Source organism: Mangifera indica, chromosome 1 (assembly GCF_011075055.1).
Source record: "Mangifera indica cultivar Alphonso chromosome 1, CATAS_Mindica_2.1, whole genome shotgun sequence".
Taxonomy (NCBI): domain Eukaryota; kingdom Viridiplantae; phylum Streptophyta; class Magnoliopsida; order Sapindales; family Anacardiaceae; genus Mangifera; species Mangifera indica.
Window position 1 is genome coordinate 14,990,648 of NC_058137.1, and position 72,089 is coordinate 15,062,736.

General features: G+C 32.6%; 1 protein-coding gene across 2 annotated transcripts; it reads right to left on the bottom strand.

The window, feature by feature from the left end:
• Positions 1–13,611: 13,611 nt before the first annotated feature.
• Positions 13,612–27,861, bottom strand: LOC123224790 (aldehyde dehydrogenase family 3 member H1-like). Of its 2 annotated transcripts, none has more exons than XM_044648511.1 (13): positions 27,698–27,853; positions 26,930–27,414; positions 18,041–18,165; positions 17,428–17,669; positions 17,012–17,080; positions 16,828–16,924; positions 15,838–16,044; positions 15,369–15,484; positions 15,189–15,293; positions 14,941–15,113; positions 14,750–14,840; positions 14,289–14,438; positions 13,612–13,961 (listed from the first exon to the last, which is right to left on the bottom strand). In XM_044648511.1, the coding sequence occupies exons 2-13, from the start codon at positions 26,968–26,970 to the stop codon at positions 13,722–13,724; spliced, it is 1,656 nt and encodes a 551-aa protein (XP_044504446.1). In that variant the 5' UTR covers positions 26,971–27,414; positions 27,698–27,853; the 3' UTR covers positions 13,612–13,721. The 2 variants fall into 2 exon arrangements, 1 of the variants encoding a protein (XP_044504446.1); XR_006504062.1 differs by having other exon boundaries at positions 13,867–13,961; positions 14,623–14,840; positions 27,698–27,861.
• Between the last annotated feature and the right edge of the window lie 44,228 nt (positions 27,862–72,089).

The following is a 72,089-nucleotide window of genomic DNA, read 5'->3' on the forward strand; positions in this document are numbered from 1 at the left end:
TTATATGCATAAATTAACTTATAATTTTAAATAACAATTACGTGAACGTTCTCCGTATTTTTTTAATCGATAAGGTGTATGAATTAATACAATCATACTAAGGGTATAAACAATATAACTCATAATTGGAGACCAGTGGACGAGATGTCTCGGTCTTGAGGATGTTCAAACTGATTGGTAAGACGTCTCGATTTAAATTAATGAGAAATTATATTTTACTAGATATATGGTTATGATGTCTGCAACATCTGGAACAGATGTTCGAAATTGAAGAACAAGAGGTAAGAGGTATATGAAATTTATTACTCCGACACAATGGTGTAAAAGATACCTAAGACGGGTGTCCAGTTGAGTGCGTCAGGGACCCGTGTGATGGTAAGACTTTGTCAAAGATGCCCATAAGGAACATTGAAATTATTATAAAAGTCTACTGAGTTTAAACTCATATATATTTATTTTGGTGTTGCAGGTAGGAAAAACAACGGGGCAAGCGGGGAGGCAAGCAGGTCAACACATTGATGTTGTGCCTTCGACTAAAATTATTTTATTTCTATTTAGTTCATTATTATGATAATAATTCACTTTATGAAATTTATGCATTCCAGGATTGTTATTTTATCTACAAATACTGAAGTTATCTTGGGACATTTTAGCACACTTGATTTCTAATAAATATTTTGTGCGGAAACTTTATGAGGAACAAATTGTATTATATTATAATTATTACTATTATTATTATTATTATTATAATTAAAATAATAATAATAATAATAATAAAATACCTATATATATATATATATATATAAATAATTTTATTATTGACAATTACTGCTAGGGATCTGTCTTTGAAAAGAGGTGTTACAATCCGTGCACGACGTATTCGCAGCCGTGCATGGAGGTGCCAAGTAGAACACCAAAGCAATTACGGTTGGAACAAGATTGTTCCAGCTGTGAGCTTAGTGCATAGTATAGTCTACGCAGGTTAATTCTAATCATGTACCAACTATGCATTTTTCTAGAATTTTGTTAAATTCCAGAAGCAAGACTGGACACATCGCCGACATGCCTAGCAAAGTTGAAAATTATAGTTTAATTGTGTTTTGTTGAATTTGAGCTGAATTGAAATTTTTTATGCTTTGGGGTTGAATTAATTTTGTAAAACTTCAAAGACTAGAATGTAATTTTATAGTTGGTTAAATAGTAATTAATTTAATTTTTAATTGTATGTATATATATGGATGTATGTATGCATAGTGCCTAGTACACAACTAAAGAACTTATGTGAACATTTTTTTTAATTTTTTTAATTGTTTTTGGGTTGTGATTTTGAAATAGGGCCTGAACATCTTACATTAATCTCCTTTTTTCTTTGGTTTAGGTTATTATTTTATTTTCTAAGAATTATTTAAGTAGGAAACAAAGCCTTTTAATTATTACAGACTGAAGGTGAAAGAACAAAAGCAAAGATTCGAAAAGCCCAGTTAAAATGCAATTGAGGTAGTGAAATAGAAAAATAGCTCACATGACCAAAGTGTTAAATCTTTGTATTCAATCTAGATCAATTGGCCTAGTATATAGTTTCAGTTATAGTTTTCAAATTCAGATGTTTCCACCTAGTTTAGTACGGTCACACCAGATACAACATATAGCTTAGGTAATCCTTAGAGTATAGAAACAGTACATAAAACCCGTTATCATCCATAAAGGAGTTTGGTATTTTGGAAATTTTAGTAAAGTTATTAGTTTAGTCTCCTATTTATTGAGTGTTTCACCACTCACTTCCTTACTTTTATATCTGTAGGTACAGATGATTATGATGGCCATGAGACAAATGATAATCCTCGGTTGTAGAATATCAAGGGCAATTCAGTCATTTCAATTTTTATTTTGTTAAGTTTTTCATAACTGTTTCAAACTACATATACAATGTTTTCATATTCATGTTCGCATGGTTAGACGCCTTTTGACACTTTTAGTTATTTTTAAGTCAAAGGTATTTTAGTAATTTTGTAAGTTTTAATAAATGAAGTTTTATTTAACTATTTAAAGAATTTATTATTTGTTTTAACTTAAATGCATGCTCCAAATAGGTAATTTAGTGATGTTTTCCTTTGGAGGGCAATATTTCTGAAGGGGTTATTACATGCTCCTCATAAGTCTTAGAGTGTATAGGAATGTCATTAATGAAGACCACTATGACCTTATCTAGGCAATTATGAAATACCTTGTTTATTTAAATCCGTAAACATTGCAGTGGCATTTTTCAGTTCAAAAGACATAACCACAAACTTAAAGTGATCATACCTAGTCCAAAACATTGTCTTGGGTATATCTTATTTAGCTACTCTTACTTGATAGTAACCTGATCTTAGATCTATCTTTGAGAACACCACAACTCCTCTTAGCTGATCAAACAAGTCATCTATTCTTGGTAGTAGGTACCTATTCCTCATTATTACTTTGTTCAACTCTTGATAGTCTACGCATATTCTTATAGACCCATTTTTCATTTTAAAGGCTCTTTAAAGAAAGTGACTCAATCTATTTAACTTATTCTCTAGTAAATTTTATAGTTGCTTATTTAATTGTTATAGTTTAATTAGGGTCAATCTATAGGGTGCCTTTGAAAATGCTAAACTCAATCTCTTGTTTAGGAGTTGATCCTAGTAACTTTTCAAGAACACATCTAAAAACTCATAAATAATTAGCGTTATATCAATGCTCAGGCATGACTCTATTTTACTCACAACCTGAGCTAGAAAACCTGTGCACCTCTTACTCAACATTTTTCTCACCTTTATGACACTGATTATTATGCTTCTGATGTACCCCTTACTAAACTCAAATTGATCTTTATCCTTAAAGTTGAATCAGACTTTCTTGCGCCAATAGTCAATCTCACTTAATTTCCACCTAGGAAATCCATCCCTAAAATCATGTCAAAATTAGGCATTTCGAATATTATCAGTTCTACAAGTAGTTGTTTGTCTTTAATCTCAATAGTCTATCTGAATAACATCTTATCACTAGTTACATACCTACTATCTAATAACTCTTTCTTGATCCTTTATCCCACTCTTACTGGTTGTATCCCTAATCTCTCAACTAGACTCTTGGCTACTAAGTAATGAGTAGCACCACAATCCATTAAAATATATAAATGGATACCAAGGTAAGAAATTTGACTACCTCTGCTGATGAGTTGGCCTCGACAAGTCCTTGGGTAATAGTGAAGATTTTGGCAGTGGCTTCCTTTACTGACTGCTCAACTTTAATTGGATCCTTAGGGCAAAATCTAGCTATATGTCTTAGCTAACAACACTTGAAACATACAACCTACCTAGTCAAACACTCTTCCTTGTAATGCTTGCTACATTTTTGGCAAGCTAGAATTTCTAATCTTTTCTACTTTTTGTTACTCTTCTAACCCTTTTTTTATTCTTTGATTTGAATGATCACTTCCCTTTTCTTTTTGAAGGAGAACCTCTCTAAATCTAAACACTATTGTTATCTGGTTATCGCATTAGTGTTAGTATTAGGACTGATATGGTCTAAGTTTGGCTATACATACTCTTAACAAACACCTTAACTCTCAAGGCTCTACTCAGGGCCTCACTGTAAGTTTGAGGTGATTGTGGACCTATTATAATATCTCGATCTATAGTTGGAATAAACTTGTACATAAATTTTTCCATTTGCTCAGTCTCAATATTGGCTATCTCAAGGGCATACTTGATTAGATGGTTGAATGTTAAAGTACTTTTCACTAATTTTGTGCAATAAGCAAATGTAAGGAACTCTTTAGCCCTAATGCATGTCATATCTATACCCTTGTATTTAACCTCAAACCTATTCTTAAACTCTGACCAAGATATCTCTGAAATCTTAGTTGTCTCTTGGTCCAAGCTTCATCAAGTTCTAGCACTATATTTAAAGAAGTAGGCAACATATCTGACTTTTTCCTAATTCGTCATTTTGAACAAGGTCATGACACTCTACTAACTTTAGCCATTCCTCAGCTACAATCAAGTTTATTATACTATTAAATTTCTAAGGTTAAAACATACTAGGTGGATTGAAAATTGAGTGTAGCTAAGTCTTGGCAGGTGCTCTTTTTGGTATGAATATCTCCTTTATTAAGCCTTATGTCTGTATCAATGTGCTTGAACTGATTCACTAGCTCGAACTAAAGCACCTCCCTACTCTCTTAACACCTTGTTTATCAAGTTCCTAACATTGTTGACACTCAAACCTACCTTGGGAACTTGACAAATAAATTCCATAAATACTTTAAATAAAACTTAGAAGGTATCATTTGATTGTCTTTAGTGTTAGCTCTTGTTTGCCTCATTTTCCTAAAGATCCTACAACTATGAGTCTCCACATAAACTTAGAAGGTATCATTAAATTTTTACTTACAACAATCAGTTGCAAGTGCAATTAGTATGGCATGAAGGGTTTATATTCCTTCTTTATTTGACTACATATATCCTTAGGACATCTTTTAGGTATCAAAGTTACGTTTTGATACCAACTTGTAACGCTTCGAAGAAAAATGTGACAATATTGACTACTTGAGTATGCTTATATCTAAAAACACTTAAAACTTGACAAATGCATTCTATAAATAATTTAAATAAAACATCATTTATTCATTATTGAAAATTACAAAAATACCTTTTTTGAAAAATAAGTGTCAGAAGTACATAAAAGGTGTCTTTAATCATGAAAGGTTAAAAGAGTATTTCCTACCCAAAATATCTTCTTATCTCAATTTCCACTCCTTAACTTTGAAAATTTCATGTATCCACCCATAAGTGGTTAAAATTAATGAAACCCTATCCCCTTAAAATTTTATTTCTTTTTCCCCTTTAAACCCTAAAAACTAACAATTTCCCTCATAGATCAAATTTTAAAAAATGACATTTCTCCCATAGGGTTTAGTTTTTAAACTCTGACGTTATCTCTGACATTTATCAGGCAACATCTTCTTTCTATTCCTTTGATGATTGCTCCCTTATCATTTCTCATTTCAATCAGCAGTCCTAAACCTAATGGGAGATGATGTTTTGTTAGGGAAGATGAAATATCGTCTCCTTGACAAAGATGAAAGATTCCATTTTCCTTGAAGAAGATAAGATTTCTCGTCTGTGTCAGATCTTGTCTTCATTGGGGAAGATGAATAACTTTGTCTTCTTGGAAAAACTAGGAGTTCTTTCTAGTGTCAATTGATGCCATCCAAGCTTCCAAATTAGAGAAGCTTAGCTACTGTAGGGAGAAGAGTCATCGAGAGATACTTGTTGCCAGTGATGACATTGAATTTGACATTGGAGATTTGGACACTAAACCCTAGTGGGGAAATATCATATTTTAAAACTTGGGTTAGAGAAAAACTTTTAGTTTTTAAGGTTTAGAGAGGGAAAGGGAGATTAAATTTTCTAATATTACAGATGAAATGACGATTTTACCTTTAAAACCTTTAATTTTAAGAGGATACTTTGGGTGGGAATAAGTCCTTTGGCCATCATGAAATATAAAATTGAATGTCATAACATGTATAGCCAAATACGTAAAAATCAACAAAAGTGTAAATAACTTATGAAAAGGCAAAATGATAGAAATGTTTTCCACGACTTTATGTCTATTGACCACCGCTAGTCCCACAATCATCATAATTATCTATACCAACACACATGAAAATAGAAGAATGAGTGATATAACACTTAATAAATATAAGACTTTGTTGTTAACTTTTACATAATCCACAAAATGCCTTTATCCTGACTCATACTATCTTTGTCATTTTAAGCCAGCATTAAACTTTTATAAGATGATAGTGGTCTCATATGTCATCTATGTACTCATAATTAACTCTAGACCGTATATCTTAACACTCGAATTAAACTACGTCTCGTTCGGTCACTAAAGAATGAGCAATGCTATGTGTACCCATTTTTGGTACATAATTCAGGTACACAATTCATGTACACAATGATGTGTCATCATGTAATTAGGTGATTTTAAAATATGTGTCATCATATAATAAAGGAATATCCAATCACATGATAACATCTCATCTATGTACATAAATTGTGTATCAAAAATAAGTACACAGAGTTTTATTGCTAAAGAATTACTTTATGGATTCTTATATGGTATGACCATAACATTGTTAAATGAAAGCATCATCATCTAGAAGTTATATCTAAGGTTGTATACTAGGCTTATCAAACTGAATCAAATACAAGGATTTAACACCTTAGTTGTGTAAGTTATCTTTCAATTCTATTAGACTAAAACTATATCTCAACTAGGTTTCACTATGAGAAAGTAACCTACCATAGGTATGATGTCTTACTGCAAACGTGTTTTACTGCAGGTTATGTAAGGAATGTGTACTCATGGAACCCTCTCGTAATGATCCTATGATGTCTAACATGCTTACATCTCAAGCCTTAACTTAACTCGGCTCATTCTCGCTTTCACCTAAACATCTTACGTTTTACTAAAATTTCATCTCTTAAACAACGTAAGTGATATTTGGAGAAATATATCATTCACATTCATCCAATAACATAAAATTAAAACATATCAGTATACAACCATAACTAATGTCAAACCTCTCGAGATAAGAGAGGTCTAACTGGTCAATCTAAGAGAATATTTTGTCTTTAAGTCTTCGTCTGTGCTTGTCTTTTTTGCCTCCATTATTCAATAATTACATGACTTTATTTCCTACTTAAATTATTCTAAGAAAATAAAATAAAAACTTAAACTAAGGAAGAAGGGGAATTAAGGTAGGGTGCGCAAACCTTTTTTGAGAATTACAACCTAGATTAAATAAAAATAATAATAACATTCACATTGGTTTATTGACTATGTACTAGGCACCATACATAAATACATCCATACATACACATCCAATTAAAATTATTACTTAGTCAAGTGTTAAATTATGTTTTTTTCATTAAAACTTTACAAAATAATTGTTCAAACCCAAGACTAAAGGAAATTTTACAAATAATTACTTAATAAATTTAATACATGTATTCGTTGTTCTTGAATTCAATAAATCATGTGGTAACATGATTGCAAATTAGTTTTACCAATTTTAGAGTTTGATTATTTATCAATTTCATGTAATAACATATAAATATAACCAAAACTTGCAAGTATATTTTCATGAATATATACTTAATTAGTGGTTTTAGTACCACTATAAGGTTTTACGACATCGTTAATCAATAGCACAGTAGAATTAAAAATTTTAAAAAAATATCAAAGATCCTAAAACTCATCTAGGATACCTGTTTTAATATATCAATTCATGAACATGTTAAACACACATAGAGTATTTAGAAATTATCCCGCATTGTTGGCTCCTTCAAGACTTTACCTAACTATGCAAAGATTGCTATACAAGCCTCTTACGATAGTGTCTTAGTATCCATGCGAAGCATGACTAAGAGGTGATCTTGAAAGAAAACTATTGAGGCTTCTATTGAGTGGATCTTGGAAATTATATCATGACAATGGAAGCTTACGCTAACAAGATTCTAGGCGTAAAGATGTGTGTTTAGAATTGTTGTGTTAAACAAATTTCACTCAAACTAAACACCTTTATTTATAAAGTGTGCATGAATCCTAAGTCAGTTAGGACTCTAACTACTTAAGTGATAAGGTATCCAAAAATTCTTATTGAATTAAGACTCTTAATCTATTGAAAGTTTTAATGTATAGGAATCCTAATTAAATTATGATTTCAACTCCACCTAAACTTTCTATAAAACAAAGACTGTGAAGAATTCTTGCTTAACTAAAATACTTTACGTACTAGTTAACTCAACTAGTTGACTTGCATTTATCATTTGGCCTTGCTCAGTTGGACTTCTAAGTAGGTCTAGTCAAAACCATGTAGTGCATTTGAATACGTGATACTGTGCACACCAAATGATTTCAGTCAAAACACACGTTTCTTTTTTTTCATGACCTCAATATGGTCATCAAACCATCCTTGTCTCTTGGTTTGTATCAACCCCATAATACGTGTGACCTATAAGCTCTCTCTCAAATTGATAGTGCTTGAATTCAGACTAAATTCAAACATTGACCAAGATTAACCTCTGACAAAGTGTCATGGCCACCTGAACAACAAAGTGTTAGTGAACATCCCTATAGGTTTTTACAACATTAAAGTTATGTGTAATTTAATCTTTCCGTCAATCGATATCTCTTAAGGGTAAGATATAAAAGTTTGTCCATCTTAGTAGTTTCTCAACATAAGCTGATACACATTAATGACTTATATGGATTAATCTATAACCTCATCCCACTGTACCTACAAATTTAAGCAGTTATGAGTATCTTTCAGCATTCGTACCCATTGTGCCTACAGATTCAAGCAGTCATGAATATCTTTTAGCATTCGTATATGAGATATCTTTATTTATGCTTAGGAATGATGAATCTTTTATTGATCAACCATAACTCTTATATATCTCATGATATAGTCATTCAATACCTTTATGATACCGCTATTACAACAATACGTTGAATAGTGTCAAACCATATCCATCTTTTCACAAGATGATTTGACAACCTCAAGTCAAAAGACCTATAGTGTTCAGAAAATTTGTTTCATGGGCACTAGAGTAACCATCCATATAGATATCCTCCAGTGGGGTCAGTCCAATAAACACTTCTATAACATGAACCTATGTGTTGCACTAATCCATCAGCAAATAACTTCGACACGTGAGAACTCTCCCCATCTTTCGATAGGGTCACCCAACACTAAGATAATCTTGTCACCATTACATGTGACTTTAGCGATTGTAATATCATAATTATGGCATTTATAGAATACCATCTAATTTGTGCATACGATTCTTACAATTAGTCGTTTGATCCCTTTATCATAATTTTATCATTCTAAGGACATTTTAATCACACAATCATATAATAGACAAGCATATGAACTGAATAACTATAAATCATTTTATTAATTAATGAGATTAATTACAATTACAAATGTCAAATTAATTGGCTCTAATGTGTCTACCCTAATAGATGGTTGATTAATAAAAAATTCATCACTTTTCAGCACAGGGGGCTAATATTTCACATGAGAATATTAAATGACATTTATGATAGCTTGAATCTATGGCCACAATAGGATAAGGTTACAGCCTAATCCATGTTAGTCATTGATGTATATCAGTTCATAGTAAAGAATCACTAAGATAGACACATTTTTATATCTCAGTTTCAAGAGATATTGGTTAACAAAAGGATTAAATAGCATGTAACTATGATGTTATAAAGCTTAAGAGATGTTTGCTGTTACTTTAGCATCCGAGTAGCCATGGTGTTTTGTTATAGGTCAATTTTGGTCTGTGTTTATATTTACCTCGAATCTAAAAATTGTCAATTCGATAAAGAGCTTATAAGTCATACGCATATAGAAGTTGAATCAAACTCAAAATAGTGGATTGTTTATTGATAATCCTGGTGTTTAGGAAAGAGAGAAAGACAAATAATGGACTAGGTTTGCCTAATAGATTGAGAGGAATCGATTTGACTATGTACCGACAAAAGTGCGCTACTATGTACTTTAATATACCACTCATGCACTTAGTGGTCATGTTGTCGCCCATGCAAATGCATGACACGACTGGCACCATGAAAAGAAAAAAATATATAAAGGCATGCACGATTGGACAAAAGAATGTCCACCTATGTAATGCTTGAAACATATCGATTGTGCATGTTTACATGCCAGCCATGCATGTATTGTTAAAGGATGTCCTGCATGTTTAAAATTCTAATAAAGCTCAGATACCTATACATATATATAAGACATAATTATTTGCGCATTAAGAGAGATCGTAAAATAAGTGAAACCCTAGTCGTCATTCACTTATTCTTTCTTTTCTCTAGCTCGAATAGTGAATCAATTCAAGAGCTTTAGTAGCCTTTTTTTCTAGATTTCTTGTCATGTTTATGCTCCGCATAGATATCAAGGCGTCGCCTCATGAGGATTGGATAACATTCTTTCTCTTATCACATAAAGGTTAAAGAAGCCATCAATGCATGTATAAACTTAAAACACCCTATGAATGTTTTTGCATATTCGTGAATGTATGTTTAAAATGGGCATCCTGATCAAAGTTTTCAAGTTTTTATAATTTTAAAATTTTTAAATTCTGTTGTGCTACTGGTTATTGACACCTTCAAAACCGTACAACAAGGACATAGAATGACCAGAAAGATTTTCTATAAAGTTTTTTTTTTTTTTTACTCTTGAAAAACTAAAGATTTAAAGGGATTGAGATTCGCAAGAAAGGAGCAAAACTTGGACCGCCTAAATACGATTAATTGGTAGACTCATAAATGCTTACTTAGAGAAAGGTTATGCATACTGAAGTAACCTGTCTAATATCTCACTAGCGTTATAACTGGATCATGTAAAAAAAGAGAAAAGCCTTGAAAGCAAAAGAGGTTCCTTGGGATACAATCATGTCCAAGTGCCTGGATTCTAAGATAGAATAAGATTGCCTATGTATTTGAATAAAGAAATCCTTATCTGACTTTTTCAGTATCTATAAACCACAAGTCACATTACAACCAAAGAAAATGACCTGATTGATTCCTCAAGATACGGGCCTACATTAGTGGAGATTGGAAGCACAGTCTTGCCTATAGGTTTTGGATCACAACATCACATAAAGGTCATGATAAAGGGCTAAGTGTACATGGGCTTGATCTAAAGTGCAACAAACTTGAATATGAAGGTTGTGTAAGAGAAGTACTCAGAAAGATTAAGCTAGTAAAGCTAATAACCAAGCTATAATCACATACTGGAGACTTTGACCCTTTCAAGAAAAATGGTTCAAAATAAGTTTTACTAGTCATTTGAATTACTTGCATATTAAGGCAGTGTTAGCTGTGTAGTGCATATTATCCTTATTTACAAAAGTTTTAATTATGCTTGGAGATAAGCAAAGGTTTAAGTTTGGGGGAATATGTTGCGTTTAGAAATTAAGTCCATCTTTTGTTTCTAGAAACATCATTTTAGGTATAAAATATACTAGGATTTTAATAAATATTATAAACATTTGTAAGAATTTTACTATTTGTTTTATTTCTTAATTTTGCAAGAGAAAAACGAAAAGAAATAGAAGAGAGAGCCTTGAATTGAGGAAAAAAGATTAAAAGTCTACCGACCGCATTAAGAAAGACAGGTAGGTAGAAGTAGGAAACATGAAACAGATCAAGTTGTTAACATTAGGATGAATCAGGAAGCAACGAATTTCACTTGCCAATATCAAGACAAAATCTAGCAATCCTATTTCCACATTGAGAGGAGACTCTATATAAATCCGCTAAAGAATTAAGATGGAGAGCTTTTTTGTGTTAGACATTAAGAAAAGTTCAACGATAGGCTAGATATTCTTAAGTTCAATATGAGCACAAAAATGAAATATAAGAGCCACCATCATCCTAAAGAGAGTTAATGTCTAACTCCAAATGATAGAAATAGTACAGGTTAAAACCAAAGGCATTTTGGAGATTATGTAAAAGTTAGTAATAGAGTCTCTTACTTACTGAGTGTCTCATAACTCATTTCTCTACTTTCGTGTGTGTAGGTATAGGTGTTCATGATGGTTGTGGGACAAACAAGGGTTAACGAACATAGAGGGTTGAGTGCATTTACGCATTTTCATAATTTTATTAGATTATGTATCAGTATTTTTATATAATGTACTTGTCTACATATAGTATGACAATCTATGGTCTTGTGTTTTATAACTTTAACAACCTTTGTCATGTTTTCACTAACTCTTATAACTAAAAAGGTATTTTCGTAATTTTTATGGTTTAATAAATAATGTTTTATTCAAAAAAAATTTATGAGATTTATTTAAGAGTTTTTTAGATAATTACTTGCTCAAATGACCTCATTAGTGACATCTTCCTCTAAATGATAGTACTTCTACAAGGGACTGTTACACTTGAAATGGATATGCTACTGATATACAATCTTTACTTTTTTGTCTTGAGTTATAATTTTTAATTATAATTGCTATTGTGTTTCCATCATTAGCATGAGTGGCTAATCTCCTTTATTCTAGAAACTAAGAGCGATCCGAGAATTCTTGCATTTCTATAGTACATTTATCCATATTTATAATATCTTGATGTTTGATTTAATGAATGGTTTCTAAATTACTTGAGACAAGATTAGGGTCCATCTTTGCACATGTTAGTAGGCTTACATAGACTATCGAAAGGTACATAAGAAGTTAGTTCATGTATTCATTAAACTTGAAACTTTGATACTAGAGATAGGTCAAATCCTTATGGAGTCATTGGAGTCACGAAATGTAAAGGAAAAAAATTATCCGAGTAGCCACAAAAATAGGAGCTTGTTTGATATTTGCATGTTTATTCAACCTCGTAAAAGAAACTAAGGTAACTTATGATATCCAACAATCAACACATCATGATTGCTCTAACAGTTCCATACAATTTATAGTTTTACATAAGATTGTTAATGAAATTTTATTTCCTATAAGCTCTTAGTATGCAAAGTTCGATATTAGTGATACATTTGTGTTATTTACCCATATTAGTTAATTGTATTAGCAATGGCTTACTTATTAGTGTTAGGAATTATTATCTTCTCATTACAGTCTTTAACTACTCGATCTTCTTAGCTAATATAAACCCCAAAATGAATTAGTAATCAGTTTCTCAATCTCTATGATATCGATATCTGTTATACTACATGTTGAATCATACATTGGTAAGCAAGATGCAACACTAACCACTCTCTACATATTCAATTTTTTATAGTAGTAGCCTTAAATCAATAGTAGTGGCAAATGTGGTTGGTGTAACATGAGCAAATGGTGTAATGGGTTCCTCAGTTGGCTTTAAAAGGCCAACTTCATCAACTTCAATAGCTAGGGTATAGGTGCAATGTGCTCTCTCCTTACAAATATCTATGTTCTTCAACATTTCCTGAGTCAAAAGTTCTTTTCCAAGAAGCTTTCTCAAATAGAGTAGATTTTTCATTGAAACCATTGACAGCCACTATGGTAGCTATTACAATCCCTCTACAAAGAATGGTGTCTTTCTTATTTTTGTCATCAAGAGCAACATAGCTTAGCCTATTGCTAAGAAAAGCACCGACATTAAATCAGATGTCGTTTATCAAGCAATGAACAATGAAGGTCATTCTTTGTGACAATCACATCATTTTTGACATGCGATGGGTTGGAGCAAAAAGTTTAATAGCTTTATCTATTGGACATTTGCTAAGAAGGGCATTTACCATATTCCCCTAGAATTGCATAAAATCAATTTCGAACTGGTCTTTGGGCAACTAGCCCTCATTTGAAAAACCAAAAATCTCATTAAATTGGGCCTCGGTTAAACTAAAATCTTTGCTGCCTAGGCGAAAGCACATTTCGCCATAGGTAGCACTACTTAGAATATCTATGAGAACAAATGAGTTTAGGCACTCTAGGGTGAGTTCCTTACATGTGTGGTGCCATATTGTATAAAACTTTGTCCAAGTGGATAGAAGATAATAGGAAATCAATATCATAAACTACATATCACATATAAATTGCTTAGTGAATCCAACACTTTGTGTAACAATACATTAGCAACAGCTATAAATTGTTTATTGAATCCAAGCTATACAAAGAAAATCAATCTTTAGACCATCCAAACAAAGCAAGAAGTATGCTCAATATGTTACCACTGATAAGGGCCTTGAGTAATCTTTGCTTTTCAAGCGTGTATGGTGGATACCTTGTGTTGGTATCTCCTGCAAAGCTTCTGTATAGCACTCCCTTCTTGTGACTAAATGCATCAAAAGAAAACTTACCATGGTAAGATCCCATTCCGCTCTCTCCAACGCCACCAAAGGGTAAGGATGAAACTACTGTCTGCAGAATTGAAGAATTTGTAATGCAGCATGAATTTTTCAATTACTTAGAATCATCATTAATTTATCCATGCAAAAAAATTATCTATGCACATTGACACAAATGATAAGGAAAACCTTCAAATCATATCTGCATTTCATTATTTAAGTTGAGCAGAAAGCCTAACAATTACAGCAAAGGGAGTTTTCAATGCATGGGTATGAAGTTTCAGATAGCGAATGAGGTTAATGAATGGGGAGTGCATCTACTTATGTGGCAGTATGGTAACAAACTTATATGCAGAGTTTTTGGCATGTGTAACTAAAGTTTCAGGTATAGAAAAATCACATGAATGAGAGCATCATTGATGACATTTGCTCCGGCTGATATGTTCTGTACAAAGTCTTTCTGCAGCTGCTCATCATCTGTGAAGAGATACGCAGCAAGAGGCTTTGGTTTTGAGTTAATCACATTGAAGCTGTCCTCTATATTTTCAACCTATAACACATAAGAAGGAAAAGAAATTACTACCTATGCCTCACAAATAAGCAGCTTTTCACTTGAAATTTGTATAGAGGATCCAAGAAATATCAATAAACTTTGTAGCAATCGAATGACAGCATGCTAAGTTCGGAGATATTGAATGTGCACAATTAACAAGTGCACAAAGGACACTACTCACTGTGACAATAAGTAGTAATGGCCGAAAGATCAATAAACTTTGCAGCAATCGAATGACAGCATGCTACGTTCAGAGACATTGGATGTGCACAATTAACAAGTTCAAGTGCCCAGAGGATACTACTCACTGTGACAATAGGTAGTAATGGCCCAAAGATTTCTTCCTTCATTATCGTAGAGTCTTCTGGAACATCCAACAATATGGTTGGACCAATCCTTCTGAAAAATCCAAACAATAGATGCGGTTGATATTTTCCAGGGCAGTTGAAATGAGTTAAAATCTAAAACAAACAAATCGGAGCCAGACTATCAAACTCACAATTGTTCTTCATTCTTCTGGCCTCCATAAACAATTCTATCAGAAACGTTATCCTCATCCAAGAGACTTGCCAGACGTAGAAAGTGGAATAAGTTCACAATGCGAGAGTAATCTTTTGATTCCATTGGATACTTCCCAAAAAATTCCTCCAGTTCATTTCTTAGACTATCTACCTATTGAAAAAGCATGAATTAAGCATATATTTTTTAAGCAAACATGACTTTCTCGTTTGCTTGAGACAATCTTACCAGCCTTGGAGCAAATTCTTTTGTCGTTATGACATAATCAACAGCAATGCAAGCTTGCCCGCTATTGGCCATCCACTTGCCTGCTATAATCCTCCTTGCAGTCACCTTAACAGAATTATAACTCTCAGATCCATGTTGTTAAATTAAGAGAAACATTTTTTGAGTATGAAAGATTATTACCTGTAAATTAATCTTTGAATCAACAACAGCGGGACACTTTCCTCCCAGTTCCAGGACTACAGGTGTAAGGTGCTTTGCAGCAGAAGCCATAACAATGTGTCCTACTCTTACACTGCCTGAAAAAAATTCAAGTTTCAAACACAAGAGCAGAAACCATAACAATGTGTCCAACTTTATACTATGAGGTCGGCTGCCAGAATATAATAAACTAGAGAAACTAAACATGATAGGAGGCTTTTCAATTGAAACATTAGCAATGCCAATTCAAAAACAGAAAGCACCTTTGCTAAAAGTTTATTTTTCAAGGGAAGCTAAAATTTTATTGAAACTCCTTCATATGTTTCACTAAGGTAGAGGCATTATTATGTTGAAGTTTAGATGTATCGCATCAATCTCTTAATTGTTGAAGAAGTAAATATTGTTAAATCCATTATAGGTAATATAGAAAGAGAAAATTAAAGGGAGAAACCTGTGAAGAAAATTTTATCCCACTTCTGCTCTAACAATGCAGATGTTTCAGCAACAGCCCCCTCAACAACCCTCACAGAGGACTTATCTACATATTCCTCTAATAATGTTTTTAGCAGTGACGATGAGGCTGGTGCAAGTTCTGATGGTTTCAGGACAACAGCATTGCCAGCTGCAATAGCTCCAATGACTGGATCAAGAGACAGCACTGGCAGACAAATGTACAATGTGTTATTTGTAGAAAGAAAAACATAGCACACGAGTATAATTTGATTTAGGGAAAACAAGGACAGTAGATATGGTACAGAAAAAACCTCGATGATTTTAAGTGAATATGTGTCATGCATCTCATATTTTCACATTAGAAAAAGAAATTCTGTATATGGAGACACTTCCGGGCATTGGGATCATGCCCCCAGGATTGTATGTGACTCCAATGTTGATCATAGAGATATATAGAATTATCTAGTTGCAGCAGTTTTCGGGAAACCTGTCAGTGTGGTTTTCTTTTACTGGAAGCAAATTCATTCTTGATGATCAGTACTAGCTTTAAAATTCAATTTTGAAAAACTGTAAATACAAAAGTACTACATAAGGTATATTTATAAGGCTCTGAATGCACTATCTGTGAGTCAAAGTAAGAATTTGGAAAACTAAAACTATTGACACAATACAATATAAAAAGAAAAAAATAATGTCCTAATAAATCTGGAATGAAAGGAAAGGAAGATGATTAGCCCCCGCGTTAATCAACCATGGCAAAGAAATGTTATGGCCAGGAGGCCATGGCTAATTATGCTTCCATGCTCAGAAGAACATAAATTGTGTTTAATGTAAATTTACTAATTTGAACTTGCATACTATAAGTGTTTGCAAGTTATTTTCAATGCATCATTATATAAACAATGTGAAAGTTGATTATAATTGTATGCAAGTTATGCTCAATGCAACTTAACAAGATTAATGTGAAAGCCAAGAATAAGTTGCATACAGAAGGGGTAATTCCACGTTGAGATGACCAGCACAACTCCTAGAGGTTCCGATACAATTTCTGCTGAAGAAGGATATGTTGTCATTGAAGTTTTTGCCTGAAAAATTAATGTTGCATTAGTTAAATAACAAACTTAATTCTTATCATTGCTTATAACAAAACTTGTGTGTGTAAAAGTGATTACCTTCTCCGGCTTCATCCAAGATTTCAACTCTTTAAGAGCTAACTTACACGAGCTTTTTGTCATTGAAATCTGCAAAACAGAGTGCACATACTAAATATCACAGAAAGGATTGATCAAAGCAGAGTACAAACTCTTTAAGTATGTATATAAATAGATGCTTCAACAAGTAGTACTTGGATTACATGGATATCCAGTTTCTAAAGCTATAATACAAATATATTTTAGTAGGATAGATAATTATTTCTGTTGTTCTTACTTGACAATTTGTATCGTTTTCAGGTTCATTTAGAGACGACTTATAAATTTTGACCTTTAAGGCTGCACAGTTTCATTAGGTCCATGACAATAATCCCAACCTGTTACATAAAAGTTGTATAACAATTCATATGGAAAGAATGAAAGATGATAAAATTAACCTCAGACACAAAGGATTCAAATTGGGGCTTGGAGAGGTCTTCCGCAAGAGCTTGAATGATCTCCGCTTCATTTTCTTCAATCATCTTGGCAACACTTTGTAACTGCGACATTCTCCACTCATAACTCTTTGTCTTTCCTGAATTAAAGCTCTTTCGAAACTCCTTCGCCAACAACCCAGCTTTCTCTACATCAAATCTGCTCATTTGTTCTATGGCCATTTCGGATAGTGTAGCTGAACAAACTTTAAATATACAACACATAAATGCATGTTCATAACAAATTAAAAATTTTGGAACAAAATAAAAATATAAGCAACTATACACACACACACACTTAATGCAGATGTTCACAACGTAAAAATGATTACTAGAGACAGCAAAGGTTCACCAACCTAACAAAATGCAGATATCATAGCTTTGAAATTGTCTAACAGCCACACTTTTAAGTTAAGAATGTTTATTGATTTTGGGCTATGATTAATTATGGAATAAGATTTGGATCTTTCTCCCATTTTAACTAGTATTTTAACAGAAATCATGTCCAGTAATAGGCAGCCACTAACCGTTAACTGAGGATAAAAAGTGGAAGCTGCGATATAATTAAACACATTACCAGTATGAGTATGAAGAGGAAACTGGGGGGCAGAATTGTTGAAGCGAAAAGTTGAATTGATAGTTTGTTTTGTAGTGTAACAATATATAAACGATTTGTTGAAGATGCTAGCCCCACCTACACCACTGCAACTTCAAACAATGAGAAACGGTATTCGTATACTGTATGAGAAACACATTAATGTCTTAACTAGTGAAAAATCTTTGCATTGCTATTATGGTATAAACCAAGGACGACTCCCCATCCTTAACGCAAAATAACAATTTTTTAACATATTCAACATATTATATAGCTTTTAACACTACATTCTTTAAAAATAAATTAACAAAAAAACCATAATATTCTACTTTTCAATCTTAAATAAATAACTTGTACATTAATAGAATTCATGTGATTAAAGAGTGGAATATAGGGGTAAAAGTGTTACTAGGCCATATTCTCTATTCGCAGCCTCCTAAAAATTGTTTCTTTTTTAGTTCTAATCTTGTTGCTATCATCATAATTCCACCTATCATACATGATATCACATGAATTTACACCAATTCAATGATACAACTATCTAGAGATTTTATGTGTGAATGTGATGAAATTTGGATAGTGTGTGCATGTGAAGAACACAAACCAATTAAATGATATTGCAAAAAACAGTTTTTTAAATGGTTCAGTCGTCTACCCAATACTTACGTCCGCTACAATGATATTACTCTTTTCTTTATAATTCATTCATTAGAAACAATTACAAATAGTGTTTTTCCTAAGAGAGTATTAAAGGAATTCTAGAGAGAATTCAAAGAATATTGGTTTTCGTTTTTTAGGGAATGATCATAAAGCATTGTCAAAAAAATTGAATGAGTTTGGACCCTCTCAATCGAGTTTGAGATTGAGAGGGTCCAAATCTATAATCCAAGCAAAGAACTAGAAGGTTGAGATAATAACTACAATTGTGCCTAACAAGTTTATAATGAGCAAAGATAGCGACATAAATGCCTCCTAACAAGGGCCAACCATACTCCCAAGTCCCTAAGAAAGGTTGCCACGTGTTTTGTCCCTTCCATAAAACTACAACATATAGCCAAGTAGGGATAGCAACAGCGAGTGACAGGTCTAAATACCCTATTCCCCGTCCCGGTCTCGATCCAGGTTGCAAGGATAACAAATATTCTTCATCCCCTTCTAGCAAAAAAAATCCCTTCCCTATGCCTTTTAAACACAATATAAATATATTTAACAACAAAATTAATTAAAACTAAACCAATACACTATTTCAAATACCATAAATATCATATACAAACCACCTTCATATGTATAATAAATATATATTAATATTTTAAGTAAAGATATTAATATAAAAAGGAAAGGACGGGGATGGGAAGGGGATGGGATGAGGCAAAAACAAAGCAGGGCAAGGTAGGGCAAGGAGAGGACACATATATCCTCATCCCCATTTGCGGGGATATTTTCTATCTCTATCCCTTTCCCCTTCCTCATTTCTATAAGAAAATCCCTTCCTCATTGAGGTTAAAGACCCTAAATTCAAATCAAAATTGTCATTTCTATAGCCAAGTGTTATGAAATAGGTGATGTTGAGCTATAGGATGCCAAGAGATATAGTCTTGAGGCTCTCCCTCATGGCTAAACAATGTTTTCAATGGCTATTATACAATGCAGGTGATGGAGACCAAGGAAGCAAGCAAAGGACTCGTCAAAGTAGTGACAATGATCCTTTGTGTATAGGGGGACCAATGACTAGAGCCAAAGCAAAAAAGATGAAAGAAGCTCTAAATTGGCTTATTTAAGAGATTTGGGTTAAAAGTCATACACAACAAGGATTGGGCATCTAGGATGCATTGGAAGCATCATCAAAACTTGGAAATATCTATCAAGTCATTCAAGTGCAAGAACATCAAAGTTGATGAAAATTTGGGCTAAATTACTCAGAGTCCACATGTTATTTGGGCTAGACTTCAAATATTTAACCTTAATTACTTTGGGCTATGTGTTTTATGTTATTTGGCCTTAATTGTGTTAGTTAGGCCTTAGTTTAATTATATTTTATTATGAAAACTCATATTTAGTGTTAGAGTAGATTCCCTAGAGACAATCGAATTTGATATTTATGGATGTAATTTTATATTAATAATTAATAAAATGGTTGATTGTTATTTCATTCATATATAGACTATTTATATGATTGTATAAATAACACGCCCTTAGAATAGAAGAACTATGACAAAGGGATCAGACAACTGATCGTAAGAACCATATGTACACATTAAGTGGTCATTCTAGAAATATTCATAATTTCGACGTTACAATGAATGAAGGCACATGTAATGATGATGAGAATATTATAGTGTTGAGCAACTGCATCAAAAGTAACGATAGTTTTCACGTGTTAAGTTGTTGTAGATAGTTTGGTACAAAACATAGGAGCATATTGTAGATGTATTCATCAGACTGACCCAATTAGAAGATATTCTTATGGATGGTTGTTCTAGTGTCTATGAAATAAATCCTCTGAATACCGTGAGTGTATGTGATTTTTTGCCTTGAGGTCGGCAGGCCATCTTGTGTAAAGATCGGTATAGTTTGACGATATCTAACATGTCATCATAATTAGAGTAACTATAAATAAAAACCAAGGTTTTAAAAACCGGACCGGACCGGCCGGTCGAACCGGTTGGTCCGTGAACCGGCACTGTAGCCAGGTTCTATGGAAGGCAAAACCGTTTTGGAATAGAAATCGGATTGGACCGCGGTTGAACCGCCGGTTCTCGACTGAACCGCGGTCCAAATTGGTCCATGCAGTTACCGGTTCAACCTGCATATAAAATAAAACAGTGTTTTTCTTTTGTTTCTCTTCCTTGCAGTGCGCGCACGCAGACGCAGTCCTCAACTGCTGCAGTCGACGAATTTCTCCGACGAATTTCCTGTTCCTTGCTGACGACGGTTTGAATACGGCTACCGACGACCACGCTGTCGTCGAATGGTGTCGGTTTGCAGGCTTACAAGGCAGCAGTTTCACGGCGACTTTCCAAGCTCAGACGTTGGCTGACTACAGCGATTTCCGTTGCTGTTGTGACCGACGACTTCTCAGGCAACGACGGGAAGCTAGTGTTTTGTAAGTCCTTGACATTCTGTTTGATCTCTTCGACATTTCTTTCAGTAGCAGTAACCTTACGTTGGACTTCGTCTCTTGTATTCTTCAACTTATCGGCTTGTTGTTCTAGATTTTTGAAATTGGTATTATGGTTGTACAAATACTTGAATTGACGCCAAATTTGAGCAGCCAACCACTTGCCAACTTCAAGGACAGGACTCAACACACCCCCGATACTCCCGGCAACATCAACCATTTTTTTTTTAAATTTTTTTCAAGTTTGAAAAACAGAAGAGAAATGAAGCAAATGAAAATAACTAAAACACAGACAATAACAGGACAACTAAGGTGCAAAATCAAATAGATTAAGGGAAATAGGTGAAATAAAGAAGATTTGAGGGTAAACAAGAAACGAAGGGAAGTAGTTTCAGAGAAGTTTGTGAGTAAAATTATTTTTGAGTGGTTTCTGAATGATTGAGAGAGAACAGAACTAAAGATGATGAAGATAATGAAGATAGATTCAATTGCTTTTAACTTTGCTAAGAGCAACTTTCTCTATATAAATATAAAGTCAAAATTAATATTAATAATTGTTGCCACTTACAGGGGTTGGTGGGACATTTTCTCTTATTTTGTTTCCAGATCTAATTATCATTTTTATATGATCAACAACTTGACATTGTTAGTCTTTCTATTTAATAACATTAATTTATACATAATGAAAACTATAAGGTGTCTACTTGTTAATTTTGAAGGCCATTAAATTATTCTTCTTACCAAGATTGTAGACGACATGTCGTTTATAAACCTAATGAAATTCAGTTAGTTTGGAGTGTTGTTACAAATAGTCAGTGATCCAATATTAAATTTGGTTTTTTTTATATATATTAATAATCAATCCATCATTAATTAGTGTTTTTGGATTAAGAGGTATTTATTTCAATTTTAATAACATAATATTAGTGATTTGAACCGAATTTAATCTTAAATTTTAATTCGATCGGTGGATCAGAAATGTGAAAAAAAAGGGGTTCAAACCAAAAACGAACCAAATTATTTAAAAATTATGATTTAGTTAAGATTAAGTTGAAGAATAGTTTGATTCAATTTGAAATTCAAAAAAATAGTTTAAAAATATGAATTTTTTTTTAGGTTGAAAGAAAATAAAATGTTCAATTATAAATTTTGCAGATAATACTATTGAAGAAGATGGTGTAAAAGATGAACAATTAATAGAGGATGCAACAGAAGCGATAACAGGATCTTTTATCATTAGTGATAATGAAGAATGACTAATTATTCATTTATTAAATTTTATGTTAAACAAATTATATTTTTGATATGTTTTGTTAAATGTTGAATTGAATATTATTTGTTTAATAATGGTTATGTTGATTGGTTGATTTTATATTTTATTTAATACATATATTAGATTTCTGATTTGTTTTAGTGTTCAATAATTAATAGTACATGTGTTTGTATAATTTGATTTGTTTTATGTATATGTTTTGTTTTGATGCAAAGTTAATTGTTATTACTTATTATATTTATGTTCAATAATACATATATTTTGTTAATTGTGAAAATTGAAAAGTATGCACAATATAAAATTTACTGTGTAAAGCTTATGTAATTACTAATTAAACATAATTTTTTTAGGTTTTTACATAAAATCGGTCCAAACGGTCCAATCGACCGGTCCAAACGGTTCAACCGGTCCGACCGAAACCAGTACTTAAAACGATTTTTATCTCGGTCCGGTTTTAAAAACCTTGATAAAACTATGGTTGATCAATTAAAGATTCGTCACTCCTGAGCATATGAGAATACTAAAAGATTGAATTACACGTAATTGTAATGTTGTAAAAGCTTAAGTGATGTTCACTGATAGTTTGTCTTCCGGGTAGCCATAACGTTTTGCTAGAGGTTAATCTTGGTCATGACCGACTTCACCCTGAATTTGGGCACTATCAATTTGATGGAGAGCTTATGGGTAACATGCATAAAGAAGTTAAACTGAACTCAAAGGAGTGAATTATTTGTTGATAATCTTGGTATTTATAAACGAAAGAAAGATCACAAATAGACCGGGTTTTTCCAATGGGTTGAGAGGACTTGGGTTTGATTATGCCTTGACCAAATGCCACCTATGCACTTGGTATGATGGTGCCAACCATGCAAATTATTGATGCAAGTTAACACCATGAAATAAAGCTTGTCGGCTGGCACAGTTAAATGTGCTAGCTGTATAAGTGTCAAAGCTTTCCAGCTAGCACACTTTGTGCAAGCAATTAAGCTTGTTGGTCAATACACTTAAGTGTGCCGACTGTGCAAATGAAACATGCCAACTAGGCATTTTACATGTCAATCATGCATGTATGTTGAGGGTGTCGTGCACACTTGGAATTCTAGCCATACATGGACACCTACACATATAAAATAAAAAGTATAAATTATTCGCTAAATACACAATACAGATAGAATGAAACCCAATCGTCGTTCCTCTATTTTCTCTCCTTCCTGTGAACACCAAAAGTCCAGTGAAAAGCCCTAATAGCCTCTTTGCTTGAATTATCTCTACTTGTATCCATGCTTCGAGTTGATACCAAGAAGCCACTTCTCTAGAGTTGGATAGTGTTCGGTCTCAAGCTATGTGAAGATTTGAAGGAGTCATCAACATAGGTATAAATCTAAAGCATCATATGACTGTTTTACATATTCATGAATATATGTTTTAAAACGGATATCTTGATTAGGGTTTTTCAAGTTTGTATAATTTTTAAATTTTTAAATTTTGCTACGCTGTTGGGTATCGACGCCTTGAAAACCTTATATTTAGTAATTGGGCTAGGTATTATTTTATTTAAGCCCATTCTTTTTGGGCTTATTAGACCTATTATTAATTAAATTTAGGTTTTATTATTTTCTTTAAGGATGAAAACATGGTTACCCAAAGAAAAACATATATTTGATGATTTTTAAGATTGAAATAAAAGTTTTCCCCTTGTTCTTCAAAGAACTCTTCATATCTCATCAAGTGCATGCTTGTGGCGATCAATCCTAGTTATATCTCTCATATTCTCAACTTTTTCTTAGGAGTGGCATCCTACCTTCTTCAATATACCTCTGGTTCATGGTTCATATAACCATCAGGTTGCATATTTGAACCAAGTTGTTAGACTTTCTGAAGTTGGTTCCTATGAATATTAATATTGAGTCTCTTTGATTATCATTGAGGTTCGTATTAGTAGGTGTCTCTCATTGTGCACCCTCTATCAAAAAGGTGCAAGACAATTTTGGCATGGTGTCATTCCAGTTAATGTCAAATTTGTATTGACAGATAGTTAATACATACATCACTTTTAAGAAGAGTGGTCATCCTTCCATGAGCGAGCTAGTTCATATTATGTGCTAAAGAACACATAATAATCTTGAACCTAATTTTTGTCTAAGAGGGGTCCCATGGATGTCTTTGCCATTTGCAAATTACAAAATAGCATGGGCAATTGGAAGACTAAGTATTTGTTCACTCGTTACCTAAGAAATAGAAAATTTTGGCCAGCCAATATGTGTTTTCTTTCTTTACCTACATTGCATTTTGCCTAGAGAATTATTTTAATTGATTCCTTCCTTTTTACAATTATAGTTTTTTAGAATATAATATAAACATGTAAAATAAATATAAAAAAAATTGTACACCTAATTATTTATTGAAAAGCTCTGTCAAATATAGTTCTATATATATATATATTAAAAAATACAATTTACAGGCTTGGTTGGTTTGCAAATCGCAATCTAAACTGAAAACTGATTTTAAAAAATTTATCAACTCAAATCAAACCAAACCAAAACGTATTGTAATTTTTAGGTAGTTCGATCTAGTTTTACAATTTGAACTAAATTATGTACACTCTTAAATATAAAAATGAGTCTTACTTGCAAAGCTAAGAAAGGTCATTACAAGGATTCACCCAAAGGAAACTCTCTCCTTTATTTGAGCTTAGATTGCACTCACCTTTTTACTTGACTAGCTAATCAATTTCTTTTTCTGCACATAGGAACAAGGAAATAGGTGTGCACCCACAACTTCCAAAGCATAGGAGGTGGGTGCAGTATGGTGGGACCAACACATTTGGTGGCGTGATCGAAGCTACCGCACGAACTCCTCTAGTCCTTCTCTCAGTTTGGAATGGGCCTGAGAGAAACACCCTTAGTTTGCTTCTGACAAAGGAAAAGAGGTGGCCATAGAGTTTGAGATAAGGTTTAGGCTTCAGCTCACAATTGCTGCGAGTAGCTTTATGACAATCACTCACTGAATGACAATGATACAGGATCTTGCTTTCACTTCTCAAGAATTTGACTAGGTAACCTCTGGATTGTCAAGCATGCTACCTAGATGTTTGACAAGAGTTTAAAGGATTGCCCAAGCTGGAAAAGTTTCAAATGTTAGTGTAGCTATACGTCGAGATATTGCCTAAACTTCTTTATTTTTAAGTCAATAGCAATTTTGAGTTGCCATGCCAACCATGTACCACTTTCAAATTTTCCATTGTAACCTCCCTAATCAAGAATGAAATTGAAATAATTCTTGTGAATAACAAAAATAAAGCTAGGAGGTGCAACAACCTTGTAAATAAGCTTGAGGAAGCAAGGAGGTAGCACACGGTTGAGGTTAAGGCAAAAATTAAAAGAAAAGCACACTACAAGGATCACCTAGTCAATGTCAATTCCTTAAAGCTCAAGCTTTAAATGACACAAGAGGAGCCGAGGAAAAAGTAAGTAGACCCCATTAGATAATGCAAGACCTTCACTTTTCCAAGTATCACAACAAGGCTCTCCTAAATACTGAATCAGAGCAATGACAAAAACTAATAGAACAGCTTTAAGCATTAGAGAGAAAGCTAGCCATTGTGGATTTGAGCTATTGTTTACAACATCTGGTTTATGGTGGACAACTTGAACTATTGTTTATGACCTCTAGTCTCATTATTGGGATCTGAGCTATTACTTCCTCCCCGTCAATTATACTGAAGATATCAAGTGAAAGGAATCATTAAATGAGGTGTCAAAGCTACTAAAGGATTGAAAGAGAAAATTCCAAAAACATAAAAAACATCCCTTTGGTAGCTGACTTGACCCAGATGTATAACCTTCCATTTTTTTGTAAGAAAAGAAGAAAAAAAAGTCTCCTGTTTCACAATGTGATCCCTTGTTTGTAAAGCGAGGGCATTAGTGAAATTGTGAGGCACTTGGTGCTCAACCCTTTGTCGGCATGGACAACACATGTGGGAACGAGACTGCTAGGGATGAGCTAGTCTGGATATCCTATAAAATTTCTAAGAACTGTAGCCGGAACTTGGACTTGAACCTAGAACCTATAAGGTTGGTTCCTACCTATAGGTTCTAGGTAGATTCCAATTCCTACCGGAAACCTGTCTAAGTTTTAAGTTTTTCCTTTATTTTTTTTTTAACTAAATTTTTAAACATATCTGCTTTTTCATACTAATTTTTGCTGTGTATCCAAACCATGTATTATTAAAACAATGTAAATAGAAAAAAATTGACTATTTATGTACAGTTCAAATAAATATTAACCGGGAGCAGCAAAACCCTTAGCTGTTGATATTTTAATTCAAATATAATGATATCCTAGTCACAATCAATTAACAAACTTTACACTTTCTTTATTTTATTCAATTAGCTCTCCGATTAATCACATTCTACAACACAAAATGAAAAGAAGCAGAAGGGAAACAAGAAGGAAGTATAGGCTGGGAGGGGAAACCTACCGTACTTTCTTTGGTTCTGGGTAGGAATTGAAACCAAACATCGGGTATTCAACAATTCTGGTTCCGAATAAGTAATTTGCTCACCCCTAGAGACTACAAGGAGCAATGCTAACATTTTGCATTTAATGTGATTGGGATCACAAGATCGTCGTGACAAAGATATTTTTTCTTGATAAGTAAACATGCGGCTGTTCATGGAGCTTACTCAATAGGGGACAAGTGGCCACACCCGAGCGGCCATAATTTCTCTTTATTCAAGACAAGAATACCTTACTCGCTATACATAGACCAGAGCTCAAACACAGACATGCGTCTTGGCGACATGTCCAGTCATTTACTGCTTGGAAACCCAACATCTAGCGACTAGATGTTATCTTTGGCTGAACCCTGAGTTGTATACACACTTAGCACGGTGTGCCAAACCATCGGGATGTCAGCTGCTCGCATGATACTCCCAGGCACGATCATCAAATGATAAAGTTTACCTGCACAACTACTTACCACTTGAACGTTTTCAAAAATATTATTGATCTCTAATAATCGAAAAGCTTAAGATTCAATCCGACAACCAACGTGATTTCTGTGATGAAACTTAATTCTAAACTTGGTAGAGTACACAAAAAGGGAAATCGTCCCCGGAAAAGAAAGCACAAAATATACTCAACAAACTAAACACTTGGTTTGATGAAACAATATATCAAGTACAAATAGAAAACTACGAAACTTTGAAAGATGAATTTCAGAAGAACAGAAGGAAAAGACGTGCACCTGAAATGTTGAAAAGGCCGAACAGAAAGGCTTCTCATGGCGGTGAGAAGTATTACAGAGTCTTGAAATCTCCTTAAAAGCTTTTAAATAAAGTGAGCTTCTTTCACTCGTGAATCACTTTCAGCCTTGAGTTGATTGATGTAGATGGGCATGTGAGTGCGTTGCATGAGATAAATATCTTGTTCTTACGGGAAACATACAACAACTTTTGAGAAATTCTCCACCATTCAAAATTAAAGGGGAGATAATGCTATGTCGTGTGTACTAATTTGACCGGTAGAAGTTTGACTAGTACTTAGTGGGGGTTAAACTTAACTTCCAGTGCCCCCCCCCCCGTTCAAAGGTGCGGTAAAAACTCAAATGGCTTTTATTAATTTTAAAAAATATAAATATTTATATATCTATTAATTTTGATTATTATAATTAAAAGTGAAATCTTTATTTAAAGACTTTTATTTAAGCAAAAAAAATTATTTCTTTTTTTCCTTTAATCTTAAAAATTAGTCATTTTTTCCTAACTCAACCTTTGAAACATTGTATTTACACCTAAAAATTTCATTTCATCTTTCCAACTATCGTTCTTTCTAGCATTTCTTTCCAACGACATCTCCCCTCCCTCCATGGTGGTTTCTTGATGCAAAAACCAATAAAAATCCAACCGAAATATCCAAATTTATATAAAAATCACATAGATCCGTGTGACAATCTATGTGTCAATGACACATAGATTAGTCAAACGATATCGTACGGATGACTCCTATGTCTGTACGATGTCGACCGACAGATCTGTGCAATTTTTGCACAAATTCATGTGAAAAAATTTGACTATTTTAATCAGATATTTTGTGGTTTTCGCACTGAAAAACCACTTTAGAGGGAGAGAATATGCCATAAAAGAGAAACACCGAAAAGATAAAATAAAATTTTTTAGTGTAAATGCAATGTTTGTGGTGATTAAAGAATAGGGAAACTAATTAGAATTTATTTGATTGGCTATATTTGCAAAGCATGTTGAGTTTCGAGAGGGAATTAAGATTATAAAATTTGATTTGAATTTAAGTGAATTGGAGTTTTGGAAATTCAACGACATACACCTTTGTATTTGTGAGACACGCTCGTGTGCCTTTAGGGAAGTTCTCCCCGTGTTAACTAAGGCCACACACTCGTGTGGTATAGGATACACAACTTGTGCCCTGCTCCAAGGGTACACCCTCATATGCTTGATTGCATACCTGTGTGGATGAAGTAATACAACCCCATGTGTGATGGATACACACTGTGTACTTTTGGAGAAATTTGGAAATAAAGACATGTGAAGTACATAAAAAGTATATGAAGTTCTGATGTTAGTAAATGGGTTTGAAAATGACTAATTTACATCTATAAGGGATGAATGAGAGGAAATTATGGATTAAGACCCTAATAAAGGCTATATGTGGTTAATCACAAATAATGTGTTAGACTATGTAAAAGATGGCATGGAAGGAATTTAGGTATGCTTGACTATGTGGATAGTGACATGGACTTTGACTAAAGTAATTTTAAGTAAAAAATTAGAGGCAACGTACTATGATATTGTAACTTGTCACTGAGCTATGTGTAATGTGGTATATCTCTGAGGTATATGCAGTGTGATCATACCATCGAGTTGTATGCAATGTGGTTATGAAAGTATTAAGGCTAGTTTGTATGACTTTTGATACCTTTGGACGATTATATATCAACGTAGAACATTATAACATCTGGGATATTCATGCACACACCAATGTTAGGAATTTTAACATCTAAGATATAGATGCGATATTAGGAAAGGCTCGAGGTCTTGCTCCCTTATGATATAGTATCTATAGCCTAAAACCTAATCGACTTGTGTAATGGGTACATATTATGATTAATATCTGGATGTCTTATACTTTTATCGAGCATCTAGGATACTGGCGTACATTATTTGGCTTTAGTCATCTAAGATAACACTACCATTAAGGGTTGGGTGTTAGGTGTCAAGATGATTTAAATGGGTAGGATATTGGAGAAACATTTGTGATACCATAAGGAGATTGATCAAAGGACTTATATGAGATGAGGATTATTAGTTTGGTTTTAGAGCATCATTAACCAATAGCGCAACGGAATTAAAAATTTATAAAAACATACATTCCTAAAACCTTGAGCAAGATACTCGTTTTAAAACATATTTAACATGAATATGTAAAACATCCATAGGGTGTTTTAGGGTTTATACTTGTATTGGTGGCTCCTTTAAATTTGCACATGGCAAAGAATCGAATGTTATCTAACCCTCGTGAGGTGGTGCCTTGGTATCCATAAAAAGCACAAACACGGGAGGTTGTCTAAGAAAAGGTTGCTAGGGATTTTGTGTGTTAGATGGTTGTGTTCACAAGAAGAGAGAATTTCAAAAAAAAAAACCCAAGCAGCTAGGGTTTTTTATGGATGAATTATATCCTGAGTAGTGTTTTATATTACTATTGTTATTCTAACTCACACTTATTATTTATATTTTGTGCAAGTGTTCGAGTGCAATAAAAGCTTAATTCATACTAGACACCACTAACACATGTGCATGGGTGGTACATTTGTGTGCTACCTGGTATACTTTAAACCATGCACAAGTGGATACTAAAGTGCACCACCCGATATGAATCATACTTTGCATAGTTGAACAATTTCTTATCCAATCGTGTCTAGCTTCCATTTTTGCATAGTGTCACGTGGCACCATGCACACTAAAGGATTTTGGTCAAGCATGGTCAACAAAGTTCTCTCTATCTCTAAACACTAAGATTGTCATCAAACGATCCTCGCATCTAGGTTTGATTCAATCCCTATATGTGTATGACCCATAAACTCTCTATCGAACTAGTAGTGTTTAAATTCGGATCAAATTTAGACATAGACCAAGATTAGCTTCTAGTAAAACACTATGACCATTTGGATGACAAAGTGTCAACGAACATTTCTTAAGCTTTTACAATATCATAGTTACGTATAATTCAATCATTTCATTAACAAATATCTCTCAAAGCTGAGATATAGAAATGTATCTATCTTAGTAGCTCTTCAGTATGAATTGATACAGATTGATGGCTTCTATGAATTAGGCTATGACTTTATCCCACTATGGTTGTAGACTCAAATAGTCATAAATATCATTCAATGTTCTTATGTGAAATGTCTTCTCTTATGCTTAGAAATGACGAATCATTTATTGATTAACCATAACCTCTATGTATCTTATGATATAGTCATACACTACTTTTATGATACCCCAGTTAGAATGGTATGTTGGATGTGTCAAACCATATCAATCTTTACATGAGATGAATTGGTGACCTCAAGTCATATGATTACTTACACCTGTGGTGTTTAGAGGATTTATTCCATATACACTGAAGCAACCATCCACATGAATATCCTTTAGTAGGGTTAGTACGATGAACATGTTTACAATATGCACCCATGTTTTGCACCAAGTTGTTTATGAACAGCTTCAACAAGTAAGAATTATCGCCACCTTTCTTTGGAGTCACTCAACATTATGATAATCTTATCATTATTATATATGCTCTTGTTCATTATAATTTTAGGATTATGAACATTTCTAGAATAGCCATTAAATGTACACTTAAAGTTCTTACGATCAGTTGTTTAATCCCCTCGTCATAGTTTTACCATTTTAAGGACATATTATTTGCATAATCATATAAAAGGACACATACATATGAATTAAATAACAATCAGTCCTTTATTAATTACTAAAAGTAAAATTACAATTACAAATGCCAAATCAATTGGCTCTAGGGTATCTACCCTAACAATCTCTTACTTGAACTATAACTAATCAGCCATCTATCTAATGTCCAATCTTGTTATATGTCTATCATGCTTCTATTACAACTGAGACTTTGTTACTAGGTCAGCTGAATTGTCATCTATATCAATCCTTTCTATCTATATATTACCATTCTAAATAATTTCTCTAATAAGATGATATCAACTGAGTATGTGTTTAAACCTCTGATAAGATCGTGACTTCTTTTCTTAAGTAATCGCTACATTATTGTGGCAATAGAGTTTAATCGACTCAATAATGCTTGGAACCATTCTAAATTTTATCACAAACTTCTTGATCCATATAGCTTCTTTTATCACTTTTGAAAGGGCAATATACTCGAACTCCACTGTAGAATTAACCATTATACTTTGCTTAGAGCTTTTTCAGTTGACTATACCACAATTCAAACAAAACATAAACCCTGATTGGGATTTAAAATCATCTTCATCGGTTTAGAAACTAACATCATTGTAACCTCTAATAGTGAGTTCAGTATCCCCTTTATAAACCAAAAACATATCTTTAGTCTTTCTCAAGTATTTTAGGATGTTATTGATAACCACCTTATGTTTTTCACCTGGATCAGATTGATATCTACTATAAAAGCTCAAGGCATATGAAACATCAATTCGCATACATAGCATGACGTATATGATCAATCTTATAGCCAAGGCATATATGATTCTACTCATTTTATCTCTCTCAATTTGTGAAAATGGACACATTTTTTTTTTAAAGATACACACCATGGGACATGGGTAGAAATCTTTTCTTGGATTCCTCTATAAAAAATCTCGTCAACATCTTATCCATGTGCGTGTTTTAACTTAGGCCCAATAGTTTATATTCTCTATCTCGTTAAATTTTAATCTAAGAGTGTAGGTTGTTTCACCTAAGTCTTTCATAGAGAAACACTTAGATAATCAAAGCTTTACTGATTGCAAGTTTGATATATCATTTCCAATAATCAAGATATCATTGACAAATAATACTAGAAATGTAATCATGTTCCCACTGACTTTCTTATAGACACATGACTCATCTTCGTTTTTGATAAAACCAAACTCATAAACAACTTCATCAAAATGAATATTCTAGCTTCTAGAAGCCTACTTTAGCCCATAAATAAACTTTCGTAACTTATATACTTTATCTATTTGTCTAGTAAGAACAAAACTATCAGACTCTGCCATATAGATGTCCTCTACAAGGTTACCATTCAAGAAGACAATTTTGACATCCATCTGAAAGATTTCATTGTCATGGTATGCAGCAATAGCAAACATAATTCTAATAAACTTAAGCATAGTAAGAATAAGTTTCTTTTTAAGGAACACTTTATACAAACAATAAAAACTTTTTGCTCTTCTATGTGGTAGAAGTAGTATCCCTTAGTTACCTTAGATACCCTACAAAGATACACTTTTAAGACTTAGTGTTCAGCTTGTTCAAAGTCAATTTCTTGACATAAGTTTTACAGTCCCAAATCCTTAAGTAATCTAGATTGGGCTTTTGCCTAGTCTATAACTTGTATGAAGTTTTATCCATAGATTTAGATATGACACGATTTAATGAACAGACAGTAGTCTCTAAAGCATGACCATAGAAAGACATGGATAGATCAGTGAAACTCATTATAGACTTGATCATTTCCATCAAGGTTATATTCCTTCATTTAGATACACCATTATATTGTAATGTACTAGGAGAAGTGAGTTAAGAAATTATCGCATGTTCCTTAAGTATCCTTTGAATTTAGCATTTAGGTATTTTAGTTTTATGATCACTGCGAAGGATTTTAATTTGTTTCCCAAGTTGTTTCCTTACCTTGTTCTTGAATTCTTTGAATTTATCAAGGCATTCAGGCTTGTTTTCATCAAAGGCATATAGTCATATCTACTGAAGTCATTAGTAAATGTGACAAAGTAAGCTTCCTTATATTTGTTATACATTATCATAGGCCACACATATTACTGTGAATGATCCCTAACAATTTAGTCACCCTTTCACTATGTCCAATGAAATGTGTTTTGGCCATCTTACTTATTAGACATAATTCACATTCATCATAAGACCAGAAATCAAATAATTGAAAGACCTTTTGTTCAAGAAGTCTTTGTATACGTTCCAGTCTTATATGGCTTAGCTTTTAATGTCATAGATATATGGTATTTAGCTCATTTGATTTTAATCTTTTATTGCTTTGCACATTGATAATTTCATTATCTAGTTTTAGAATATATAAACCATTATGCAATTTAGTTGTTCCATAGAGAACATTATTTAAGCAAATGATTATAGTACCACCAGCAATAAAAAATAAATATCCCTTTTTATCTAAAATAGACATAGAAACCAAGTTTCTAGAAATAGAAAGAACATAATAACAATTAACTAATTCTAAAACTAGCCTAGTGGGCAACCTAAGATAATAAACCAATACAACTAATGTAGCAACGCATGCTCCATTTCCAAAATGTAGGTCAATCTCTTCTTTGGTGAGCAATCTACTCTATCACAGGCTCTACAGATCAGAACAAATATAAGAACTACATCCTATGTCTATAACTTAGGATGAACAAGGAGAATAGTTTATCTTAATGACAAATATACTTGAAGTACAGAGACAAAACAAAAAGGATAATTAGATTATTTCAAAAATTGTACATAAAAAATTTGTTGAAAAGGTTCAACATGGAAAATTTGAAAAGAGGACTTTTGCCCTTCACTCACGGTCTTCATCTTTCTAAAGATATGGGTTCAAAAATTGATGAAAAGTGATATTGGATGCGTAATGTGCCCTATGCTTTGATAGTGGGAAGTCTTATGTAGGCAATGTTATTTATGAGACCTAATATAGCCTTTACCATAAGTGTTATAAGTAGATATTAGGCTAATCCAAGAAAAAAACATTGGTCAATTGTGAAATCGATCCTTAAGTACCTAAAAAGGACTAAGGATCTTATTTTGAGTTATGAGTGTTCAGAGTTAAACATTCATGAGTACTCAGACTCTAATTTCTAATCAAATGTTGATGATAGAAAGTCTACGTTAGAGTTCATTTTTATTTATGATAAAGGTGCAGTTAGTTGGAAGAGTTTCAAACAGTCAACCACAACTGGCTCCATTATAGAAGCTAAATATATTACCATTTCAAAAGCAAAAAATGAGGTTGTATGGATGCATAAGTTTGTATCTGAACTTGGTGTAGTTCCAAACATAGCTTATCTGATAACCATGCTTTGTGATAATACAAGTGCTACTACACAGGCAAAGGAACCAAGGGCATATCGAAAGTTCAAACATATTTAGTGAAAATATCATATTTTGAGAGAATTTTTTAGAGTTTGAGAGATAATAATACAGAAGACACCATTAACAAAAAATGTAACCACCTACTAACTAAGATGAAGACATTAAAACAGTTGGACCATTATCTTGAGAAGATAGGTATATGATACAACAACAAATAGCTCTAATGCAAGTAGAAGTTTTGTTAGTGTATGCCCTATGAACCATTTATGTTGTTGGTTATAGGGGCATTTTAATCTTGTATGTACATTCATGTGAATTATTAATAAAAGAAATAGTTTTTTTGTTCATATGTATAAGTTGTTTCCTTTATTTGCGATGATATAAAGTATGTATGTGAACTATTCAGATGACTTACCTAATATTCAAACTGAGTCATCAAATTGTTCTTTATAAACATGACATAACTTGGGTAATTATATCACATAGTAGGCATATCAATTAACTTTGTTGAATGTCATGAGATGACATTAGTGTAGGTGATAATAATGGTTATGCCATTACGGTATTAGTATGGATTAACAGTTAGAGAATTGTTTTTCAAACATGACCAATAACGATAAGTCACATAGTCATTAAATCATAGTTAATGACTTACTGCAAGATTGTACTAGTGTATAAAGTAATTCTTTGACTAGAGACGTCATGGTCAGATCTAATATGGATATATGTGATTCGTATGGTGAATTTATACTAGATTAACCATATCTTATAGGACAAACCATATTAGTCATGTGTTATTTGTGTATAAAGAATAATGATATTCAAGATGAGATTTGTTGACTTGGAAAGTAATAGATTCTGAATATCTGTTGATTCAATCCAGATCTAGGTTTCGAAGCAAACATTGATAAGTATTAGAAATTGAATCTCTAGCCAAAGTATAATGTAAGTCATGCAAAGGATGTTCGAAATGACAAAATCTAAATATTTAAATCCACAACTAGCATATAATTGAAATTAGGGCTTTGATGATTCATGAGTTCGAAATCAATCCAAATTTAACAATAGAATGATATAACCTACATGGAACGTATGATTGGGGATATTAGCTTTGATAGAGTATTTTTTTTTCATCATGGTTTATGAGCTATAACATATTGCCAGATGTTTATCATAATCATTGGATTTTTGGATGCCTTTCGGATTATCTAAAAGGAGACTCACAGTGAACCTAAAGGATCACACCAATAAACTAAGCTTTCAAGAGTGAGAATTGATTATCCAAGGTTGGCTAGCACCTTCTGAAGGATAATAATATTCATATAAATGTTAGCAAAGATAATATTTTCAAAGTTAAAATGTTAGTGAGATGAAACTAGGCGCCTAAAGTATATAATTGATATATATTCATGGCAAATCCACAGATAAAGAATTTGTTAGGTAAAAAGAGAATTAACAAATTACATTTTGGCCCACTATTATAAAAAGGCATATTTTAGTTCATTTGAGCTAACCTAGTTCATTTTTGAAAATCCTTTCTCTTACTAAACAAAATAAAAGCTTTTTTCTCTCTTGTGTGTCTCTTGGCCAAGGTTGAAAGAAAGCTTGGAGGTGTAACTTTTTGGAGCTTATTCAAGTAAAGAGTTTTATTCCATCATCCTATTTTCCATAGAAGGCAAAGAAATAGATAATTTTTCCATCTTTCTCCTTTTGAGCTTACATGTCTTAATTCCTTCTCTTTTACCATTTATGATGTTTGTTTACATCTTTAGCTTCATTTTTTCATCCTTTATTCCTCCCCCCTTAAAGGAATTTTGTCCCTATAATTCACTGGATACAGGTCGAGATTTCTCTCATAGTTTGCTCTATCTTCTAAGTAGCCTCTTCAATTTTGTGGTTACTTTAAAACACCTTGACTAAAGGAATCTGCCAATTCTTTAGCTACTTGATCCTTCTTTCTAGGATCTAAACTAGTTTCTCTTTTTAACTTAAGTCCTTGGATAGTTGAATCTTTTCAATCCTTAAAACATGGGAAGGATCACCAATATACTTACATAATGATGAAACATGGAACATATAATGAATATAGTTTATGCTCACTAATACCGTAAGCCTATAAACTACCTTATCGACCTATTCCACTATCTCGAATGGTTTAATATACTTGGAAGCCAATTTACCCTTTCTCATAAACCTCATCATATGCTTAAAAAAAGGCTACTATGATGAAAACTCTATCACCTAAACTAAACTCTAGGTCTCAACATCTCTAATCGACATAACTTTTCTATCAATCCTGGGTTTATTTCATCCTTTGTCTAATTAGCTGAATGTCCTCAATCATTTTCTAAGTTAACTTTTGTCCAAGAGACTAAACCAAGGCATTTCTCTCACCTAACTCATCTGAATTGTAGCTTGAAAATTATTATTACAGGTGAACTCCACCAAAGGCAACATTTTTACCCAAGTCACCTTATGGTCCAAACAACAAGCTTTCAACATGTCTTTGTTAGGGTATATGCCCTAGAGCCAATCAATATTGGCATTTGTGAAAGTAAATTTATATTAAGAATTAATAAAGGATTTATTGCTATTCAATTCATATGTTGTCTATTTATATGAATGTACAAATACATGCCCTTAGAATGGTAGAACTATGATGAAGGGATGAGATGATTGATTGTAGAAACCCTATGTACACTTTTAGTGGCCGCTCTAGAATTTGTCTAGTCATGTCGGGTTTACAAATTTACCAGATGGTACACTTATGCACCACTTGTGCAAGTTATGAAACATATCGGTTGTGAATGTTTACATGCTAGCTGTGCATATGAGTTGAGAATGTCGGGTTTGGATGAAATTCTTGCTACAGTCGGACACCTACATATATTTAAAAGTGTGCATTAGAATTAAAAAAAAATAACAACATATACAAAAAAGAAACACAAGCCATAGGTTTTTATTTTCCTTTTTATTCCCGTGAACACACTTAATCAAAAAAAAAAAAAAACCTTAGCAACCTTCTCCCTAAATTGCCTCTTATGTGTTCATGTTTTGTATGGATACCAAGGCATCGCTTCTTGAGGGTTAGGTAGCATTCAAGCTCAAGCCATGTAAAGAAATGGACAAGTAATGTGAAGAATTGGAGAAGCCACCGGTGTAGGTATAAACCTAAAAACCCTATGAGTGTTTTACATGTTCATGAATATATGTTCTAGAATGGGTATCTTGGTTAGGATTTTTAGGATTCTATGTTTTTTTAACTTTTAATTTCATTGAATTGTCGGTTACTAGTGCATTGAAAACCCTATAGTGGTATCAAAGGCATCGTTTAGCATATTTTCATGAAAATATATACCTGCTAGTTTATTTTGATTAATTTTATGTGTTGATTACATGTAATGAGATTAATCAAAACTAAAATTGGTAAAGATGATTTACAATCATATTGTTGCACAATTTGATAAGTATCATGTACAATATAAATTGTGTTAAATTATTAAATGATGGTATCTTAATTTTTGTTTGAGTTTTGTTGAAAATTGTAGGTTAAATTTTGGTTGAAAGATGTAGGTTTTCTATCGTTGCACAAAATCACCTTTGAATTTTATAGACTATATGATTCGAGGGTTTTCGTTAGTGTGAGTATAGTTTATGTGTTATAATCCCTCACCCAATGATTAGCTTGCTAAGAACAATATTCTTTTAGATTTTCTATAATTGGAAAACCCAGAATACTAGGTCTAGAGAACCATCCATGCACGACATATTCCAAACCATGCATAGAGGTGTTGGATAACACCATGAGTGGTGCACGATTGGAACATTTATTTGGTCTAATTGTGACTGACTCATGATGCATGGCATGACTGGACCATAATTTGGTCCAGCTGTATTAACTATATGATTCGAATTTGGACTGAATTGAGATTTTTTTAAATTTAAGGGTTAAATAAATTTCATAAAACTTTAAAGACCAAAAGTAAATTTAACACTTGAGATAGTAATAATTAAAATTTAATTTTTAATTAATATGTATATGTATGGATGTATGTATGCATGGTGTCCAACACACAATCAAAAAACCTTTATGGATGCTTTTAAATTCTTTATTTCATTTTTGGGTTGTAATTCCAAAATAGAATCTACACGTCCTACCTTTATCCTATTTCTTCTTTAAGATTATGTTGTTTTTATTTTCTTAGAATTCTGGAACTAGGAAATAAAGCCATGTAATAATTAAAAACTAGAGATAAAAAGACAAGCATAAAGACTTGAAGATGAAGATTCACCTAGGTTGACTAGTTAAACTCTTTTTGGCTCGAGGGGCTTGACATTAGCTATATTTGTATGCTAACACGTTTTTATTTTACTTTGTAGAATGTATGTGTAAGGTTTATTTTGAAAATATTACCTAACATTTGGCTTAAAACCTTATGAGACTAAATAATAAAACTCTTAACTTAAATATTAAGTCTAAGATTTAATTGGTGTTTTCCAACATGACGATCCAATTAAGCCTTCTTCATTGGAACCTTGTTCGCCAAATCGAAGGATACACTTTTATCAAGTGGAAAAATAGGTGATAATCATGTTAGGTCTGATTTAATTAATGTACTTTGCTTATTCACAAAACGAAGGTGAAATATGTTAAAGGAATGAGTAAGGAATGCATTACTCCTTTATCTATAAATTGTATATCACTTAATCACTATGTTAAACCTAACATATCGATCAATTCTCGATAAAGAAAATAAGTTCACTAGAAGCAACTTCACTGATTATTACATAAATCTTCATATTATTCTATGTTAAGAGAAAAGGTTGTATATCTTTGAAGGGTCTTTGCCACTTGAGCCTATTTTTAATGCCATCTAGGAGCAAAATGATACTTTTAACAAGTATTTTGATGACTTTATGGAAGATCAATGCCTCATGCTGACTTCCATGTCACTTAAGCTTCAAACTTGCATACCTTTGAGAGTTATATGACATTCGTGTGAGGGCTGAACGATATGAGGTATCAAGTGCGCTATTTGATTACAAACTCTCTGAGGGAGGACACGTTGACTCTCATGTGGTCAAGATGATTGGCTACATTAAGTAATTAGCAAGCTTGGGTTTCATCATGGACAATGAGCTTGCCATTAACTTGGTGTTGAAATTTTTCCCTAAATTATGGGCTAATTTCATTATGAATTTTAACTTGAATAAAAAGGAGAAATCCCTTGAAGTGTTGTTATATATGCTTAGGCAGGTTAAACAAGAAGTATGGAAGGTAGCTTTGACTAATATACTTGTGGTTGAAGCCTAAACATCAAAAGTTGTCTACTTTTATAAAGGCAAAAGCAAGGCTAAGGCTAAGTTCAAAGCGAATAAATAACTTGATACTACTACTCAGCTTACAGATGGTGTGAAAAGAGAAAAGGTTGTCTACTTTTATTGTGGCAAGGCAGGTCACTAGATGAGAGATTATAAAGACTTTCTAGAGAACAAGAGAAATAAGACAATTAAAGCCTTTATTTAAATTATGTTTCTAGAGAACAAGAAAAATAAGGCAACTAAAGCCTCTACTTTAGGTATATTATCATCAAGATAAACTATTCTTCTTGCTTAACTTGGGTTATAGGCACAAGATATGTTCTTATATTTGTTCTAAAATACAAGACTATAACAAAATATATTACTCGTCAAAGAGAGGCTGACCCACGTGTAAGAAATGGAACACATGTTGTATTAGCCATAGGTGTTAATTATCTTAGTTGCCTATTGGGTTAGTTTTAGAATTAAATCATTGTTATTATGTTCTTTTTGTTTTCAGAAACTCAGTTTCTGTGTTTTTTTTGGACAAAAAAGGATATTCATTTTCTATTGCTAGTGGTATTATAACAATTAGGTTAAATAATATTTTTTATGGAACAACTAAATTGCATTATAATTTATATATTCTAAAACTGGATAATGAAATTCTCAAAGTGCAAAATAATAAATGATTGAAATCGAATCCTCTAAATACAATATATATGTGGCATTGTAGGCTAGGCCATGTAGAACCAAAACGTATATCAAGACTTCTTGAACAAAACGTCTTGTAATCATTTGACTTTTAGTCATATGATAAATATGAATTGTGCCTATTAGGTAAAATGGATAAAACACCCTTCACTGGACATAGTGAAAAGGAAACTAAATTGTTAGAGATTATTCACAATGATGGATGTGGGCCTATGACAGTACATAGAAGATATGGGGAAACCTACTTTCTCACATTTACTGATGACTTTAATAGATATGGTTATGTGTTTTTAATGAAATACAAGTCTGAATGTTTTGATAAATTCAAAGAATTCAAGATCAAAGTAGAAAAAATTTATTCTCAAGAGAGTTAGTGGGAGGAGGGTAGAGCTCGATGAAGTTTCTGTACCATAAGATACCACAAATGTTAAGTAGGATGATGTGTCATCACAAATGGTTGATCATGATGAGAAAATTCTTCCCTTTTAGAAAGAACAACTTTAATGCACTCAAAACTATATAGGTCTACACAAGTACGTCACGAGCTAGAGAGATTTAGTTTTCTTTTGATTTATGATGGTAACGTACTTCTCATCAATGATGATGAACCTAAGACCTATGATGAGGCTGTTTCAAGTCTAGATTTTGATAAATGGTTAGATGCTATAAAATTCGAAATAAACTTCATATAACAAAACCAAGTATGGACTCTGATGGATGCATCTGAAGGGGTAAAATCTATAAGGTGCAATGGTTTTTCAAAAAAAAAAATTGACATGAAAGGTAATATGCATACCTATAAAGCATGACTAGTTGCCAAAGGTTTCACTTAGAAATATGGTATCAACTATGATGAAACCTTTTCACTGTTTACTATGCTTAAGTCTATTAGCATTATGCTTGTTATAGCTGCATACTATAGCTATAAAATCTTTCAAACAGACAACAAAATTATCTTCTTGAATGGAAACCTTTTAGAGAATATTTATATGGCACAACCTAATGGTTGCATTCTTGCTAGATAGGTAGACAAAGTATGCAAGTTGAAAAAATCCATTTATAAATTTCAGCAAGCTTTGAAAAGCTTGAATATTCATTTTGATTCAACTGTTCGTGAGTTTAGATTCATAAAAAAATGAAGATAAACCATGTGTATACAAAACAATCAGTAAGAGTGTGATTGCATTTCTTGTATTGTATGTCGATAACATCTTGATTATTAGAAATCACTTACCAAACTTGCAATCAATAAAGGTTTGGTTATCTAAGTGTTTTCCATGAAAGACTTAGGAGAAGTAACTTACATTTTTTAGATTAAAATTTACTAAGATAGAGAGCATAGACTGTTGGGCTAAATCAAAGCACGTACATTGACAAAGTACTAGCTATATTCAACATGAAATAATCCAAGAAAGGATTTCTGCCCATGTCTTATGGTATATATCTTTTGAAAAAAATATGTCCATGTACATCATCTAAGAGAGATAAAATAAGTAAGATCTCATATGCTTTAGTTATAAGATCAATCATGTATACTATACTATTTACAAGGATTGATGTCTCATAGACCTTAAGCGTTTGTAGTGGATATTAATCTGATCTAGGTGAAAAACATTGAATGGTTGTCAAGAACATCTTGAAGTACCTAAAAAGGACTACGGATGCATTCTTGCTTTATGAAGAGGAATATAAACTCATTGTAAGAGGCTACAGTGACATTAATTTCCAAACTAATTGAGATGATTACAAATCCTAATTAGGGTTTGTGTTTTGTTTTAATAGTGGCGTAGTTAGTTGGAAAAGCTCTAAGCAAAGTACAATGACTGATTCTACAATAGAGTTCAAGTACATTACCCTTTTCAAAAGCAGTAAAAGACATTATATGGATCAAGAAGTTTATAACTGAACTTAAAGTGGTTTCGAGTATCATTGAGCTATTTAAGCTCTATTATAGCAAAAATGGAGCGATTGCTCAGGCAAACGAGTCGTGGTCTCATCAAACGTCTAAACACATACTCAAATGATATCACCTGATCAGAGAGATTATATAATGAGGTGGCATATAGATAACAAGGATTGATACAAATAACAATTTGGCTGACTCACTAACAAAGCCTCTGTCATAGCAGAAACAAGATAGATATGTAGCCAAGCTCGATATTAAATATATAACCAATTAACTATAGTGCAAGTAAGAGATTATTAGGGTAGATGCTTTAGAGCTAATCGAAGTTGGGATTTGTGAATGTAATTTTATATTAATAATTAATTAAAGATTTATTGTTATTCAATTCATATGTTATCTATTTATATGATTGTTTGAATAACATGCCCTTAGAATAGTAGAATTATGATGAGAGGATTAGCTACTAATCGTGGGAACCCTATGTATACTTTTAGTGGCCATTCTAGAAACGTTTGTAATCTCGACATTACAATGAATGAAAGCATATGTAACGATGATGAGATTGTAATAGTGTTAAGAGACCTCACCAAAAGTGTGACAACTCTCATATGTCAAAGTTGTTATAGACAACTTGGTATAACACATAGGTACATGTTGTAGATATGTTCATCAAACTGATCCAACAAAAGAATATCGATATGGATGGTTGCTTCAGTGTCTATGGAATAAATCCTCTGGATACCACGGGTGTATGTGATCCTTTAACATGAGGTCACTAGATTGTCTCATGTAAAGATCGACATGGTTTGATGTTATCTAATGTGCTATAGTAATTAGGGTAACTATAAAGATAGTAATCGAGCATATCGTGAGATATATAGAGGTTATAATTGATTGACAATATATTTGTCACTCCTAAGCACAGGAAAAGATATCTCACATAAGAATATTGAATGACATTTATGACAGCTAGAAACTGTAGCCATAGTAGAATAAGGTTATTACCTAATTCAGTTAGTCATTTATGTATATTAGTTCATACTAAGGAACTACTAAGACAAACATTTTTTTATGTCTCAACCTCGAGAGATGTTGGTTGACAAAAGGATTACATTGCACATAATTATGATGTTGTAAAAGCTTAAAAGATGTTTGTTGACATTTTGTTGTTTGGGTACCATGATGCTTTGTTAGAAGCCAATCTTAGTTGATATCGAAATTCAACTTGAATTTAGACAATAATGATTTGATAAAGAGCTTATGGGTCATAAACATATAAAAGTTTATTTGAACCTAAAGGTGATGATTATTTTATGATAATCATGGTGTTTAGGGAATGAGAGAATCTAGTTGACCATGCTTTGACTGAGTCAAACTTAGTGTGCATGGTGCTAGAAACACCATCCAAAATTATTAAAGTATGGCACAGTTAGACAAAATATTGTCCAGCCATGCAAGGCTTAAAAGATGGCATGGCTTAAAAGATGGCATGGCTAGACAAAAATTTGTCCAACTGTGTGAAGTTTGTGAACTTGTTAAGTGGCACACTTGTGTGCCACCCATGTAAGTTATGAAACATGTCAACTATGCATGTTTACATGTCAGTCATGCATATGTGTTGAGGGTGGTAGGTTTAGATGAAATCCTTACTACATTTGGATACTTACACATATTTAAACACAGAAAAGAAACCCTAACTGCAAGTTTCTTTTTCTCTCTTTCTTCTCGTGAACACAGTTAATTTAGAAAAGAAACCCTAGCAACCTTCTCCTTGGATTGTCTCTTACGTGTTTGTGTTTCGTATAGATACTAAGATGTCACCTTTTGAGGGTTGGATATTGTTTAATCTCAACCATATAAAGATTTGGAAAAGCTTATGAGTGTTTTGCATGTTTATGAATATACGTTCTAAAACGGGTATCTTGGTTAAGGTTTTTAGGATTTGTTTGTTTTTTAAAATTTTTAATTCCGTTGCATTGTCAGTTACCGACGTCTTGAAAACCCTACAGTCTTCTAACACCTAATCGATCCTCTCAATTTGACCATCTATCTATCGGGGTATACTATATTGAATGCAAAATTCATGCCTAAAGATCTATGTAAACTTCTCTAGAATGTTGACACAAATTAAGTGTCTCTATCTAATATAATAGTTCTAGGCACCCCATGTAGTCTGACAATCTTATAAACATATAACTTCTCTAATGATTTGTATTGGTGATGTCCTTAATAGGTAGGAAATATGCTAACTTAGTTAGTTTGTCTACTATTACCCATAATGCATTGAAACCTCTATAAGACTTTGGGAGCTTAATAATGAAATCCATGAAGATATGTTTCTATTTCCACTTGGGTATGCCAAAAGGTTGAAGCAAACTTACTAGTCCTTGGTGTTTAGGCTTATTCTACTGATAAGTGAGACACTTAATAATGTACTCATCAATCTTTCTTTCCATGTTAGACTACCAGAAAGTCCTCCTCAAATTGTGATCCATCTTTATACCTACAATATTGGTAATGTAAAAGGAATTGTGAGCCTCTGCAAGAATCCTCAACCTTAACTCATTCATAGATGGAATACAAACTTTACCTTTGAACTTAAGAACACTATCTACCATTTGAAAATCTATCTCGAAAACATTTTGAATTCTTTTGATTCTCTACTTAAGCCAATCATCCTTTAACTAAGCTATCTTGATCTCCTCTACCAATATGGATTTGATCTCCAATCTAGCTAGAGCCCCAATCATAAGTTTAATCTAAATTTGATTGAATCTCTCATTAAACCATCAACTATGATAGAAACACCTTTCTACTGTGACCATATTTGCTTTACTCAGGTGATACTTGATGTCATAATCCTAATCGCTCACTAACTAAATTTATCTTCTTTATCTCATATTAAGCACTTTCAAAGTGAAGAAATAACTAAGGCTCTTATGATCGGTGTAGATATTACATTTTACCCCATATAAGTAGTGTCTCTAAATTTTAAAGGTAAACACCACCGCTACTAACTCCAAATCATAAGTGGGGCATCTAGTCTCGAAATCTTATAATTGTCTTGAGGCATAAGCTATTACCTTGCCTTGTTGCATTAATATGGCTCTCAATCCACTATGAGCAGAATCTATATACAGATCATACTTGACCTCATCTTTTGGTAGGGTTAATACTAGAGTAGAAGTTAATTTTTTCTTTTACTTTTGGAAACTTTTTTCATATGCATTGACCACTAGAATTGAGTTTCCTTCTTTATAAGAGTTGTGAGAGGCCTTGCCAACCTAACAAACCCCTCCATAAATCTTCTATATTACATTGCTAAACCTAAAAAACTGTGAAGTTTTTTAACCATCTTTGGCCTATACTAATCTAACATTACCTTAATCTTGTTTGGGTCAACTGATATACCTCATACTAAGATTACATGCTCTAAGAAAACCACTATATCCAGCTAGAATTCATACTTTGAGAACTTTTCATATAGTTGCTTTTTCTTTAACCTTTGCAAAGGAAACCTCAGGTACTGCTCATGCTCTTCACTGCTCCTAAAGTATACCAAAATATTGTCAACTAAGAATACTATGAACTTATCTAAACAATCATGAAATACCCACTTCAACAAATCCATAAACATAACAAGGGCAATGGTCAATCCAAAAGGCATCACAACAAACTCAAAGTAGTTATTCCTTATCCAAAAAACTGTCTTAGGTACATCTTGATCAATTACCCTTACTTGATTGTAGTTTGAGCTCAAATCTATCTTAGAGAATACCATTACTCCTTTCAATTGGTCAAACAAGTCATCTATTCTAGGCAATAAGTACTTCTTCTTTATTATTACCTAGTACAACTCTCTATAGTTATACATATTCTCATGGACCCATCTTTCTTTTTTATAAATTAGATAGGATCTCCCCTAAAAGAGTGGCTTGGTCTTATGAACCCATTCTCAAGTAACTCTTAGAGTTGTTTCTTCAACTTTTGCAACTTAGTTGTGGTTATTCTATAAAGTGCCTTTGAAATAAGTGTTGTGCCTAAGACCAATTTTATGCTGAGCTTAATTTTTTGCTTAAGACCTAATCCCAGTAACTCCTTTAGGAATACATTTGAAAACTCTTGAATGATTGGTGTCTCCTCTATGTGTACTCTTATCTCCATCTTACTCACCACGTGAGCTAAAACACCTATGCACCCTTCACTCAACAATTTTCTTGCCTTTACGATGGTAATAATCATGCTTCTAATGCACCTCTTATCAAACTCAAACTAATTTCCATTTTTAAGATTAAACCAAACTTTCTTTCATCACCAGTCAATCTCAGCTTTGTTCTTTCCTAGGAAATCCATCAATAGAATCATGTTGAAGTCTAGCATCTCAAAAACTATTATTTGTCTGCAATAGTCCACAAGAAGTTATCTGCCTTGGATTTCTATTATTTGTCCCAACAACAAAATTTCATCACTCACTACTAACCCACCATCAAGTATCTCTATCTTAGCCCTCTAGGTCACCTTTACTAGTTGTACTCCTAATCTCCCAACTAAACTCTTGGCTATAAAACAATGAGTAGCACCATAACCAATCAAAATGTATAAAAGAGTACAAAGATAAGAAATATAGCTAGTAACTATTACTAGGTTGGGCTTAGTAGACTTCTAGATAATGGCGAACACTCTGGTAATGGCTCTCCCACTAGCTTCTTTGTTTACATTGGAGCCCCAAGATAAGATCTAGCTATGTGCCCTAGCTAATAACACTTGTAACAGACTGCTTACCTAGTTAAACACTCTTTTTTGTAATGCTTGGCATACCTTTAAAAACTAGAATCTTGGGCCTCTTTGTTTCTTACTACTTTTCTAGCCTTTATTTCCTCAAACTATAAGGGTCATTTTTCCTTTCCTCTTGAAGGGAATACCTTTCTAAATCAAGGTACCACTATTGCCTGATGGTAGTACCAGGGTTGACTAAGTTGAGGTCTAGCCATATATCCTTTTGACTATCACTTTGGCCCTCAAGGCTCTATTTAGGGCCTTACTATAAGTTTGGGGTGATTATGTATCTATTATCACATCTTGCGCTATAGTTGGGTTAAACCCATACATAAATTTCTCCATCTACCTAATTTTGGTGTTAGTTATCTCAATAGTGTACTTTACCAAGTTATTGAATTTGTTGGAGTATTCCTTAATGTATGCCCTTGAGTCAATATGAAGAACTCTTGAGCTCGAATGCACTTTACATTTGCTCTTTTATATTTAGCCTTGAATCTTCTCTTGAGGCTTGACCAAGATATCTTTGAGATCTTTGTCATCTCCCAAATCAGGTTCCACTATGTTCAAACACTGAACTTAAGGAAAAAGGTCACATATCTGACTCTCTCATGATCCATTATATCAAAAAGGGTTATTCCACTTTCTACTAGCACTAACCATTCTTCAACTATAGTCGGGTCATTCACACCATCAAATCACTAAGGTTGGTGTATATTAGGTAGGTTAACAATAAGGTGTAGTTGAGTCTTGATTGGTTCTTCTGTTAGTGTAGATGTCACCTTCACTAAGCCTTGAGCTTATGCTAACGGTGTTTTAACTGACTCATAAACTTGAGTTGGAGCACCTTCATGCTTCCTCAATACCTTTTTGACTAGGTTTCTAACATTATTGGCACTTAAACTTGTTTAACGAACTTAAGTTACTACTTGTTCACTTTGAGTCCCTTATGGGTTCTCGATTTGACTATCTCTAATGCCAACTTTGGTTTGCCTTATTTTTCTTGAAAAGCCCACAACTATGAATCTCTATATAAACTAAGCAAGTATAATAAAACTTTACTTATAATGATTCTCTGCAAGTATGGTCAGCATGGCATGAGGGATTTATATTCCTACTTTATTTGGTTATACCTATACTTAGGCATTTTTTAGGTTCCAAAATCATTCTCTAATACCAACTTGTAACACTCCATATCGAAGGTATTGTCTTCCAGAGAAAGATGTCACTAAATTAACTAATTGAACATGCTTAATTTTTAAAAACATTCAAAAACTCATGAAGGAAATATTGTAAAACCTTTGACTAAACATCATTAATTGTCAAAATTATGAAAAGACCCTTTATTATAAAAACAATTGGAAGTGTACAAAAGATGTCCCTATACTGAAATATAATTGAAAAGTCATCATAATTGTTGTCAAATACATGAATAGTAATAAAATTATGAAATTTGAACACGAAGTAAAAAGATAAAAATGTCGTTGTAACTCTATACCCACTGATGCCTACTCATCTTATAGCCATCACGATGACTTGTACTTGCACACATGAGAGTAGGGGAGTGAGTAACAAAACACTTAGTAAGTATGAGACTTTGCGATAAATTTTTACTAAAATCACTAAAATGCCCTTGATCTTGACCCTGCTATTTTTATCATTCAAAATTGGCATTAAATGTTAAAAGGATAATAGTGGATCCTATTTATCATATCTATGCTCATACTGTACTCTAAGGTATATCTAGGTCATATATCTTAATTCTCAGATCGAACTATATCATATTCGTCACTAAAGAACTACTCTCCAGATTCTTATTTGATATGACAATTACTCAATTTGTGAAAGCATAACTATTTGAAAATTGTAACTAAACTGTATACTAGGATGATCAGATCGAATTGGATACAAAGATTTGACACTTTGGTCATATAAGTCTTTTGTCTATTTCCTTACACTTGAACTTATTCTCAATTAGGCTCTACTATAAGCGATAACCCTGTTGTAGATAACATAGGGAATATGCACTTATAGTGCCTTGTTATAACAATCCTATGATGTCTAGCATGCATGTAGCTTGAACCTTTACTAACTCGGGCTCGTTTTCACTTTGGCCTGAAGTGTATCTTGTGTTTAGCTAAAATCTCTTCTTTTCGACATATCAGGTACTACTGCATATCGAAATCTCTTTGCCAGTTCTCAAACGACCCTAAATTCTTAGCATAATTCTCTTTCTTCTTTCTTTATTCTGCTCTAAGCACAAAGGTGTGTGCCTCTTGACATACAAGGTTATACCTCTTAACACATAGGGGTGTGTCTCATTATTTACTTGCACACGACCATTTTCTTGTAGCCTCTCCTCATTTGGCATTTTTCTTATACACACGAGGGTATGCCTTACTCAAATGGGTGTATGCCCTTTTAGACATTTAATTCAATTTTCTTTTCTAAAACTTATTTCAACTGTACCACTTCATAAGGGTATTTTGGTCATTTTGGCCTTACAAATTGTCTTGCTAAAACTTTGCATATGAAGTCTATGTGTTCTAGCTAATTGTTTGCCAGTCAACAATGTTGAACAATCATCGAAACACTAGAAAACTTAGCCTGAATTATAGTGTTCACACACATGAGCTTTTGTCCAATACTATATAACTATGTGGTGAACCTAGAAAGCTAACTCAAAACCCTAAATTCATTCTTTGATATGGTTGTATGCACTTTCTACCATTTTAACATTATTGTACATATAATAAGAACATTTATAATCATGTCTAATGGTTTATAATTCGCACAAACATATTCTAATATTAGGAACGATATTGTTATAACTTAAACCCACAACTTCCATTATAATATACAATACAAGCACAAATCAATGGAAATCACCAAGACTATACTTATATCAAATATTCAGTCATGTTAACAATCTCATAACATAAAAATAAAACATAACATTTATCAACATTAATGATCTATGACTTATTGAACTATGATCAAACTTGTACAACTTTCAACATTTCACTCAATCAATGCATCAAACAACATTATTAATCATATAACTGTATAAACATAATCCCCAATAAAAGGTGCATCATCAATCCATTACTATAAGCATAACAAAGGAAGAGAAGAGAAATCCTACTTACCTTTAATTCATAGAAAATCCAAGCACACTAATAATCTTACTTTTCTCTATCTCACTAGAAATTGACCACCGAAACAACAAATGAAATTTCTGAGGATCAACTTTTAAACCTTCAAGAAGGTGTGTGTGTTAGATACATGACCATGTGTCAGCAAATTTGAAACTTATGTGGAATTTATCTTATCCAAATAATGTGACAACGACACATAGGCATGGTCTCACTATACACAGTTGTGTGTCACTCAAAAATCATACTTTGACTATAAAATCTTATTAAATTATTCATACATCTATTAAACTCATATATAAAAACTATTTTGCCCTAATACGTATATGTAGGTGTTGCATTTATAATGAGTTTTATAGATCTACCCTTGTCACTTTAGGGTTATACCTTAGAAATATCTAATTACACACTAAACTGTGTCTTGTCCAAATTTATTGATAAAACTCCATATAACTTGTGGATTAGTCGAGAGCCTAATTTAGATTACTTAAGGATGTGGGGTTGTGAAGCTTATGTCAATAAATTGATTTGAAAAAGTTGAACACCAAATCTGAAAAGTGTATCTTTGTGATGTACTTGAAAAAAACTAAAGGATACTACTTTTACCATTTGGAAGAGCAAAATGTCTTTGTTGCTTGAATAGATGTCTTCTTAGAAAGAGAATTTATTCTCAAGAAGATTATTGGGAGGAAGGTAGAATTTGATGAAGTTATAGTAATACTAGATACCATAGATGTTAGAATGAGATGATGTGTTATTATAGATGGTTGATTACAGTGAAAAGTTTACTCTTTCTTAGATGGAACAAAGTGAACGAAATCAACACTCATTAGAGTTACGTAGGTCTAGTCAAGTACACCACGAGGTAGAGAGATTTGTTTTCTAATGACTCAACATGGTGATGTATTAGTCATCTATGATGTGTAAGCTATATAGGTATGCAAGTTGTAGATGTCCATTTATGGATTGAAGCAGGCTTCAAGGAGTTGAAACATTTGTTTTGAACAAATTGTATGTAAGTTAACTTTATCAAAATCAAAGATTAACTGTGTGTTTATAAAAAGATCAGTGGAAGTATAATTACATTATTGATATTGTATGTTGATGACTTATTGATTATTGGAAATGATGTGACAAACTTACAATCGATAAAGACTTATTTATCTAAGTGCTTCTTCATGAAATAATTAAGAAAAATAACCTACGTCCTCGATGTTAAGATCTATCATGATAAAACATGTAGGTTGCTTAGCCTAAGTCAGAGCATGTATATAGGCAATGTGAGCATGGAAGAATCTAAGAAAGGATTCTTGCCCATATCCTATAGCGAATATCTTTCAAAAGAGATGTATCTTTAGCCTTAATTTGAGAGGGATAAGATAAGGTGAATCTTATACACATCCGTGATAGGATAGATCATGTATGTCATACTATGTATGAAAGTTGATGTATCATTTGTCCTAAATATTATAAGAGATATCAATCTAATCTAGGTGAAAAACACTAGATAATTGTCAAGAATATCCTAAAGTACCTGAGAAGGATTAAAGATACATTTTTGGTTTATAAAAGAGACCCTACACTCATTATAAAAAGATATAGTGATGTCGACTTTCAGATTGATCAAGATGACTTTAAATCCCAATCAAGATTTATGTTTTGTTTGAATAGTGGTACAATTAGTGGGAAAAGCTTTGACCAAAGTACAATTATTAATTCTACAATAAAGTCTAAGTACATTGTCTTTTCTAAAGTGGTAAATGAAGATACTTGGATCAAAAAGTTCATCATATAACTTGGAGTGGTTCCTAGCATTGTTGAGCCAATTAAGCTCTATTATGACAATAATGGGATTTAGCAGACTAATTGACTAAGCATCTATTATAGCAAAAACACAATAAACATGTAGTCATGTATGGTATTAGACATATGTGTGATTGATTATAGTGTAAGTGAGAGATTGTTAGGGTAGTGCCCTACAACCAATTGATTTGTACATTTGTAATATTGTAATTTAATTGTTTATTAATAAAAGGAAACTATTATTAATTGATGTTAATGCTTATATAATGTGTTTGGACGAATAATATACCCTTAGAATGATAAAATTGTAATAAGGGGATTAAGTGACTAATCATGGTAATCACATGAACACATTAAATGATACCTTTAGAAATGTTCATGATCCTAATATTACTTTTACCAAGGGCACAAGTAATTTTGATGAGATTATCATAGTGTTGAGCGATCCCACTAAAAAGTGGCAATAGTTCTCACATGTCGAAACTATTAGCAAATAGTTTGATGTAACACATAGGTGTTTGTTATAAACATATTCATCAGACTAACCCAACAAGAGAATTTCCATATGAATGGTTACTCTAGTGTCTATAGAATAAATCCTCTAAATCATAGGTATATATGATATTTAGACATAAGGTTGTTAGACTGTCTTGTACAAGATTCGATATGAGTTGATATTACCTAACATGTCATCATAATTAGGGTAACAATAAAGATGGTGATTAGTCATATTGAGATCTATATAGAGGCTATGATGGATGAATAGAGGATTCATCCCTCTCAAGTATGAGATGTGATATCTTAAATGAGAATACTAGAAGATATCAATAACCACTCGAATACAGAGATATCGATTGATGAAAGGATCGCATTGTTCATAACCGTATAGTTGACAAAGCTTAAGAATAGTTTGCTAACACTTTATTAGTCAGGTGACTACAATGCCTTGTTAGAGGCCAATCTTGGTCCATGTTTGGAGTGTTTAGATTCGACCTAAATCTAAACACTACCTGTTTGATGAAGAGCTTGTGGGTCATATGTATATAGGAGTTAATTTAAACCTTGATACATAGGGTTATTTTATAATAATCTTGGTGTATTTAGATTGGGGTGAAATCAGAAATGGACTAGACTTGTCTAATAGGATTGAATCAGAGTAGTTTAATGTTTTTCTTGACCATGAATGCTTATTCTTGGATCATGAATGTTTGTTCTATATAAGTCAGATAAAAATATAGTTTTATCTGAATCCATGCCTAAAGATTTGAATAAATCCTAAGTCGTACAAATAAGAATCAAGCATGAACAACCATTCATGGTACTATGGTGGTTTGGTTTGGGCTAGGGCTAGATTCTAGCCGAGCCAAGCTCGGCTCATAGCCAGTTCGAGCTTGGCTCAGTTCATATATGGATGGCTTGAGTTCGGTTTGAGCTCGATTCGGCTCGACTCAAGTTCAGCTAGAATTCGATTCGGCTCAGCTCAACTCATTTTTCGTTATCAAAACGATATCGTTTTTAATATATATTGATCAAAACGACATCGTTTTGTATAAAAAATTTAAAAAAAAAATCTATCGAGCCAGCGTGAGCTCGATCGAGCCGAGCTAAGCCTGACTCATTTTGGGCTTGACTGAGCCGAGCTTAAGCTGGCTCGGTTCGAGTCCAACCCTAGTTTGGGCCTTCACATAAGTAAGGCACCCATAACTTTCAAATTTCTAAACTTTTAGGTCGATCGTGTAGATTTTTTAGAGACTATTTAGAGAATGTAGGAGTCATCTATAAAAGGTAATCTTATGTGTTGCCTCATATAGAAATTGAAGAAATTGAAGTATGAGTTAAAATTTTTCCACATCAAGGAATCTAGTCAGTTTTGAACTAGAGTAACAGAAGCTAAAGAGCATTAGGTTAAGGCTTAAGCTACCCTAGATGCAAACCTAATTTCTATTAAGTATGATGGTATGGAGAGGAACTTTGTAAAGTGATACTATAAGCTTTGCAAAGATGAAAAGGCTTTTTATAAACAACAATCTAAGATCTAGCAACTTATTTTGGGGATTGAAATACTAAGTTCTTCCACAAGTCTTGGGTGCCCAGACAAGTTAGGAATAAGGTTACAGGACTACAAGATAAGAATGGTACCATTATCTTAAATAAACGAAACTTGGGTAATTTGGTTGCATAACTTTTTTAAGGGTTAGCTCTTCAACATGACTATTCATTAAAGACCCTTCTAGGTATTTTTATGTTCATGTTTCTGTAGAGATGGATGATAGTTTTATTGCTCCTATTATTGATGCAAAAATTATAAAAACATTATTCTTTATTCCTATTGATAGATCACTTGGGCCAGATAGGTTTTCTTTTCTGTTTTTTAAGAAATTCTAGGAAATTATTTGGGTTGAGTTTAGACCCACGAGGATTGCTTTAGTCTTTAAAATGGAATGCCTTAAGAGCATGATTGACTTTAGACTGATTTTCTATTGTAATACACTTTAAGTGCATTTCTAAGGACATAGCAAATTGGTTTAAAGTTGTATTGCTTGGTATAATAAGGAGTTTGCAATCAACATTTATTCTAAGAAGATAAATATCTAATAATATTTTTTGACCTAGGAGCTTATGGATAACTACCATATCAGTGGTTCATCATCTCGGTGTGCTTTGAAAGTTAAAATTCGTAAGGCTTTTGACACAGTGACTTAGGACTTTATACTTTTAGGGTTACAAAAGTAAACATTCTAGATAAGATGGTTTTGTGGATTGAAACGCATATGACTACATTGTATTTTTCAGTTACACTGAATAAAGAGTTACATGGATTTTTCCCTTCATTTAGTAAAGTTAGGCAGGGAGATCCTTTGTCACCATATCTCTTTATTTTAGCCATGGAAGGCTTGAGCGATACCTTATGGGAGACTAATTAGGTTTCTAATTTTCAATACAATTACTGGTGTCACAAACAAGTACCAGTTACCTTTGTTTTACTGATGATTTGATGGCATTTTGTTATACTGATTCTATGTCTATAAGAGTTGTTAAGTCTTTTTTTGATTAGTTTCCTAGAGTTTCAAGCTTGGTTATTAATTTAGATAAGAGTTATCTTTTTTTTGTTAAAGGTTAGTAAGAAGAATAAGATACAAATTTAGTTTATTATGGGCTTTTAGTTAGGTGTTATGCCTATCTAGTATCTAAAAGTGCCTTTGGTGACCACTCAACTTAGGCATTATGATTGTTAGCCTTTAACTAAGTGGATTTTGGCTAGGATCATACTATGGACATCAACTCCAGTTACTTATATTGGTCGACTACAATTGATCAAGTTAGTGTTGTTTTTCATACAAACATATTGGTCTTCTATGTTTATTCTTCATGCAACTACTATGAAGAGGACTAAAGGTATATTATGAGGCTTTCTTTTAAGAGACACCTCACTCTTACATTTACGAGCTAAGGTGGCTTGGGCACTAATAAGTTACTTGTAATACCCTCAGGTATGTTTCAGGGGGATTTATGTCTTTTGACCCTATTTTGAGATATTTTCAATTTTAACTACATATATACATTAACATGTATGTATGTGTTTATATACATATATACATACACATATATATATATATATATATATATATATATATATATATATATATATATATATATATATATATATATATATATATAAAGAATTAAAAAAACGATAAAGATAAAGAGATAAATATGCATATAAAGAGAGAAAAGACAAAAAAAAGGAAACTTCAAGCCTTTTCCATCATTTTCTCCCGTCTATTCCAGTAACTAGCCTTTTTCATGTTGTTTTCTTTTGTTTTGTGAAGAAAAAGGAAGGAATTGAAAGAGTTTTGGAAGATAAAAAAAGAAGCACTTTGGAAGCCTTGATAACCAAAAGATTTCCTTCCTTTCCATTTACCTATGTTTATATATATTTGATGCATGTTATAAGAATATGTTAGTGTGTTTTGGTGTTGATTTAAGGTGGTTTTGGTGATAAAAGAAGTAAGACAAGGAAGAGAGAGCCAACTTGCAAAGATTGGCTCGAAACAAGATAAGGGGTGTTATCCCTGGTATGTTTCATATTTTATGTTTTTGGTTCCTTGGTTCTATGTTATAAATGATGATTTTGAAGTTGAGAAATGTTGTTTTGCCATTTGGAGTATTTATGTGTGTTAATTTGTTCATGATAGAGAGTTGGGTGATATTTATTGTTTTACTATTGACTTTATCTTACATTTTAACTACCTTATCGGATGAATCATAAGAGCTATTACAACTTTCTGGAAAGCTCTTTGAATCCTCTTTTCAACGATATATAGCTTGTATAAATTAGAGACCGTTTGGACTATTAAATTGTATGAACAAAAAGACTGCCCTACCAAATGAATAGTCCCGTGAACAATATTTCACAGTTTTTGGAAAGAAAGAAAGAAAGAAAAGGAGAAAAAGGAAAAGAAGAAAGAAAGAAAGAAAGTAGAGAAAAAGAAAAGAAGAAGAAGAAAAGAAAGAAAAGTAAGAAAAGGAATATGGGGCTTAAGATTTAGGGGTCGTCCTAAGAGTATGGTCTGGAGAGTTATGGATAGTTTTAGATGGAAGCAATATTAGTAAGATATGATGCACACATGCATGTAATGACCTATAAGAGGGCACTTTACACTACATCACCCGTAGTAGGGCACATCCGTAGTAGGATATAAACCCATAGTAGGGTCCGCTCGTAATAGAGCATACTCGTAGTAGAGCAAAATTCAGATTTAAAAATGGTGTAGTGAGAGAAAAGAAGAGAGCTCGAGCTTAGAAAAATGTCAAATCCCTATAGTCAGCTTCCAAAAAGTATCAAAGAGACACCATATAGGACAAAGTATAACCCAAATAGTAAATAATAAACTAGATTATCCCTTTGATTTTTTATAGAGGTTATGATGTGAGGTTGAGTCCCGAGAGTGAGTTAGAACTAGATCGAACATTTTCCATAAGGGTAAACGTTTATTTGGGTGCAATAAAGGGTAAATCTATCATTTTATTTTAGATGCATGAAATTGACAAGTGTTGGAAGTGTATCGATCATTCATGATAGACATGGACATCCGTTTGTTGATTTGAAATTTGATAAGGGCTAGTTTCATGACAAAGTTGGGATTTGCCATTAATGGAAAAAGTCTAGAAGAATCGTTCTTGAAGAGGAACACATATTCATGACGTTATTTTTGGAAAGTAAAAAAGGTTTTCATAGTTGTTTGGCTTACTTTTTGCAATCATTATTTTCAAAGCATAAAAGAGTAGAGTGAGAGAATCTTAAGATCCAAAGAGACACCAAAAATAGTCACAGCCACACGAATACAATCGTATTTGCTATAAAAGAGGTAAATAGATGGTTTCCGTTTGACTATTCTTATTTGTTGGCCTATAAACATGTTTTTATTCTTTTTCTTATGTGGATTGTTGAGTGTATGGATTATATTCACTAAAAGTATGCTTAATATTATAATTATATGTGTTGGGGACTTTATGGATATTTTGTGATTTGAATAATGAACATGTGCACGATCTATTACACAACTTATGATATGAGACAAAACACCTGTGAATGATGATTATGTTATGGTGGAAAAATGTTTAAAGATACTTGGTCTTGATTTTGGATTGATAGACTTCATTGATTTATAAAAAATTGTATGTAATAAACTTATTTGAATTTTGCAAATTGCATGGAATGACCATTACTAGGTAGTAATACCAACTGTTCTCCTTGAGGATAACATAAAGTTAGCTTATTTATTATAGGAACATTTGGTAGGTAGTTTTTTGTATTAGCCAAGAACACTCATTCAATAAGGGATGAACATTCATTCTTGGTGATATAGACAGAATGAGTTGGTTTAAGATGAACGAGCAAGATAGTGACACTATTAGTCAAGACATTAGGGAACGTCCATTCGAGTTTACAAAGTACCATACATAGATGGATGTAAGTTATAGAATGAGTATCAAGAGTAATAAGCATTCTTTTCTATATAATAAAAAATGACTATTTTACCCTTATAGGATATGGATATAAGGAAAAAAAGTGTTTAAGACTCTAATAAAGGCTTAAATGGGAAAATTACATATTTGGGAAGTGTCTGACTGTATGGATGATGACACAAACCATGATTAAAGTGAATCTAAATAAAAAAATTGTAAATAATATATATCTATATTTTAGATAATTGTGTGACTAGTCGATCCCTCTCAGAGGAGCCAGGGTGAGGGAACAACTCCTTAGATACCTCAGAGGGCACTCAGTGCACATGATGTGCGAGAGATTTTTAGAAAGATGATGAGAGAGCATAGAGGTGCTCCTACGCAAACAAGTAAGACAATGCATACACTGCTAACTTAGGGACATGATATGATAGAGGTTACTTCAACATCTACAACAGCCTTAGTGAGGACTCAACAGTGGTTCAGTTTCAGCACAGAGAGGTCTTTCTCCAAACCGAGACAGGAAGGGTAAACGACCTCTCTATTTTAAAGGCATGAAAAAGAACTAGAAGAGTGGAAAGAAACAGAGAAGACTTGAGATACCAGCTTGCCAAAAATGAAGGAAACAATATAAAAGAGAGTGTCTGACAGGCCAGATAGTTTGTTTCAGATGTCATCAGCCTAGACATATTGCTTGTTTTTGTACAGCTGCTCCAGTAAGAGTAGAGCAGCAATAACCTACAGGAGGGCTATAGCTAGAGTTTATACGATCACCCAGGCCCAGCAGAGGCTAACTCTATCTTGATACTCCTATTTATGTTTTAGTTGATTGTAGGGCTACTCATTGTTTTGTAGCAAGAGTTTGCTTGAAAGGTTAAAGTTATAACCAGTTGGAATAGCCCAAAGGATTATAATCGAGTTACTTGATTGAGGGTCAGTTATTAGTGAGATAATGCCCTCAGGTATGTTCTAGGGAGGAAGAGTTATGAATTCCGAGGACGGAATTCTTATGAAAGAGGAAGAATACAAAAAAAGATAAAGATAAAAAGATAAATATGCATATAAAAAGACAAAAGACAAAAAAAAAGGAAACTTCAAGCCTTTTCCATCATCTTCTCCTGTCCATTCCAGCAGCCAGCCTTCTTCATATTGTTTTCTTTTGTTTTGTGAAGAAAAAGGAATGAATTGAAAGGGTTTTGGAAAATAAAATAAGAAAAAAAAATAAGCACTTTGGAAGCCTTGGTAACCAAAAGATCTTCTTCCTTTCCCTTTACCTATGTTTATATATATTTGATGCATGTTATATGATTATGTTAATGTGTTTTGGTGTTGATTTAAGGTGGTTTTGATGATAAAGGAAGCAAGACAAGGAGGACGAAGCCAACTTGCAAAGATTGATTTGAAACAAGGAAAGGGGTGTTATCCTTAGTATGTTTCATGTTTTATGCTTTTGGTTCCTTGGTTTTATGTTATAAATGATGATTTTGAAGTTGAGAAATATTGTTTTTCCATTTGGAGTATCTATGTGTGTTAATTTGTTCATGGCAGAGAGTTGGGTGATATTTATTGTTTTACCACTAAATTCGTCCTACGTTTTGACTACCTTATCAGATAACTCATGAGGGCTATTATAGCTTTTTGGAAAGCTCCTTGAATCCTCTTTTCAACAATATATAGCTTGTATAAATTAGAGACCATTTGGACTATTAAATTGTATGAACAAAAAGACTGTCTTACCAAATAAACAGTAAATGCAGTTTTTGCTACTGATTTCGTCCCACGTTTTGACTATCTTATCTGATGAATCATGAGTACTTTTATATCTTTTTGGAAAGCTCTTTGAATCCTCTTTTCAACGATATATAGCTTGTATGAATTAGAGACCGTTTGGACTGTTAAATATTGTATGAACCAAAAAGACTACTTTACCCAAACAAACAGGAAATACAGGTTTTTGCCATTGAATTCATCCCACATTTTGACTGCCTTATCGAATGAATCATGAGGGCTATTATAGCTTGCTGGAATCTCTTTGAATCCTTTTTTCAAAGATAGATAGCTTGTATGAATTAGAAACCGTTTGGACTGTTAAATTATATAAACAAAAAGACTGCCTTAACAAATAAATAGTAAATACAGTTTTTGCTACTGATTTCGTCCCATGTTTTGACTGTCTTATCTGATGAATCATCAATACTATTATAGCTTGTTAGAAATCTCTTTGAATCCTCTTTTCAATGATATATAACTTGTATGAATTAGAGGCCTTTTGGAGTATTAAATATTGTATGAACCAAAAAGACTATTTTACCCAAACAAACAGGAAATACAGGTTTTTGCCAATGAATTCATCCCACGTTTTGACTACCTTATTGGATGAATCATGAGGGCTATTATAGCTTGCTAGAAATATTTTTGAATCCTCTTTTCAACGATAGATAGATTGTATGAATTAGAGGCTGTTTGGACTGTTAAATTGTATGAACAAAAAGACTGCCTTAACAAATAAACAGTAAATGCAGTTTTTGCTACTGATTTCGTCCCACGTTTTGACTGCCTTATCTGATAAATCATCAGTACTATTATAGATTGTTGGAAAGCTCTTTGAATCCTATTTTCAACAATATATAGCTTGTATGAATTAGAGACCTATTGGACTATTAAATATTGTATGAACCAAAAAGACTATTTTACCCAAACAAATAGGAAATACAGGTTTTTGCCATTGAATTCATCCCACGTTTTGACTGCCTTATCGGATGAATCATGAGGGTTATTATAGCTTGCTAGAAATCTCTTTGAATCCTCATTTCAAAGATAGATAACTTGTATGAATTAGAGACCGTTTGGGCTGTTAAATTGTATGGACAAAAAGACTACCCTACCAAATGAACAGTCCTATGAACAATATTTCACAATTTTTGGAAGGAAAGAAAGAAAGAAAAAGAGGAGAACAAGGAAAGGAAGAAAGAAAGAAAGGAAAGGAAAGAAAAGAGAGAAAAAGAAAAGTAAGAAGAGGAATTTGGGGCTCAAGATTCAGGGGTCGTCCTAAGAGTTTAGTCTGGTGAGTTATGGATAGTTTTAGATGGAAGCAAAATTAATAAGATATAATGCATGCATGCATGTTATGAACTATGAGGGGGCACTTTACACTACACCGCCCGTAGTAGGGTATTTTCGTAGTAGGACATAGACCTACAATAGAGTCTACTCGTAGTAGAGCATGCTCGTAGTAAAGCATAATTTAGATTCAAAAATGGTATAGTGAGAGAAAGTAATAGAAGTCAAGCTTAGAAAATTGGCAAATCGTTATAGTTAGTTTCCAGAAAGTATCAAATAGACACTAAATTGGACAAAGTATGACCAAATAATAAAAAATGAACTAGATTATCCCCTCGATTTCTTGTGGAGGTTATAATATGAGGTTAAGTCTTGAGAGTGAGTTAGCATAAGAAAGGAGATAGTTTACTTATTTCTTCCCCCTTACTAAGTGTTCGTATCTCTCACTTCTTTTTCTTTCATGATTGCAGGTATAGGTGATCGAGATAACTACGAGGCAGGGTCAGGTCAGCGAAGATAGACCCAAGCTGAGGTTGGTTATCTATAGTTTTTGTTACATATATATGATACTATTGATTTTTGGCCCTATTCAGATAGTTGTATAGTTGTATCTAGCAGCATGTATATGATTACTTTATGATCTTAGATGTTTCAGATGAGTTTTCATATGGGATATATACATCTTTTGTTCACTTCTAGATTTTCAGTTTTTTTAGAATAATTTCTAAACACTTTTAGTGATGCATTCATTTTAAAAGATTTTAAAAAAAATAAATGCTCTGGATATTAATTCGTAATATTTCTCCTTTAGTGAATAGTATTTCTGGGGAGGGATGTTACATTACCCTTTGAGAAGGGAAGGCTAAGGATCAAAAGGATTAAAATTTTGAATAAGATGACATCTTTAAAGTATGTTTAGAGACTTCTCATAGATCGTTCTTCCATCAAGTCATTTTGGGTTCACAGGGTCCTCTATAGAGGTCAATCATTCTGGCATATTAGGATTACCTTTGAGGCTTTGTTGGCATTGATGAAAAATCTTATTAGCAGGGCCTAGTATAGAGACTTATCATAAACTAAATTAGGCATGGTCGAGACACTTTTCTATAGTTTGACTACTGACTACCATAGGGTTGTCTATGTGATTTGTTCTTTTTAAAGGTGTTATTGGCTATTAGTCTACCTTGGGATGCTAAGGTGTCAAACATTATCTAAGATAGTTTTTGGGTTTTCTTATTCAGTACCTTAGAGTTTTAGCATATCTAGGACTTAGTCACCATTTGTCTATGTAACATTCACAGATATGTTCAAGGGTATTTTTGTCTTTTGCCTTTGGTTTGACTTATTTGATTGTGTGAAATTTGGGAGGATTTAAATTAATTAATCAAGTCATTAAGGCTGGAACGAACATTTGCCATAATAGTAAACGCTCATTTGGGTGCAATAAAGGGCAAATCTATCATTTTGTTTTGGATGCATGAAATTGACAAGTATTGGAAGTGTATCAATCATTCATGATAGACATGGACATCCATTTGTTGATTTGAAAATTTATAAGGGCTAGTTTCATGGCAAAGTTGGGATTTGCCATTAATGGAAAAAGTCTAGAATAATCATTCTTAAAGAGGAACACATATTCATGACGTTATTTTGGGAAAATAAAAAGGGCTTTCATAGCTGTTTGGCTCATTTTTTGCAATCATTATTTTCAAAGCATAAAAAAATAGAGTGAGAGAATCTTAAGATCTAAGGAGACACCAAAGATAATCACAAACACACGAAGACAATCGTATTCACTAAAAGAGAGGTAAATAGATGGTTTCCTTTTGACTATTCCGATTTGTTGGCCTATAAACATGCTTTAATTCTTTTTCTTATGTTGTTTGTTGAGTGTATGAATTATATTCACTAAAAGTATGCTTAATATTATAATTATATGTGTTGGGGACTTTATGGATATTTTGTGATTTGAATAATGAACATGTGCATGATCTATTACACAACTTATGATATGAGACAAAACACCTGTGAATGATGATTCTGTTATGGTGGAAAAATGTTTAAAGATACTTGGTCTTGATTTTGGATTGATGGACTTCCTTGAGTTGTAAAAAATTATACGGAATAAACTTATTTGAATTTTGCAAATTGCATGGAATGACCATTACTAGGTAGTAATACCAACTATTCTCCTTGAGGATAGCATAGAGTTAGCTTATTTATTGTAGGAACATTTGGTAGGTAGTTTTTTGTATTAGCCAGGAACACTCATTCGGCAAGGGATGAACATTCATTCTTGGTGATATAGATAGAATGAGTTAGCTTAAGATGAACGAGCAAGATAGTGACACTATTAGTCAAGACATTAGAGAACGTCCATTTGAGTTTACAAAGTACCATACATAGATGGATATAAGTTACCGAATGAGTATCAAGAGCAATGAGCGCTCGTTTCTATATAATAAAAAATAACTATTTTACCCTTATAGGATATGGATATAAGGAAAAAAAATGTTTACGACCCTAATAAAGGTTGAAATAGGACAACTACGTATTTGGAAAGTGTCTAACTATATGGATGATGACACAAGCCCTGTCTAGATTGAATCTAAGTCAAACAATTGTAAATAATATATATCCATATTTCAGATAATTGTGTGACAAAATTCAACTTACAATACGAGATGAAGTATGCATGAATAAAGATTGTGTTATGGTGGAAACATGTTTAGAGATACTTGGTCTTGATTTTAGATTTATAGACTTCATTGATTTGTTAGAAATTGTATGGAATAAACTTATCAGAATTTTATAGGTCATGTGGAATAATCATTACTTGGTAGTAGTATTAACCTTTCTTTTTGAGGATAACGTATAGTTGGCTTATTCACCTTAAGAATGTCTGATAGGTAATGTTTTAGAGCAACAATGAATACTCGTTCGATATGGGATGAACATTTGTTCCTAGTGACATAGGCAAAATGAGTTGGCTTAGGATAAACGAGCAGAGGAATGACAATATTAGTTAGGACATTAGGGAATGTTTATTTGGCTTTATAGAATACCACCCATTGATTGATGTAAATTATAGAATGAGTATCAAAGGTAACTAGCGCAAGGTGCTTCAGCATCTGGGATGCTTGTGTATGCACCAACGTTAGATATCTTAGCATCTAAGATGCTTGTGTAATTTTGGTCGAGGCTTAAGGTCTTACTCCTCATTTATAGGGGTATCCGTAGCTTATAACTCAAATAACAAGTGTACTGGGTGCATTTTATATTAGACATTTAGGATATGTCATTCTTTCACCAAGCATCTAGGATGTCCATGTACATCATTTGACCTAGTCATCTAAGATGACATTGCTTATGGAGATTTAGTACAGGGTACTGATATGGGTTGTGCAAGAAGGCGACTTGACATGTGCAAATACATGAGATGGGTCAGTACAGTCATTTTGTGTTATACTTTCATTTGGATTATATAATTTTGAGATTGTTATTATGATTTATGCACTATGAGTATCAGTTTTGTTTTCATACACATTATTACTGTTATCACCAAATTTGGATTGGATTTGGATATGAATAAATGTTAGTATGAATGTTTGTTTTTATGATGTAACACCTTTTTGTATATGGGTAAGTTTAAGTAATTTCATGCTCAAATTATATGTTGGGTATCATGTTTGGAAAGTTTCAAGTTAACATGTTTCTTCGAGAGCATATTCTGTTAGTATATCCTATAGTAACCATTCGTGTTGTCAATTTTAGGGCAGTTTATCTTTTATATATATGTATTAATTTATTAATAAAAGTAGTTCTTTTATTCATGTACATAAACTTCTTTCGCTTATTTGCATTAATATAAAGTATGTATATGAAATATCTAGATAATTAACTTAATATATACAATAAATTATCGAATTGTTCTCTACAGACGTGACATATATTGGGTAATAATATCATATAATAGGCATATTGAATGCCTTTATTAAATATCATGAGATGATATTTATGCAGGTGACGATAATGTTCATGTTATTAGGGAATTAGTGTGGATTAACAGTTAATGAACTGATTTTCGAATGTTACCAATGACGATAAGTCACATGATCATTAAATTATGGTCAATGACTTATCATATGATTGTACTAGTGTACGAAGTAATCCTTTAACCTGAGACGTCGTGGTCAGATCTGATACAGATGTATATGGTGCATATGGTCTATAAATATGGGGCTAATCATTTTCTGTATGAAAGGTCATATTGGTTATATGTTGTTTGTATACAGAGATGAATGATGATTAAAATGGGATCCATTAACTCAGAAATATTAGGTTTAAGATATCTGTTGATTTAACCCAAATCTAAGTTCCTGAATAAGTGTTTATAAATATTGAAAACCAAAATCTCTGGCCAGAGTATATATAATGTAAGTTATATAAAGGGTGTTTGTAATGTCATGTTCTAAATATATCAATTGATGATTTATAGAGTATTGAATTAGGGTTTTGACAAACCATGAGCTCGAAAATCAATCAAGATTGGACAACAAAAGGATCTTACCTACACAAAATGTATAATTAGGAAATTAGGTTCGATGGAGTGTCTATTCATCGTGTTTTAGAGTCTATGACACATTACTAGTTGTTTACCATAGTGGTTGAGTTTTCGAATAAATTTTTGGATCATTCAAAAAAACGGTTGATGATTACGTCATGATTAACTTAAAGGGTCACACCAATAAACCAAACATTTAGAGAGTGACAATTACATAATTGTGAATTAGTCATTAGTATATAAATGAACCATTAGTTTATTTTCAATACACTTGATTCAGTTTAACTAAAATTCTCTCGCAAACATAAAAATATCTCCCTTCTCTCTACACCTTATGACTTTGGTGGCTTTTGGCTTGGTTTGTGCATCACTTTGGAGGCTTTTCACTTGATGGGCTAATCTCCATCTTCTCCATCAAAGAAAGAAGCAAGGAGTAGGTAAAACACTACACTTTCCTTGCTTACCTCCATATATGTATTGATTCTTTTTTGAAACTTGCATACATATCATTTTTGCTTCACTGTCTTTCTTATTTTCTTACAAATGGTATTAGAGTCATTTTGGCTCCTTGCATGTTGATTTTTGAGCTAAAATTATGTTATTTGTTCATAAAGTATGTATATATGGCATATATGTACCTGTATGTTGTCAGTTTGCTAACAAATCAAGTTTTTCAAGTTTATTTTAAATTGAAGCTCTTGATCACGACTTGTTTGTTGGGTTTCTTGTTCTTTTGTATGTTTTGATGATTTAAGATGAAGAAAATATGGATTAAGGAATTTATATGATGAAGAGTTTATGAGATGCAAGTATATATGCTTGATTTTGACATACATGTGCTTTTGGCTTGTAAATTCAAGTTTGAATCTTGGAATTTCTTAATGCATGTCTTGACTGGACATATATTGGGATATACATTGTAAATTTTGTGTATTATACACGAGATAAATGAATTAAGGGCATGCATGTATGGTATATGCATAGAAAAGTTTTATATATGGAGATATATTAATACATGTGCACATATATATGTTGAATGGTGTGGTATGTATTTGTGCCATGACTATTTAATGTATAATTTATACCACAAATACATACCACACCATATATGTTGAATGGTGTGGTATGTATTTGTGCCATGACTATTTAATGCATAATTTATGATTAAATAATAAATTATGCATATATATTAACTTGTATTTAATTGTGACTAAGTGTGAGATATGATTATAAGTTGACATGAGATAAATATATTCATATAATATAAGTAACTTTTATTTAATTTTAATATATGAGTGAAAAATGGCCCATGCAACATTTTTTTAATTTTAATCCATGAGTGAAAAATGGCCCATGCAACATTTTACATGTGTTACTTAAAATATTAGAAATATTTACATCATATAGATTGTGTCATTTGTGCTTGAATACTTGAGTCAATGCATTTTATTATAATTGTATTTGATTTGATCAAATTTAGTAGATAAATATTTATTTGGGTTATGAATAAGTTTATATGATTTAATAAATATTAATTTAGTTGATAGATAGATGATTTAGGGATGGTCGTGTGTGTAATTTGTGAGTTTCAAAGTTTAAATATTTGGAATATAATATTCTTTTATTAAGAGGTTTGTATTAAACAACCCTCCATTTATTTTTTCTTTATCGGGCTATGTGCCTAAGTTTAAAATATAATCAGAGTAGTTAGACATGGACTTGAAGGCAATCGAATGATGATATGATCAAAGGTATAAACTTAGGTAAATAGTTTGCCATTAGGATATATTTTAGAAAACTTTTTAATCATTTCACCATGTTTTATTTTATGCATATATGAGATGTACGTATATCATGGTAAAATAATAAAATAACTTAATTAATCTTATGTTAAACTTAAAATCTCTCTAAATAAAATTATTAAATATGTGGCTCCCATCATGAGATAACTAAATTCTATAACATAAATTTTAATATCTAAAGGTTTCTATTATGTGAAGGATATGAAATTTATATCATGAAATTAAGTTTATCTTGTTTTTGGATGGTTATTTTCTTCTTGACTAAAATTTTTATTATATGAGGACATGGTAAAAGTATCATTTTAGGAAAGTGTAATGGTTCATCTTGAACTAGCAAAGGGTATCAAGATTTCTATTATATGAGGTATCTAGAGCGAAGGGTATAGAAGACGAATCGAGTCTTATATAGAAGTATAAATGAAAATAGATTCCTACTTACTAAATTTAGTTGGCCAAAATTTCTATTATATGAGGCTGATTAAATTTAATAAGAATTTGATTTCCTACTAAAAATTTAATCTAGTGAAAATTTTCAAATCTTATCTAAAGGTATGTAAAATTTGAATAAAATAGTAGAAGTTAATGAGATTATGCATCAAAAGGTTCAAATTTATTCTAGTCACTAATTAAACTATATTTTTTTTTTGTAGTGCTCTTCGATTAATTGAGATAAATTAAAAATAGCCAACAATATATTATTACGTATTTTGGATAATAATGTGTTACCTTGACCAAATTTCATGGACTGGTTAAGAAACTTGAGAATCATTCTCAGTTTCGAAAAGGCTACATATGTATGTAAAGTGCCCATTTCACTTGACTTGCCTCCAACTACCAAAGATGATGAAAAAGAAGTTTTCAAAACCTGGCAGAAGGATAATCTAAGAGCCTGAAACTACATGTTAGTTTCAATGAATAGAGAATTACAAATAAAGCATGAAAAAAAGGCAAAATGCATACGATAAACTCATGGCCTTGTAAGAATTGTGTGGCAAGAATTTGTGAGTAATGGAATACAATTTGTGTGCGACGCTCTACAAAATAAGACTAATGGAAGGTATGTCTTCAGATAAACATATCATAAAGATGATAAACATCTTAGAGTAGCTGAATGTCCATAGGGTTGTCATTCCTTACAAAGTCAAGGTGAATTTGATTCTCTAATCTCCCCTGAAAAGTTACAAAATGTTTATAACAAACTATAATTTGAATAAAATAAAACACACATTTTTAGAGCTTCTAAATGAGATTCAAGAGTTCTACAAACAATGGAAAAAAACACGGGGAAGTTAACTGTAATACCCTCAGGTATGTTTCAGGGGCAATTACATCTTTTGACCCTGTTTAGAGATATTTCCAATTGTATGTGTGTGTTTTTAGTATATATAGATATATATAAAAGAAAAAAAAAGAAAAAAAAATAATATATTGAAAAAGTATGGAGAAGAAAAGTCAATAAAGGAAAACCTTTACCTTTTGCTTTCCTTTTGCTTTTTCGATCATTCTCTCGTCTCTTCCAAAAGAAGGCAGTCTTCTTCCTTTCTTTGCTGCATTTTTAAGAACAGTGAGTGATTTTGAGAGGATTTTGGAAGATAAATAAGGAAGGAAAATAAGAGGAAGCACTTTGGGAGCCTTGGTAACCAAAATATCTCTTCTTTTTCCCTTTTCCTATGTTTATATATATATTGGATGCATGTGATATGAATATGTTAGTATGTTTTGGTGTTGATTTAAGGAGATTTTGGTGTTAAATGAAACAAAACAAAGAGAAGGAAGCCAACTTGCAAATATTTGGCTTGAAATAAGGTAAGGGGTATCATTCTTGATATGTTGCATGTTTTAGGCTTTTGGTTCTTTGGATCTATGTTATAAATGATGATTTTGAAGTTGAGAAATGTTGTTTTGCCATTTGGGATGTCTATGTGTGTGATTTTGTTCATGGCAAGAAGTTACATAATATTTACAGTTTTTGCCACTTCGTCCCATGTTTTGGTTGTCTTATCTGATGAATTATGAGTCCTATTATATCTTGTTGGAAAGATCTTTGAATCCTCTTTCTAATTATATATAGCTTGTATGAATTAGAGATTATTTGGACTGTTAAATATTGTATGAACTAAAAGGATTGCTTTACCAAATAAACAGAGGAGGTAGTTTTGCCACTGATTTCATCTCACGTTTTGACTGTCTTATCTAAGGATTTATGAGTGCTATTATATCTTTTTGGAAAGCTCTTTTAATTCTCTTTTTAGTGATGTATAGCTTGTATGAATTGGGGATCATTTGGATTGGTAAATATTGCATGAACCACAAGGACTACTTTTCTAAATAAACAGAGGAGACAGTTTTTGTCACTGAATTTATCTCACGTTTTGACTGCCTTATTTATTGAATTATGAGTGCTATTATAGCTTGTTGGAAATATATTTGAATCCTCTTTTCAAGGATATATAGCTTGTATGAATTATAAACCGTTTGGGCTGTTAAATTGCTTGAAAAAGAAGGCTGCCCTGCTAAATGACTGTTCTATAAACAGTATTTCGTAGCTTTGGGCAGGAAAGAAAGAAAGAAAAAGAGGAGAAAAAGGAAAGGAAGAAGAAAGGAAAGAAAGGAAAGAAAAAAAAAGAAAAGAAAGAAAGAAAAGAAAGAAAAGCAAGAAAAGAAATTTGGGGCTCAAGATTTAGGGGTCGTCCCAAGAGTAATGTCCGGTGAGTTATGAATAAATTTAGATGGAAGAAAAATTAGTAAGATATAAGACCCACATGCATGCTATAAACTATGAGGGGGCACTTTCCACTACACCGCCTATAGTAGGGCACGTTCGTAATAGAGCTCAATTCAGATTCAGAAATAGTGTAGTGAAAGAAAGAAAGAGAGCTTGAGCTTGGAAAAGTGCCAAATCCCTATAGTTAGCTTCTAGAAAGTATCAAATAGACACCAAATGGGACAAAGTATGACCCAAATAGTAAAGAATGAACTAGATTACCCTTTTAATCTCTTATAGAGGTTATGATGTGAGGTTGAGTCCCGAGAGTGAGACAGAACAGGAAAGAAGATAGTTTATTTGATTCTTTCCCCTTACTGAATGTTCTTATCACTCACTTCATTTTCTTTCATGATTGCAGGTATAGGTGATCGAGGTAACTGCAAGGCAGGGTTAGGTCAGTGTAGGTAGATCTTGCTGGAGCAGGTTATCTCTGGTTTATATTACATGCATATAGTCGCATGTTCTTGTTAATTATTGACTTTTTGAGATAGTGGTACACTTATATATGATTATTTCATGTTTTCAGATGCTTTCAATGAGTTTTCACATGAGTATATACATCTTTTGGTTCGCTTCCAGATATTCAGTTTTTAAAATAATTTCTAAACACTTTTAGTGATGCATTCATGTTAAAGTAGTTTAAAAGAGAAAAAAAAAAATATATATATATATATATATATATATATATATATATATATATATATATATATATATAGACACTTCAGATATTAATTCGTAACATTTTTTCTTTGGTGGGTAGTACTTCTAGAGGGGGATGTTACAAGTTGGTATCAGAGCATGATTTTGGGAACCCAAAAAGATGTTTTCTAAAACAAAATGGAGTAATCCAAAATAACACAGAGATGGAATACCTTCCAGCCACGCTGACCACCCTCGCAACTGATCACTGTAAGTTAAGTTTTCACTTATACTTGTTGAGTTTTATGAAACTAATGTGTTTATTTTTAGGACCTATGAGTCAAACACCAGTAGATCCTTTTCAGAAGAGCCAAAGTGAAGGAGTAGCTCCCCAGGTACCCAGAGGGCACTCAGTGCACATGATGTGCGAGAGATTTTCAGAGAAATGATGAGAGAGCACAGAGGTGCTCCTACACAGGGAAGTGAGACGGTGCCTACACCACCAACACAAGGACATGTTATGAAGGAGGTTAGTTCAGCATCTACAGCAGCCCTAGTGAGGACTCAGTTGCATCCTATTTTTAACCTCTCTAGTATGCATCAGCCTCAAAAATTTGATGGTACAAAAGACCCACTAGCAGCTGAAGAATGGTTGGAATCAGTAGAGAGTGCAATGGCTCTGTTTGACATGACCGACCAAGAGAGAGTGAGATATGCCACCTATCTTTTCAAGTCAAGGGCAAGAATATGATGGAACTTAGTCAGGGAGATGATTAATGTCTTAGAAATGACATGGTCCGAGTTTAGGCACTGATTTGAGGCAGAGT

Bases quoted from the DNA above. Each gene is read 5' to 3' on its own strand.
- LOC123224790 (XM_044648511.1), bottom strand. From the start codon at position 26,970: ATGTTTGGTTTCAATTCCTACCCAGAACCAAAGAAAGTACG. The intron at 17,670-18,040 runs GTAATGTGTTTA...GTATATTTAAAG, and splicing joins TCCTCTTCATACTCATACTG to TTTGTTCAGCTACACTATCC. The intron at 16,045-16,827 runs GTATGCAACTTA...TTTGTCTGCCAG, and splicing joins AACGTGGAATTACCCCTTCT to TGCTGTCTCTTGATCCAGTC.